General features: G+C 40.5%; 1 protein-coding gene across 1 annotated transcript; it reads right to left on the minus strand.

The window, feature by feature from the left end:
* Nucleotides 1-14780: 14780 nt before the first annotated feature.
* LOC148036366 (nucleobase-ascorbate transporter 2-like) lies at nt 14781-55468 on the minus strand. The gene is made up of 14 exons (XM_087678360.1): nt 55247-55468; nt 54369-54466; nt 54088-54264; nt 53898-53998; nt 53730-53805; nt 53278-53337; nt 52701-52885; nt 52372-52468; nt 35768-35854; nt 35591-35649; nt 35406-35497; nt 35135-35212; nt 15649-15809; nt 14781-15383 (listed from the first exon to the last, which is right to left on the minus strand). Exons 1-14 carry the CDS (start codon nt 55341-55343, stop codon nt 15171-15173), a joined length of 1581 nt encoding a protein of 526 aa, XP_087534486.1. The 5' UTR covers nt 55344-55468; the 3' UTR covers nt 14781-15170.
* Between the last annotated feature and the right edge of the window lie 16621 nt (nt 55469-72089).

Raw genomic sequence — 72089 nt, forward strand, 5'->3', positions numbered from 1 at the left:
TGTTTTTGGCACATCATCTCAAGCAAGTCCCCCTACCACACGATTCTTTTGGTTTTGAAGGCTAAAGTGAAGGAGAAGAAGCAAGGATTAGAGCAAGAGAAATGGGTAAAAAGCTCTTCTATTCTTTCACTCTTTCTCTTCAATAGTACCTATTGAGACAATGAAAGCATGGCGGAGGAAAATCTCATATTGCTATGAGATTTCATGTGCAAATAGAATACTATATATTCTGTAAACAAGCCTTTTAAGGCTTACCTATTTCTTTTTTGGCCATATAATGCCATTTTGGATACTATTTTAGACACGTAAGGTTGTGGGCAGCAATTTCAGGGTATACTGTAATTTCGGTTATATTGATCAAAAGTGGATGCGCATGCTATGGATTTTGAATATGTTAGTTCTTTTAAGGTATTTTCTAAGAAGAAAACACAAGTTTTATCTACAAACATATTGCAGATTGCATGTACTATTGAGTAATCAATGAAAAAGGCTACTTGGTGTATTATTGTGCACTTGTTGTGAAAGGTTACAGAAAACTTGCTTGTTCTCTTATATCGATTCTATGATAATGGCAGAGAATAGTGAAAATCCCATCATTGAGAAGCTAGACAATAATAACTACCCATCATGGAAGTTCCATGTGAGAAACATACTTATTGGAAAAGGCCTTTATGAGTTCTTTTTAGGTGAAAAAAAGGAGCTAGAGCTGAGTAACCCTGTGACAACAAATAAATTAAAGGGATGAAAAGAATGGAATGCAAACTACAAAAGTTGATATATTGGTTATGTGTAATCATTGATGATACTATATTGGGGTGTATCAAAAATGTAAAAACTTCACATGCAACTTGGACAATTTTCGAGAACATGTTTTCAGTAAATATAAAGATATGGAAGTCTCAACTCAAGCAAGAGTTGAATACCTTGAAAAATGGAAAATGTATATCAATGAGTATGTTTTGAAGGTGAGGAGCCTTGCAAATGCTTTGATAGTGATTGATGCAATACCTAATGATGATGATTTCATTTCATCTATTTTATAATGAGAAGGCGTAGAAATCATTTGTCACTTCTGTATATGTATAGATGCCATTTCCAAATTTTGATGAGTTGGTTTCTCTCATGATCACTGAAGAGATCAACATGCAAGGTGACTCATCTGAAAGAAGTGGTAAATATGTATGAGCATTTTACTCAAGTTCAAAAAGGGAACATAGCAGATCCTCTTCAAGAGGCCATGGTATGGGATGCACTAGTGATAACCAAAAAAATAGATTAAATCAGCAGTTTAGTGAAATACAGGTTTCAAGAAGTTGTGAAAACTTTAGAAATAAGGGGAGCTCTATAGGAAGAGTTGGATGACAAAATAGAGGTTCTAGGAATTCTAGTATTGTTTGTCGTTATTGTGGCAAAACAAGTCATATTGCAATATGCATTATGTGACGAATGTTGTTACAATAAATGGAACACATGATGACGTATGATATATTGATTCAGGTGCATCTAATCATATAACTAGTCATGTTGAATGGTTTGGAGAGATATAAGATTTACAAAATCTAGGTTATGTATAGACGGGTGATGATTCATACCACCCAATTTCACACATTAGAAAAGTTTCCTTGTCCTTGCATGATGGTCGAACAAAGAGTCTATTAGATGTATTACATGTACCATCAATCACAAATAATTTAGTGTCTCTTGGTCAAATGGTAGGAGAATGGTAGAGCAAGGGTTGCAGGTTTGATTTAATGCAAAAGGTTGCTTTGTGGAAGATTTTAATTATAAGTGTAGGTTGGTCACAAAAGGAAGTAGAATTGGCTGCATGTTCACTACTGGAATTCCTGTTATGAATGTTGTTGCGTATGCTAAAGGAAAAGGATTAGTTGTAGACATTGAAATATGGCATAAACATATTGAACATGCAAATGTGCAAAGGTTGAAATTAATGTAGTCCAAAGGATTGGTTATAAAGTTACCTATTTTTAGAGTTATAGAATTTCATAAAGTATGTGAAGCATGTTAATTTGGTAAGCATGCAAGTCAACCTTTTTTGCATGATAGAGATGTGAACACACATATACTTGATGGTGTGCATATAGATGTTTATCCAAAATATATTTTTTCAAGTTTATTGATTATTGTTCAAGGAAACCATGGGTATATTTCTTGAACGAAAAGAGTGATGTATTTGAGCACTTCAAAACTTTCAAGGCTATTGTTGAAACAGAAACAGACTTGAAGTTGAAGTGCTTGAGGTCAGATGGAGGGGGAGAGTACCTCTATAATGAGTTCAGTGATTTCTTGAGGTCTCATAGGATAAAGAGATAGTTTACTTGTAGGTATAACCCACAGCAAAATGGAGTTGTAGACTGAAAAAATAGGCATATTATAGAAGTTGCATGGGCATTGATGGTTGAAAAGAATATGGAAAATATTTTTTTGTCTAAAGCTATTCATACAACTATCTATATTATGAATAGAAATCCCATAGTTGTAGTTCAAGGGATGACCCCCAAAAAATGCATTACAGGTAAGACACCCGATGCGTCACACTTGAAAGTGTTTGGCTATATTGCATATGTTCATGTGCTAGATGAGCTATGAAAGAAGCTTGATTCAAAGGGTAAAAAATGGATTTTTATTGGATACACTTAAGAGAAAATAGAATATCATTTTTATAAACATGTCATCATAGGTGAGTTCAGAGAAAGCAAGGATATTATTTTTTATGAGATGAGAAATTGCTATGCATCTAGTGGTAATGCATTGAATAATGATAATCATCATGATAGTCATGTGTAGAAAGAAAAGAAAGAATCATGAAACCTTAATGGACCAAAAACATCATCTACTACTACATCTACAGTACTAAGAAGTAGCTCCATATCTTCAGGTGCATCTACAAGTATTCCAGGTAAAGACAAAGAAAAGAGAAAAGTGTCAGATAGTAATGATACATCTACTAGTCATTTGGGATTTGATGGAGATTCCACTGGTTTAGTGAGTTTGGATGATCAACTTCGTATTTATTTAGTTAGAACACCAAGTGTTCAGAGAGCATATGGTAATGTAAAGGCTCCATTGCGTAATCCACCGGTACGCAGGTCTAGCAAGGTCAGATACCCTATTAAAAGATTTGGTTTTTTATGTAGCTCACCATTATGCTTATATGGTAAAGGTGGTTGAGGATGTTAAGCCCACTTGTTTTGAGGATGTTGCTAGTCATGCTCATTGGGATGTAGCAATGGATGAGAAGATGGCTAGACTTGGGATCTAGCCTAAGGGCAAGAATTGTTTGTAAATGGGTTTACAAAATCAAGCATAATGCAAATGGTTCTGTTAGTATAAGACTAGGCTTGGTTTTGCAAAATGCTATGCTCAAACATATGGCATAGATTATGAAAAGGCATGCATCTCAATTTCTAGGATGGAAACTATTATATGAATGATTGCTTTAACAGCAGCCAAAGTTGGAATTTACAGCAAATGGTGTTAAGAATGCCTTCTTGCAAAGTGAATTGCAAGAAGAGGTGTATATGGAGTAGCAACATGTTATGAGAATTTAAAGCATCCCACATATGTGTGTAGGTTAAACAAAGCACTCTATAGGATGAAGAAAGTACCTAGAGCATGGTCTCACAAGATCATAGAGTATCTTTTCAACATTGGCTTTTATATTTCTCATATTGATTACTCACTTTATGTGAGAAAGGGAGATGCGGCTTTAGTCATCATAGTCATCTATGTGGATGACTTGATTATTATAGGTAACACTAATAGTGGAATTACTAAAGTTAAGGACTTTCTAAAGAAGAAGTTTGAGATGAAAGATTTGGGTGAGCTAAGATACTTTCTTGGCATTGAGGTGATTAGATGTGATGATGGTATATGGCTATCCCAAAGGCAGTATTTGTATAAAATTATCCAAGAATGGCATGACAACATGTAAGCCTCTTTTTAGTGTCCTTGGATCAAAATGTGAAGTTGAGTGCCGATGTTAAGGATGAGATAGAAGACCCTACTATGTTCATGAGAATAGTAGAGTATCTGATTTACATGACTGTTACAAGGCCAGACTTGAGTTATGTTGTTGGCCTTGTCAGTTAATTTATGCAAATGCTTAGAAAGCCTTATTTGGATGCAATTAGACATATATTGAGGTATGTGAAGTCCACTTTGCATTATGGAATTTTTTATGAGGCAAGTAAGGATATCCATGTGTTTTTAACAAAAGATCTACTACTGGATTCATGTGAGTATAGAAGTGCTCCTATGGCAACATGTGAGGTGGTATGGCTACAAAAGTTATCAAGTGATTTGGATGTGTAGGGAGATGGTGCAATTTTCATTCACTCTATGACAATATTAGCAACATATAGTTAGTTAGGAACCTAGTATTCCATGCTAGGACAAAACACATTGAGGTCCACTACCACTTTATAAGAGAAAAGGTACTTGCAAGAGAGATTGACTTGGTATATATTAGCACACATGATCAAATAGTTGATATTTCTACAAAGGCATTTCATGCAAAAAAGCTTCGAAAAAGCTAACTTGGAGTTGTAGAGATACAATTGTGCTTGAGGGGGAGTGTTGAGATAACAACCTCAACATGTGCAGACATTGATGATGAACCACTTAGCTAGATGGGTTCACATGTCTAGCACATCGGTGGTCATTATGGTCCTCACACAACCACTAACTTATCATGTATTATATTTAGCTTGTTGCACCTACCTACAACTGGAAAAGTTATAGTGCCAATCGATTAGTATAGTCAATTATGCACTATTTGACTTAGTAGGCTACTTTCCTTTATGTTGTATCTTATATATACTTGGTGTACATTGTATTGTGTGAGAAAGAAGAAGAAGAAACAAGCAAGAAAACATTTTGGCCTCCATCTCTCTTCTTGTGTTCTTGAGTAAGACTCATCTTGTGTGTATTGTGTGTGTGTTTTGCACAACAACTCAAGTAAGTCCCCCCACCATGTGATTATTGACATGTTATCAAAGGGGTTTTAGTCGAAAGGTCATATCCATCAGGGATCAGAGAGAGAAGGAAGTAGAGAATAGGAGATAGAAGATAAGAAAAATAATAGAAAAGAGGTACACAAGATAGAACTTCAGATGATATACAAAATCTTTGTCTAGGACTACTCGGAAGCAATCTCTAAGCATTAGATCTCCTGGAGCTTCGTGATAGACCAAAAATGTATACCAAATATTAGCTTCTTCTCTATTGCTCAAACCACAAATTCGATGGTCCCGTTGGCTCCGAAAGAGGGGTGAAACCCCGAGATGCATGTTCAAAATTCTTCTAGATCACTCCTTCTTCTTCTCTTAGTTTGGAGTGTTGTTTGATGCATATAAACCACGATCATGTGTCGCAGGAATTTGGAAGCCCTTCTTTTTGCATGAGATCTCCCAAACTTGCTGAAAAGCAACTTGCTTTTTGCATGTCACCCTATTCTAGAAGTTTTCTATAGATTTTTAGGATATTTACAAGAAATAATATCCAAAATATCAAAAATAGGCTAAACTTATTGGTACAGTGCATTATCATCATCCTCTCTTGAGAAGGGTAACTTCTCACGATAAAAGCCAACTGAAGGAAGGCTTATTCTGCTCAATACATTTCTTAAGGATAGTTTGCATATGTTGTGACTCATTAGCTAGTCCAAAAAGTACTAGAGTCATTCTGTCATCTAACACCATGGGATCTTCGGCCTATGTAGCCTCCAAAACTTCTTCCTCATTTGTACCTTCTTCAAGTAGGATAGATTCTTCCAACTCACTTTCATGGTCTTCTTCTACACTGTCGTCTTCATGCTCTTCAAACTCCGTCTCTGGCTCTGTAGGGGCTCTGTAAGAGAAGAATAGATTCTCTATTGTATTCTCTACCTCTGTTTTTGCATCTATCTTTGCTCATGTCTCTAGCTCTACTTTTGTCTCTGGCTTTGCTTCTGCTTCTATCTTTGTCTTTGCCAACGACCATGTAGCAGGGAGAACAATACATCCATGCCTCTATCTCACTGTCAAAGGAGACTTTAGAAGTCATTTCGGGTTCAAGTAGAAGGTATTTACCCATTCACAAAGACTTTGCTTCTTTTGGGAGTTGGCTTACAGTACCTCTCAGGGACTGTGCGTCTATTTTCTTGGGAAAGATCTGTTTGACAACTTCTTCCTCTCCTGATGTGCCATTTGTTAATGGAAGTGGATCCATTATCTTTTTGCAATCCATACAATTTCACACTACTTTGTTGGGTCCTTTGCCTAGGATTAGGGTTCCTTTGGACCAATCCATCGATGCTCTTGCTTCAAAAAGGCATGGTCTTTCCAGCAACAGAGAATATGAGGTCCCGTAGGAATTTGGTTTTACCACCAGATTGGTCAGCTAATAGTCTCTTCCTGCGAGGGTTGTCTTCATATATAGGAGAATGCCCAAAGGCTTAATTCTACTTTGGTCTGCCAATCTAATAAGCCATTGCATAGACTGTATACCTTGCAAGCCTAGATCCTTCATTGTTACATCCGCCATTATGTTCACTAATGAACCTCCATATATCAATGCATCTGCTATAAAGCATGCTTCAATCCACATACCAATATTTGGGGTACCGAAATCCAAGAAGGAGTTAGCCACATCCACTTCTTTCACAAGCTCTCGAGCTTCGTTGGACTTAGGGACAATGGTAGGAGCAATCCTTAGGCCTCATCTTCTGGTCGGTACGCTTTTGAATTTCTTTCGGCAATTGGGAGACAACATCAACAATTGTCAAAATATTAGGTTTGGTTTTAAGGTCTCTAGGTCTTTGACCAAGTCATATTCTTTGATAGGATTCACAGGCTTTCTCGATTGTCTTGACACCAAACAACCCCAATGGGATCAATTGCTTGTTTGCCAAACTAGAGGATGGATTTTGTTTAGGGAAATCAACAAAGAGATGAGTGATTCCACACTCCGCACATCTTAGGTCAGCCTTGTCTCTATTTTCTTGCTCCCTCGTGGGGCAGCACGAATGGGACAACGCCCACTTTCATCTTCCTTCTTTCTTCTAGAAGTGGCAATATCTGCATTTCTCCTACTACTAGAGGTACTTTTGCATCCTCTATCTCTTGGATCACTAGTCCTATCTCTGTAATACTATTGGGTGGCTCTATACTGAACCATTTTGTTTTGTATCATTGTGTTTCTCCTTGGGAAGATTGAATCTCACTGTTTTGGTAGAAGGAATGTTCTCTTTTGGAATTGTAGATTCTCTTTTCTTAGTACACATTATTGCAACAACTTCCAATTCCACCAAGTTGGAGGCAGGTTCTTAGTTCTTCTATTGGGTATCAATGGTTGCTTTCATAGGAGCTGGACTAGAATAGTCTTTTGCAATGTGGCCTTCTCCTTTGGATCTATTGTATAAGAGTTTGTAGTCCATAAACCTTTTAGGGTTTTGACAGTTTGGTGCGATATGTCCATTTTCTCCACATTTGTAATACTCCACTTGTGATCTCTGGCCATCCACCAAACTATCGTCCTCTGTAACTTTGAGAGGGAAACCTCCTTGGCCCGAAATTAGGGCCAAACTCTCTAGGCTCTGATCCAATATTCTAGGTGGTCATCTTGGATTCCAACAAGTTGAATCTTGCTTCTTCATCTTTCTTCCTTCTTTCATGCATCTCCTTCAAAGAGCAAATATCCTCTGTATGGTTCTTCCTTAAATAGTACGAACAAAAGGCTCAGGGATAGTTGGTTTTCGAGTACATTCTATGGTTAAATGTCCCACCTGATGGCACTTTTTGCACCATGTATTAGATCACATCACATCTCTTCCACCTTTTACAAGACTGGATATGTTGGCAATGTTCACCTTTAGCATCTACAATTGGTTTGTAATCATATCCATCAGCTCCTTCTTGATGCTTGCAATTGAATTGAACAGGTAGTCCTTCAAATTTTCTCTGATGCTTGCAATTGAATTGAACAGATAGTCCTTCAAATTTTCTCTACCTGCAATACTTGTAGTAGAGTTTTGGGAAGCTTCTATAATCTATGCATAAACTAGTTGAGTTGATCCAGAGGGTCCTCTGTTCTAATTCTGATTCAGAGCTCCGGTTGAGACTGGTGGTTGTTGGTTCTAGTTGGTAGGGTCCACTGTTGTTGTTGAGTCGCCATTGGGGAAACTGTTTGAGGCCAGTGTTGTTGTGGTTGATGAACCATCATTTGAGGTACTACTGTCTGCGGCCACATTGTGGATTCGATGCACTATATTGTGGCACTATTTGCATCTTTGAGGGTAGGGCTAGGAAACTGTCCCTGGGACTATATTTGGTGGATATACCATTCCTGGCATGGGAGGAGATAGGACTCCTCTTCTTGAGGTCATTGACAGCATTGCTTCAACTTCATCATACAGTCTTGCACCTTCCACTGTGGCTTGAAAGTTGACTAGTCTTCTCATTTCCACAAACTTACAAACTTCTAGTTGTAGGCTTCTAAGAAAAACTCCCTTCTAGATGCCTTCATCCAAGTGATGGTTGGTCCATCTCTTCAGTATGGATTCCATTCTAGAGACACGCTTCCACCTATTCACCAGAGGACTAACTTAAGTTCATGAACTCCTCTTATGTATGCTCTTCAAAATGTACATGCCTGAATTTGGTGAGAAAGGCCACCTTTAGGTCATCTCATGTGCCATTATTTCTTGCTGCTTGTCTCTCATACCACTGAAACGCCGCACCTTTGAAAGTAGCGAGGAATATCGCCAACCAATGCTTGGGGGTTCTGGCATTGTTGGCTTCACATGCTACTATGAACTCCACTACATGAAGATCAAGGTCTTCATTGTATTCTCCCTTAAAGATGGGCAATGGGACTACATTCATTGGCTTGTCACTATCAATATTTCCAAGATGGATTTAACTTGAAAGGGGACCTTGAGTCACCATGTGGATTTCTGTGAAGAGTGCCGCAAGGGCTTTAAAGGAGGCTTCTGCTACTAGCCATTCTTAGCTTTGATTTTTGCATTCTCTTCTCACGTACCTTTGGACTCGTTCTAGTGCTTGCCTCTTGATTGCGTCATTCATCAGGGAGTTAGCTCCACCCAGTTTGTTTGTATTAATAGATAAGATCTAGAAGGGCTTCAGTCTCTGGAGGACTCGCCAACATTTCTTCTACTTCCTAATTTTTAATGTCTCTAAATTCAGCTTTCATTCCGCTACAGAGAGGAAAAGATATTCAGTTCTCAAGGTATCAAAACTCATCCTTCTGAGAATCATTGTAGTGCCATCATCATAGTAATGTCAACTTTTGATGGTTTTAATAGTGTATGTTGTGAAGAACACTCTATCTACTAGCTTTCAATGGGTTTCCAATTGAACAAACAAAAGACTATAAAAACACCACACATCCCACGTATCTTGTTGTTGCGTGTCTACGATTAAATCCCAACTCTTTTCTTCTTTGTTTTTGTGCACTTCAACTGACCACGACTCATGAAGCTTCTTCACAATCTCCCACTTGATGATGTCTGGAAACTCTTCAATGAAGGTCAAATCTCCCATAGATCATTCTCTCTGTTTCTGCTCTTCAGTTTGCTCCCAAACAACTTGCCGCCAAGATATGTGTCTCTGTTGCTTCAACAGAGGGAGAGGAAATAGTCCACCACATAGAGCCGGTATCAAGATGGTAATATGTTTCCACCATTATGGGATAAATTTCTTATAGAAAGTGGCTTTGGCAATGAAGATCTCCAATTCTTCAAGAGTAGAAGGAACTTTGCAAGCATCCATTGAATTCTTCTCCTCTCACCAATCCCATTTCCTTCATTTTCAGCCTCTTCTATTGCATGTTGATGGTAGTCTTCCCCGATTGTGCATTAAAAACATGGAGCCCCAAGAGGAACACCAAGAAAATAGAAAATCTACTATAAGAAAATCTATATTGTAACATTGGCAAGCATGTTCTTCATATTTTAATCAACCACAACAAGAAAAACAACACCAAAACTTCTCAAATCTTCACACAACTGCATATAACAATTTTTCCATGGATTTATCACAACAAAACTTCAACACATTTTTCATATACTTCATCAAAAGAACAAGAGAACACAAATAAGTACTCCACTTTGAATTAAAATCATCACATAGCATTCATCTTCAATAGTTTCATAGTGTTCATAGTCTCTCTCATAATCTCTCACTCATGGATACATTGTTTTTCATTGACTTTGCTATCTTTCACTCTCTATCTCTCTCATACATGCTCTCTCTCAATAGTACATTGGAATCATGAAGAATAATCATCCAAAACCCATCTTTGGTCGTGGATAACCCTCCCAAGTGATATATCTAATATGAAAGGTCACTAGAGCCACTACATTATCTTTTCATAGCTCAATAGTATCACTGTCACTTCAGTCTTTACTTGAGTCTTTAGCAACTACTTCTTTCACTTCTTTGAGCTATTTTGAACTTGTATTCATCTCTTCCAAAGGTTAGAAAACTTCCCCAACCTACACATTCATCCTAAATAACACTTACATAGGCATACATAATACAAACAGAATAGAGACAAAGGCTCCTCTAGCTGTGCACAACCAGTCTCTAATGACTGATCATCATTCTTTCCTTGCGAGATTAACTCAACACACACTAATAGTTGGGGCTCTCCTGTCATCTAGTATTGCCTTCTTCTGATTAGGCACCCTCACTGATGCTTTGGGCAGTGTGCAAGGTATATTCATCATTCTTTTGCAAGTTAATGTAGATTTTTCTCTTCCATTCTCTTTTTTCATTGTAGTCTTTCTCTTCCATTGTCTCTTAGTCATTGTGTTTTTCTTTCATTGTGCACTCTTACACCTAGCACCTCTAAGCCATGTTGGCTTTCGATCAACCCCTTGAGCCATGCACATGTACTATTAAGCCATGTCCTACTTGGGGTCCTTGAGCTTGTCATTACCATGTCATGGCCATCTTCATGTTGTATCTATCTCATGTATCTCCTTTGCATAATCAATTAACAGTTAGACCTAACCTCTATCAAGGTAAGTTCTTTCCATTTCCTTTCTCTTATGTCTCTTATCATGGATTCAATTAACCTCCATGACTCAATAGGGGAATTTTTAGTTAGTTATTCATCCCCATGTGTGAGTACGCCTTAGATGTATGTGTGTGTGTGTGAAAGGTGTGAACACCTTTTACATCCCAACATTAAGTAAGGGTCGAATGTTTAGGAAAAACCCTTGACCTACATAATGACTAAAAATGATATTTAAGCCTAGGCCACAATGGGTTAATAAAAGAAGTGCCTCACCACTAGGATAGCCACTTGATTATTGAAAAGGAAAAAGGGATAGGATACAGAGAAAAGGAAGGGGTGTGTGTGTGTGTGTGTGTGTGTGTGTGTGTGTGTGTGTGTGTGTGTGTGTGTGTGTGTGTGTGTGTGTGTGGACACAAAAAAGAAAGAAAAATGAGAGAGAAAGAGAGAGAGAGAGAGAGAGAGAGGGAGACAGAGAGAGGTAGGGTGAGTTACAAATGAGAGAGAAAAAAGTTAAGAGAAGTACAAGAGAAAGAAGATCAAGAAAGCAAAATACAATGTGTGGGGGAATAACTGAGAGAAGTGAAGCTGAGACGATGCTATCACGAAGTGGCCTATAATTCCTTGCCTTTCAAAGCATGCAAGGAACACTGATAGTTCTTAAGCAATCCCTTAAATAATCAAAGGAGAGCAAGTCGATCTATGTTACAAGAGGGGATCAAGTATATGGGTATCATAAGAACCTTAGTGGGACAATGTGACTTAGATTTTGTGATTAATCCAATCATTGCATATGCTCCCCATAAAATAAAAGTTTGCCAACATCTTCATTAAAGTACTCCAAAGCTATCAATTGGGATCAACATCTTTATGATTGAAATGTCAGGCTAAACTGGTTGTTCAAACTTCCAATGAAGCCTTAGATGCTTAAGGAGAAAGTTGGGATTTATATCCAAAGCATTAAAAATTCACTACATCAAATAGAATTAAAGTATTCAAAATCTAGTACTAGCAATCCCATAACCTCATGAGCACTCTGTATAAAAATATATATTTATACATTTGAAACCAACCTACATTCTCCAACCGTAGTTGGAATTGATGCCTTACTTTGGAGAAACATATGAATTCCTCACGACCAAAAAAGATAATTCAATGAAGCTTAATATACCAAAGCCTTGAAGTGCTCCCATAGTGAAAGAAAGCTCACACCTATTTGGTAATTGCATATTTACATGAAGCCCGAATTAGATGTATGTGTTTTGAGCAAAGTTGGTTACATGGAGCAAAAATGTTTTGATGAAAATATGTAAGAGGGAAAAGGAAAAATATGCACTTCACTTGTTCTAAGGAGGGTCAATGATGAAGCTAATAAATTGAAGCATTTACTCTCTTAGCCATTATCACATTGTGCATTTCCCTTATGTACTTAATTTCATATGTGCATGATAAATATTTTTTAGGATTATCTATGTTTTATTTTCGATTTCCATGCCATATGGTTACTAGATGTCTTGAAGCATTGATTGATAGTAGCTCTTGCTACAGATCGCTATTTATTTCCTACTAGTTTTTTTGACACAATTATACAACATTTATGGATACGTTATCAGAAATGTTTTGAGCCACCTAAACGTATCACAATAAGTAAAGATGGAACAAGAGCTTTATCAAGCATATAGTTTTTTTCCCACACAAATAGAACTACCTAAACCTATCACAATAAGTAAAGATGGAACAAGAGCTTTATCAAGCATATAGTTTTTTGCCCACACAAATAGAACTATAACCATGATATGTTGTGTGCTAAAATAGTACTTTGAATGTGGGTTTTACATTGTTATGTCTAGCAAGCTCTAGTTCCTTAGTCTTTTGACATTTGACACTTCAAGCATTACAAATGTTACGATTAAGATGCTTTGGGGACTATTTCATTAGTCCAACTTAAACCTTGTTACACTTCAATCACCTTTGTAAAAGTTTGAAGTTAAAAGAAAAACAAGAAATCATATCAAAATCACCTATATGAAGAGAAAGGTAGTGATGAAAAGGCATAAATTGCCTTAACATCACTCCCTAACCGAGATTATTTGCAACAAGTGAGTAGGAGTGAGATGAAATGATACAAATAAGGGATACTCTTATGTTTGCAAAAAGGAAGTTTGGATATCCTTTAAAGTTGATACAAATAAGGGATACTCTATGTGTGCAAAAGAAAGCATTACCATTTGTTACAATATCTTTAAATATTCCTTTAAAACCAATATATCCATGGGAGAAGCCTTCATGTTGCACTCTTAGCTCATCAAGTATCTTTGTGTCTCTCCTCTAATTGAAAGGTGAAAGAAAAGAGAAGGGGTAAGTTTCCAAGGGATTCATTCCTTGTCAATAGGGGGTCACTTACACTTGTTTATGCAAAATACAATTATCATTGGAGAGGATTCTGAGAAACGTTGGATCATTAAAGTGAGAAGTCAAGGGTTGGAAAAATGGGGTCAAATCAATGAGAGCTCGTAAGACAAGACAATGAACGATCAACGATCATGGTAGCAAAAAATCAGACATGATAATTTTATGGATTAAGATTCTCGCATCAAGACTAACAAACAAAAGAAATTTTATGCATTCCATATGATCATATATCCTTTTCACATACCTAAATTCATACAACTCCCCATTATTAACAAATGCACTGCCTCACACTATGTAGCACCTTAATGTATTTCCAATTATTATTAAATATGGTCATTAATTGTAACTTAAATAAATCCTAAGGCGTCTCCCCATCTAGGTGTGACAAATTTTTATATTTTAGCATTTAGCACTGTAGGCTAGTGAATTTATGGGGCAACCTCTTTCACCTTAATTCCCTGCCTGAATCTACTACAGCCCATTGATTGTCTTGTTGTCTACAATCTTAACATTCCATCAAGTTAATTAGTTGAGAGTCAATTCTTGACAATCTGTATCACCTTAGTTCCCTACTTGAATCTACTAAACCCATTGATTATGTCTTTTTGTCTACCATCGTCACATTCCATCAACTTAATAAGTTCAAATATACTTTTTTTTAGGCCAGTCATGAATGAAATGTCCAAACCCTCTTTAGTGATAGATGTTAGGTATGTTTTTGTTGAGTATCTTTTGAAACAAAGTACTTTGGACTACTAAGTCAATTTCAATGAACTATTTCAAGGCTGGTTCACATCAATCTCTGCATAACTAGTATAGCTAGAATTAAATAGATGGTCCCATGTTGGCCTAAGTACCTAACAATTTTCACAAATCAATCTGGATCGCACCCAACCCCAAATTAGGAAGGTATTGAATACATACAAAACAATTCAACCACTTGAAGCCCAATTAAACCATCTTGGGAAGCTTCAATATTGGAGTCTATTTTGTACAAGCTTTGTAAACCACCCAACAAAAAGTATAAACGCTGGAAACTTTAGTTTTAACAATTTGACAAGACCTATTGTTTCTTTTGTGACACATTCACAGCTTTTGCTCAATTTAGGTCTATTGTACCATGCACATCCCTTTGAGGCCTTTCATTTAGCCACTTGACATGAGCTCTTAAAAGCATAGGATTTGTTATCCACTTTTTTAATATTACCTCTTCGTAATTTAATTCCAAAGCCTTGGTTCTTTCACGGGTCTTGAGAGACAGAAATGCTTTGGTTGGTCTAAGTTTGTCTTATAAAGCTCATGCACAGCCATAGCACCAAAACAAATAAATGAAAGACAATGTTTTCTCAAGCCTTGTATTGGAGCCACCGTTTTAAGGCACTGACATCAAAAGTCCAGCACTGTACAGTCTAAAGAATATGACCTGCTATTCAATATATATACCATCATTACAATATTAAAGCACAACTTTTCTCCTGGACATAAAAAGGAATGCCCCCACATTACATTGTCAGTTTTGATCTTTAATGTGAGCAAGAAGAGATGATGTATTATGCTGATGATAACCCCTCATGCATAAACATATATCATGTTACCTCAGAGAGACGGCATGGCATCTCTGCTTATTTTGGATACCCGACAAAACAATATGCATTTGGACTATATAGCAATACTGATCAATAGGAGCTGTGTGTCTTGAAAAGAATAGCATGTGGCTCTGTTCACATTGGAGGAAAAAATCTTTGGAGGTTCCAAGGAAGTGAATAGAACTCCTCACTGCGGCTGTCACCTTTGAATGTTCTAAATTTTTGCCACCAAGGCATGCCCCTATCTTTCTTTGATGCTTCCACATTATTTGTGTTGTCTAAAAAGACTGCTACAATGAAAGCAACTGTTACTGATGATGAGAATACTGTATCGATGATGTCATTGAACTGTGCTCAACAAAAGGAAACACAAAAAGTTGCTCATGTTAGTCGTCCATTTGATTTCCAACACAGGACACATTCTTTTATTTTGTGAAACTGTTCTTCTAACTAAACAACACATAAAGGGGATGATCATCAAAGCAAGGATTATACAAAAGACATCAGAGACGGCGATAAAACACACCAGAGACAGAGTACTTGCAAAAACACATTTGCCTTATGTTTGTAAAAACCCAAACATGAAATCAAGCTAACTGTTCTGAAAAATTACCCATCTTGCATTTGTACGAGCTGGTCCATGCCCAGCACTTGCAGTGTACTCATTGAAATATTGAGGAATAGACAGACCCAAGAATAGGGATACTCCAACTATGAACATTGTGCGCAAAGAATTCATATTTACAAATTGCATAAAAGATAGACCTGTAGCAGCTGTACTCCAGGAAAATAAAGGTCAAATCAGTAGAAATTATGTTACATTACGTACTTTTCTGTTCTCTCTCACAGTCGCATATGCTCTCCAGAACGCAACTCACTGTAACAACTGCTGGCTAGCAACAATAAAAGAAAACAGTAACTCCATACCAGCAATTAAGTAATAGCTACCACCAACAGATGTCAGGAAGTTACGAATTTTCACTTTTTTCAGAAACAGTATGTGGCCAGCAATGAGTTCCCAAGAAATTAGTACGCATTATCATAGCAATGCCTTATCATTGCAAGCTTTAATCACACTCATGAAAGGAGAGAGATATTTTTACAAATGACAGATCAATAGGATGCTAATGTTCTTCTCTACCTATGCAGCAGATCTTTCCCTTCTGTTCTATTTTTGGTTGATTAACTGGGCTAAGAGTATTAAAAATCTGTCACACAGCCCTGCCAAGATACAGTAGCAGACTGGGGCAGCACTTACGAGGCTGATAAATCTTGGGCTTGAATCTAGAGGCGGCAAAATGGCAGCAAACGTGGAGAAGTGAGCACTAGCAGAAACAATGGCTGTTAAGGCCTGAACTTGGCAGTAAATAAGAGCACAAGGACAGCACCACTTGCAACCAAAGAACTAGCATACAGGGAGGAAAATTGATGCCAGCCATCAAGTGCAACAGTCACTAGCTTGGACGATAAGATTCAGCTTATTTAATGTGCATGCAACAGCTCTGTTCAAGACTCTCAACTTGTGCATTTACACCTAGATAGGCAGAGAAACCACTTTCACAGACTGGTGGCGAACAAGCCACTCACCTAAAATCTCATCCATACAAGCATTTTAAAGACTTAAGATTAACACTAACAAGGGTGTATACTCCCACTCAAAATAGTGTACTAAGACTGAACTATGAGTCCTCCAAGTACAATGAGGACATGATTAACTGCTTAGTGGCTCATGGCAACCTCTGCCTAGCCACTCCACACTACAATTAAGCCCTGATGTGCCTAATCTCGCACTAGACCTGTGAGACCTCAGAACTCTTACATGCACATGTTATGTGGCTCCAAATGCCAATGGGACTACATGGCTTAATTTGAAAGTAACAACTTCAATCATATACATACAGTAACTGTGGCGAGTATGCACCTGGAATGGTGATTTCAAGTGAAAATGTTAGTCCGTTTTACCCTTGCAGTAATATTGACCTAAATAAATATTCAAATCAATTTAAATTCGGGTAGGCTTGGGGAGAAATAATAGCCCCCAATTTTCAGCTCAAAATACGACTATGATACCATAGAAATCAAGCCCAATTATTAATGTGTTTGGTTGTCATGTCTGATGGCATCCAATAAGTACCGTTCAATACTAGTATGGTACTGATCGGACTAATAAATCTTGGACCTATGCATGATGAAAAAAATTGTACATACAATTTTAATGCCTATACTTAATGTTCAGACTCAAAATAATATACATTAAACATTTAGAGACTTTATCCCACAAGTTTACATATTAAGAGCTTGAGGATAGAGAGGATGGCCAATGGAGAGCTTGAAAGTGGTGGTAGGGTGGAGATACGGCGAAGGAGAGCTTGAGGGAGTGGGGTTAGAGAGCTTGAGGAGAGAGTTTGAGAATAGAGAGCTTGAAAGTTGAGCTTGAAATTTGACTTCTGAAATTAGAGAGAGAGGGAGAATATATTCCTAGAATGGGGGGTAAAGGGCGCCCGGGGGGGGCTGTGGGGGGCGGGTTACGTTGTGGAAAGGAAGTCTAAACAACACCTACAATTTACCCCAAATGGTCACACATAGGCACTTTGAAACAAACGTGCAATTTCCATCGAATGCCATCGTGTTGGCTATATATAGCTCACCCTATCTAGACTAGGTCTCACATATATATGTAGATAGTGATCAATATGATAGTCTATGGGAGTGTATATGATGTGTCTCTTCTCATGTGTCTCTACATATCTTCTCTCTCTACATCTCAACATGTTGGAGCTATATATAGCTCACCCTATCTAGACTAGATCTCACCTATATATATGTAAATTGTGATCGATATGATAGTCTTTGGGAGTGTATATGATATGTCTCTTCTCTCCCTCACGCGTCTCTACATATCTTCTCTCTCTATATCTCAACACATCGCACGTGATTGGACGTGTCATACTAGACAAGATAGATCGAACGAGTTGACCCATCCGTCGAATGTGGACAACTAGAACTCTCCGTGCTTGGTGCTGCCATCGTCATAAGTGTGATCTAGTGCCCCCACTGACGCTTTGGACTGCATGTAGGGACTGATCAATCCATCTCCATTATATCAACGCTCTTCTTCAGTCACTGCAATATTCTTCCTTCATTTTCTACTCTCTCTCTCTCTCTCTTTGTGTTTCTCTGTGTTCGTGTCTCTTCCATTGCACAGTCTCACATGGTATCATCGCCTAAGTGAGGACACAATCTAGAGATTTCTTGTAGAAGAGCAAGTTTTCATCACAGAGGAGCATCCCAAATCTTCAAACCACAGATTTTCAACTTGTGTTCACAGCCCATACAAGTGGTCCACTGCTCATTTGACTTTCCTGTCAGTGAGGCAACATCCAAGACCCAACGACAACATCCACACATCAAGTGGCCCCTACCTCATGTGTTTTGCAGCAAACACATTTTTGCGTTTTGAAGGCGGTAGCTCTCTAGCATAGGCAATAAACTCCTAGTGCAAGTGACCCCCTTCTGGTAGCAGACAACAACCTTTCTTTGCCGAACACAGCATTCTAGGTGATTGCACGATTGAAGATATCTTACCAGTTCATGCGCTTTGATGACTCAAAGGAGGAGCTTCTTTCCAGATACTCTTTTGAGTAGAGATGCGATTATCATGATTATAGTTGGCGAGAGGAGTCCCCCGTTAGCACCCATCTCCCTTCTATTCATCTAACACACAAGGATCCATCCTTAGTGAAGATGTCATCCTTGATACCCTTGGTGCAAGTGCCTATCTTATCTCCATTACCCAAAGAAAAACTCGATGGTTTCAACTATTCATTGTGGTCATGTAAGGTGGAGTGCATACTCCACACCTTCGATCTTTCCGCTCTTGTTTCATATTCCATCCCCTGTCCTAAGGAGGATCCAATAGATGGGACTTCTACACACCAAGTAGCCTTGTGGGATTGGCTCAACTCTGGAGCCCAATCCTTTCTCTTTATGAGTTTGCAAGATTTTGTTCTTATGCATGTTCGCAAGTTGAAGACCGCTGCAGAAGTATGGAAGAAGTTTGAGTCTTTGTATTAGCATAAGACGTTTCCCCACAAGATTTCCCTTGAGAAGAAGTTTGCGGATGCTTAGTCTTGATGATTCCTTCTCTATGAAGGAGCACATCACGAAGATGGAGGACACGAGAGGTGAGCTTGCCTCTCTTGGTCAAACGATATCCTCTGAAGACATGGCTATGATCCTTCTGACTCGGCTGCCATCTCCTCAATTCGATGTCTTCTACACCAACCTTATCACATCGAGGACCCGTGAGACTCTCTTACGAGAGGAGCTTTCACCACTCGTCTTGGAGCATGAGGAGCGACTCAAAGAGGTTGGGGGTAGTGGTTCTCGCTCCACCAAGGCATTTACTGCAAGGACAAGTGGAGGGGAAAAAAAAGAAGGTGCAAGCAAGCACAAGGACAAGAAGGATGAGGAGGAGAAGCCCAAGTGCCCATATTGTGGGAAGGGTACTCATCCCAAGGAGAAGTATTGGCAAAAGTACCCCCATTTGAAGCCAAAGGAGAAGGATTTGAAGAATAGAAAGGCTGCCCCGTGGTGACGACAAAGTCTCTCTTTGTGCATGTATTTGCCGAGGAGGATACAACTCTTGCTTCTTTTGCTTAGGAGAAGCCTTGGCTCGTTGATAGTGGGGCCTCTTCTCACATGACCTATAGACACGATTGGCTTCAGGATCTAAGTGCTAGGAGGGGCACAGTCACCATTGGTGACAACTCTACCATTCCCGTTCGAGGAGTGAGGACTATTCCTTCATTGCTAAACGAGCAATCTTCTTCATCCAAAGTTCTCTATATACCGGATTTAGGTTTCAACCTATGGTATGTTCATAGTCTTACACGGCTTGGTACCCACATGGTATTTAAATAGGATGCAGTGACAATGAGGATGCTTCTATAGGTGCCATTCTTTGGACAAGATCCCATGAGGGTGGGCTTTACATGCTCACAACCTTGGCCACACAGTCTTCCCACAAGCTTGGGCTGCTTTGGCATGCTCGTTATGGTCATCCAAATTTTAACGCTATACGACAGACTTCTTAAAAGAAGATGGTGGAGAGACTTCCAGCTTCTACTCTGCGTGAGTTGGTCCATATTGACCTTTGCAAACCTATGGGCATGGCCTCCCTTGCAAAGGCCAAGTATTTTATGCTACTCATAGATGACTTTAATCATTAGGTGTGGCCTTATTTTTTGGAGTACAAGAGTGAGGCGTACTCCCGTTTTTACGAGTCAAAGATATTTGTGGAGACATGGACTACTTCCAAAGTTAATGGCATATGAACAGATCATAGTGGAGAGTTTACTTCTAACCTCTTTTCTCAGTTTTGTAGGGATCACGGCATTCGAGTGGAATATGCCCATCTAAACACACCTTTAGATAATGGTGTGGTGGAGCATGCGAATCAGACCATGCTAGAGACGGTCCTGGAGTATCAGGGTCTTCCTCATACCCTTTGGGGTGAGACAGTGACTACTACAGTTCACATCTGCAACCGTTCCCCAACTTCTACATTACAAGACATGACTCCCTACGAGGCTTTCTTTGGCCGAAAGCCCTCTGTGTCTCACTCCCGCATCTTTGGATGTGATGCATTTGTCCATGTGGACAAGAAGAAGAGGAAGACAAAGCTGGACTTGATGTGCAAGAAGCTCATCTTCATGGGCTATAACACTACCACAAAGGGCTATCGCCTCTACGACCCGATGACATGAAAGCTTGAGTTGAGCAAGGATGTGATCTTGGATGAGGCTTCAACCTCCGAGGATCCTATTGATGGTTCTATTACAAGTGATTCTTCAACATCGACTGACCCTCCCCTACCCTCAATTCCTCTATCCAGGTTGCCTATTAGCACCCCTTCTTCGTCTTCGGCTCCTCCCCCTCCTTATCCACCCTCTACTCCGGTTTCCCTACCACCTTTGACGGATGCGACTACTACTTCTTCATCACATACTTCCATCCCTTCAGCCTCCTCCAAAGTCTTCTAGGGCTACTCAGCCAACATAAGGGGAGCCTTCTTCAAATGAGGAGGATTTACCTTCGTTTGGTGAGGGGGAGTCCCTACTACAAACAGGTACATTACAAGTACCAAAGACTACTCAGTCTCTCTCGTAACAAGATGAGCTTGTTCGGATTCCTTATTGGTACCAATAGTTCATGCAAGATTCAAGTGTTTCCCACTTTCCTACTCCGCCTACAGGTCCACGCCGCTCATCTCACTTACAGGCCCAACGGAATAGTTCACTTTGTGTGAACTATGCTCTTGTGTTCTATAGTTATGGCGGCGGTTTGGCTTCACCGCATGTTGGCGGAGATTGGCTTTCCTCAGCCTACATCTATGGAGCTATGTGTCAACGACCAAAGTGCTCTAGCTCTAGCAAAGAACCCCATGTTTCATGCTCGCACGAAGCACGTTGAGGTTCAATATCACTATATTCGAGAGTGGATCGTGGATTCGGAGTTAGCAATGGCCTATTGTCCCACGAAGGACAATGCAATTGATCTCTTCATCACGAAGCCTTTGCCCAGGCTTCTATGCTTCATCACATGAGGTTGTTGGGTCTTCAAACACTCCCAAGATCTAAGAGGGGATATTAGCCTGCCTATGTTAGTCATGTCAATCTGTCATCTCTTGGTTGTGAGCTCTTGTTAGAATCTAACAGAGACATAGGAGCTATGGTAGTTTAGGTGGATTTTCTTTATTTGTTAGCTTCCTATGTGCATTCCTAGGCAAGTTTGTGCTTTCCAATATGCCTACACCTGCCGAACATTGTCATTGTCATCTAGGATTTTTCCGAGGTTTCTCCTATTTTTTCTAGCATTTTTCTTTAGTGGCCAGCATTTAATGCTGGTCCCCAAGCATGTATGGCCTCTTTAGGATCAGATCGGCCAATTTTTTGGTGCTTTTGCTATTTATAGCTACACCCCCACTTGGCAAATACACTCTCTTCAATCTTCAGTCTTCCCTTTGCAGGTGCATGCTCCGACACTCCGTCTCTCTATGCTTGGTACTACCATCTGATTTAGTGCCCTTATTGATGTTTTGGGCTGCATGCAGGGACTGATCAGTCCATCTCCATTGTATTAGCATTCTTTTTCAATCAGTGCAATATTCTTCCTTCATCTTTTGCTCTCTCTCTCTCTCTCTCTCTCTCTCTCTCTCTCTCTCTCTCTCTCTCTCTGTGTGTTCATGTTTCTCTTTCATTGTGCACTCTCACATCATCAACATCGCAAGCACAAGATAACCACTCCTATTGAGGCAGTCATCATGGTGGAAGAAGTAGAAGGACCGATGCATGGTCTTGGTGGGATGAGGTGTATGTTGAGCACCCTAGAAGTGGAGGAGGATCTTGTGCATAGACATGTGAGTTGTGCCCATATCGTCACATAGATGGAAGAGGCAAAGTTCGAGCTCACTTCTTGAACATTGAAGGATATGAGGTGCAATATTGCCCCAATGTGACTCCCAAGAAGAAGAGAGAGCTTACAGAGAAGGATGTGAGGCTACAAGCCTCATCTTCAACGAGGAGAACACCACATCCATCAGCCATTGACCCTATTGCATTTGCCACAACATCGACCTCTTAAGTATCTCATGCACCATTCATCTAGTGTTGATGCTAGTCGCACATGATCTATTCGAGATGTATTTGGAATAGGAACATCTGCTGGGTAAGCATCAATTGATCCTCCCAGGCAACAACGCACCCTTGAGGTTGTTTGGGATCCACACAAAAAAGAGGAAGTTTATGTTGGTGTTGGACGGTTCTTTTTCCATGATCACATTGCATTTAATGTTATGAGGTCTAAATATTTTAAAGCAATGTCCATCAAAAACCTTGTGTACCACACTGCTTGAAAGTTGAAAGAGAGAGGCAAGTGGTGGAGCAAGCAACTGAAAAAACCAAGCATGCATGGCAAAAGAATAGTGTATCACTCATTGCAGATTGATGGAGTAACTTGCACGAGAGATCTAATTAGTCTTCCGTCTTGACTCTTTAGTCTTTAGTACTCATGTGGAGTGGAAAGAGCAATAGACAGAAGAAACACAGGAGCACCAGCAAGAGGAGGATGAGTAGAATCACAATGATCGTCGTGATGAGGAGGATTCCGGGTGATGCTTCCAACTTTGGCATTCTTAATGGCCCATTTTGACTTGTATTTAATCCATTTATCTTGGGCCTTGGCACGTATGATGTGCCATTTTGTCATTTTGATTTGTTTTAGGCTTTAGCTTTTTGCCATATTGCTTTTGTCTGGGTAGATTTTCTATTTTAGTCTTCCGTCTTGACTCTTTAGTCTTTAGTACTCAATATTTTGCAATTCATACTATTGGCCCTTGGGCTTTTATTTTTATGTTTTAGCTTTGTATTATGTACTTGTTGAAATTTGATCATCAATGGCAAATGCTAACTTGTCATATATGGACATTATCACTTAAACACTAATCAGCTTGTCCTGGGTGTTGGTCCCTTGGGCTGTTTGTATCGTGTTATTAGCATATTTTAGTGTCATTACTCAAGTTAGACCTTTGTATTTTACTTTGATGACACATATTCTCATTCTATAATAAGTTAAGTGCACATTTTGTTAATTTTTAAGTATATTTTGTACTTTTTTTACATGTCATCTCGGTCCTCCATCCCTCATCCCCTATTTTCAGCCGTCCTCGTCATGTCCCCGTCACTTGTGACTACATAGGCTGCTATACCAACTCCAATATATAGAAGCACCATCAAAGATAATATGGGTGATTCTCACACTTTATGAGTTAGAGACAAGCAAGGTTCAGACAAGAGGTGAGATTTCTAACATAGTCCAAAGCATGATTGGTATGAAGCAAGGTTCCCCCTTCTCATCCACACTCTTTGGACTATACATTGATAAGATCACCAATTCATCGATATGATTCGCAAACCAGGAGCACCTTTGCAAGAGTTTTGACAAGCAAAACTCAAACCCTAAATGTAAAATGCAAACACAAAGCCCAAAACTCAAATACAAAGACCAACACAAAGAGAAGAAACTTTGAGGTAAATGAATGCTATAAATAACTGTAAGAGTATACCAAATGCTCGAGGGAAAAGGAGTGGAGTGTCGGAAAGTAATGTCCATCGGAGAGTAGACCACCACGTGGGTGAAGTCTGATGGCTGAAATCTACACAAAAAGAATAAGGCTGAATGGTGGGCAGCCTATCTCTTTATAGATGTTGAAGGGTGCCCAAAAAATTAGGGTTTTGGGGGACCATTGAAGCTCTCTCAAACTACACACCAATTTTGTGTTTTTTATCAATTAAGCATCTTTTGGGACTATTTAAAGATGCTAATCAGCTATAAAGCATGTTTTCGCTCAACAATAACCCCCATCTACTATGCTCATCCAAGCTACTAGAGGAGACACAAGATGGTGGTTTGCCAAGACTAGTACTTGTTCAGCAAACAAAGTCATTAATTGCATTAACAAATAATTGTGCTTCACTCTCGGCATCTACTCCAACATCCCATTTGCTTGAAGGACTGTATTTTGGAACATTATCTTCCTCAGATTGAGTTTGCTTATAATAGTGCCATCAAGGTCAAGGGAGAGAAAATGCAATCCTTGGTCGACTTTCTGGACGATATGTAGGAAATCTTGACAATTGCAAAGGAAAGCATTAAAATGATCCCTAGATTTTGCCATGCTTTACGCTAACCAACCTCGAGAGCTCCAAGAAGGTTTGTAGGTTTACCTTAAAAGTCCCAAAGGACTCTAATTCAACGACCACCGACAAGTGCTATAATTATCTTTGACGTATTTTGGTCCTTTCCAGATTACCAAGAAGATAAGTAGTATATCCTATGTGCTAAATTTACCTTCAAAAATCTGAGTTCATATTGTCTTCCACGTAAGTTGTTTAAAAGAATGATTGGGATGAGGTGAATTAATTGTCCCGCGGCTCCATGACAATGCTTGATATATTCCACTCGAACCCGAATTGGTTCTCGACCTAAGAACTAAACAACCCCGTTGGACTATTTATCCCAAGTATTTGGTCAAGTGGAAAAACCACCCAAAGGAAAAGGCTACTTGGGAGTCAGTACATTCATTGAAAAGTTGTTTTCCCCACTTTGTCTGTGAGGATATTGCTAAGGACAGCAATCATTCATAAATGGGGAAGTGTTATATCCTTGGACATCTAGATGGGGCCTAGTAGCATTGGTCACAGTGGTCATGAAGTCCCGATACCATCCCAAAAATCCCTAGAAGATTTGCTAGGCTTGTGTCCATTGCTTTAGCTACAACTATCATTATGACAAATTACATAGCACACTTTGAGCCCAAAAGTTGATATGAGGCTCTAGAGCAACCCCAACCACATGAGGCCATGGAAAAGGAGCTTGAGACATGGAGATACTCTAGAGGCACGAGAGGCACGAGAGGAAAGCCTCTGTCAAAGACGTCATATACAACAGACGGAGATAGAGGAGCATCAAATATGCACATGCTCTACCTATTATGACTCATGAGACACAAGCTGCTAACACTACCTCTTCTAAGAGGAGTTTGATCCACTACATTGTCAAGCATTTTTCAGCAATGACAAATCTATCTAACTAAACACAGAAATTCTCCCTCCATGAAGTGATAGTATCACATACAACTATGCAAATAATTATACATAGCATATGGTAATCATTGTAGAGTAGAAGAGGTGCCGATTGATTGTCTGAGGAAGCTGCAGTACTTCGAGCAGGGCGCTAATCTAGGAAGAGTCATCCTTCAAGGATTGCAGGTTGCCATCAAAAGCCGGGGCTGGTTGTTTTCTTTGAGGAGGCACTGCAAAATCTGGGACAAGGGGGTGGTGATCAGAGCTATGTATGTCAGAGCCCTTGGACTCACAACCTGATTGGTATGCAGCCTTCATATTGCAGCAGGCACTATCTTGGAGGAACAACAGCCATCCTACTCGTGTGGAGCAGCAGCGCAGTCCCTGGAGCTGGCTGTTTTGAAATTGCTTTGCTGGAGTTTCCTCCCAGAAGAGCAGTAGCATATGATTATTGCTTCAGCCTGGCCTGTGACTTTATTGGGAGTGTCATGAGGAACGTTTCCATATCCATTACCCCGAACACCTGAAAAAAATCTTTAGTAAAATCAAGTTTACTGCTTGTAAAACTTAGTATATTCTTGGTCTTTAGCCTTTGCTTCCTAAATTCACTCTCTATCCATTGATGTTAGTTAATCATAAATCACTGTACTCCATTTGGTGTCAGTTGAAAGTGTGGTTTATCTTGGAGATGTGGAGTTCCTGGTTCTCTTGTCACAAATATCTATGAAGTGCTCTATGGTTTTCTTGATGCTTATTGGGATGAAGTTGATGGACTCACATATTCATCTCTTCTCTATTGTTTTTTCATTGTTAACGAAGGAGATGCATGTGTTCCCTTGAGGCCTAGTGGTTCTGTTGAGAATATTGTAGGCATTTGTCTTGAATTTCTATGTTGCTACAAGTCTTGCAAAGATGATTGAGGTACCTTTGGGTTCATCCTAAGATGCATAAGAGATGCAATTACTGTACTTCAGTGTTTTGGAGCTATTAAATCCCTAGGGCATATGTAATCTTGTTGGGTGACTAGGTGGTGGTTAAGGGGTAGACCTTATCAGTTTGCCTTGTCTTTGCTTGAGTAGAGGCTGATTGGAGGATCAGAAAAAATCCAAGTTATCTAAGGAAAACACCAAGCCACAACACCCTTGCTGGCGCTCCTTGGCCTATTCTTGTCAGGTTGTGTCAAGGGTTTCCTCCTTTCATCCCTCACACGACAGCATCAAGTTATGAAATTCCCTATCCAGAGATGCTTGGGACTCTTCCTTTCAAAGACTTGCAGGTAACAAGATATACTAACCCGGCTTGGGTAGGGATAGTATATAAGCATAGACTAAACCACCAATACAAGCTCCAACACATCATGCAGGTGTAAATACAACCATAAAACTATACAACGCTAGCAGGCCTCATCCCCACAACAGTCGAGCATTCTTGAGGGGATCCACTTCATCAAATTCTATCATATAGAGGAGTTGATTACTTTCTAGCATAATCCCATGATGAATCTTGTAGGTGGTAGGAGAGCCAAGCGCAACAGACATCACTAAAGTGGAGACAGAGAGGACTTGGTCCAAGTCCCCCTTTCCCATTAGGCATGAAGATGGCACAATACCAATGTCACTTCTTGTAGCTTTCCCATGATGGTTACATAGTGAGACCGAGATTAATGGATGCTCAGCTTTCTCACGGGCTTCGAGTTGCTATTGGATAAATCCGCACCTCATCACATCAACTAATGATTGAGATAGGTCGATGGAGCCATGTTGCAACAAATGAGAGGATGTGCCAACTTTGTAGATGGGAGCCACAAACAGAGGAACACTACATTTGTAGATGCACTATATACTATGATATCCGAGGCCGCTACCATTGCCTCTTTAAGGAGGGCTTTGGACCATTTGTTGGGAATAAAGGCCTCGTGCCTTTTAAATGTGCTTGGGTGTGAACACACCCTTAGCACTTGTACTTACACATATATATCTATCTAAAAACCTAAAGGTACACACTCGTCATTGTACTTGAAAACGTGTTCACTCTCTACTCTTCTCTCTCTCACTCTCTCTATCTCTCACTGCGCGTAGGACAATCTGTCTATCTCCATGCCTAACCGGTCCCTACAAACTGGTATCAGAGTGTAAGGTGCTACAAACGATCGTCAAGCTGAGGCAGAAGACCAGCGTGGTGACGAGACTGCTCAAAGGCGAGCAAGAGAGTCACGGGAGTGAGCTGCAAGCATCGTGTTGTCAGTCACAGCTGACGGGCGACTCTAGCAAGACGGGCTGCAACGTGACGTGCAAGCAGTGGGTAGCGGGAGCAGCATGTGACTGCAGTTGACGTGGACCAAGTGCACGACGGGCAGCACCTGACGGGCGACCTGCTGACGGCGACTGCAGCGGACCGGACGTCTCCAGTGGGGCAGGACCAGCGGGCGCTGAGACAAGCGCGACCAGCGGGAGGCAACTTGGCAAGCACGACAGGTCACAGACCTGAAACAGCCCGTTGACCTGCAATTTTTCCTCCTCTTGTTTTTTCTAAAAACATTTGAGATTACTTTTGCCTCCTCTCTTCCACCAGTTCGCGCGCGCAAGCACAGTGTGCAGATCTGTGCAAAATTGAGCCAGAAATTTAGGGTTTTTCCCGAATTTGGGGATCTCAACACTGAATTGGACTATCTGACTCAGAAATTGCAAAGTCGGTGCACATTTGCTCGGGAATTTTGGGGCTTTTCACATTTTAGTGAAATTCTTTCAATTTCACTGAAATTAGTGCATGCACGACTTGGAAAATTTGGGGATTTGTCCAGATTTAGTGCAAGCAAGATGCAATAGTGATATCTGTCTCAAAAATTGCAGGAATTTGTGACATTTTGTCCTCGACATTTGTGGCTTTTAATGTACATGCACAAATTGGGCTGAAATTAACCCAATTTCTCGACATTGAGGCACATTGGACCCCGTAAAATTTGGGGCTTTTGCAGTTTGGGCAAAATTTGTGCAGCATTTGGTCATTTTATGTACATGCAGGTTGAATTCCATGCAATTTGGACATCAACACTTGGTAAAATTTGGGGGTTTTGCTGAAATTGCTCTATTTTGGCAAAATTGGACTGTCCTATGCATGATAGAGGAAATGCAGATGTGTGTTTGATGCTTTGAGCACAAAATTTTGGGGCTTTTGACCATTCGTGTTAAATTTTATGCCCGTGGGTACATGTACAACAGAAATTGCAGCTGAAATTTTGGGATTCCTTATGTAATGTGATGTATATGCCCTTGCAACAGCTGTAATCAGTTGGATAATGCTGTAGCACATGGTTTGGTGCTTCTGAAAACTTAATTTCAGATCTGAAATCTGTGCTTCTGCGTGGTCATTTATTGCTGATTGGTACTTGTTTGTACCTTGGTCACTTGAGTGACAGTTTTGGGCCTGCATTTGCTGGTTTTTTTGCCACATTTGGGCTAAAAATCATGGCTGGCAACAATGACAGCAGTAATCTGATGCACATAAAGAAGCTTGAAGGCACACATAAATTTACAATTAGGCAAAAGCAGTGCTACAATATCCTATTACAAAAGAAGCAGGCAAAGCCAATCAAAACCAAAGGGGCAAAGCCCGCGGACATGGATCAGGACTATTGGGATGAGTTAAATGAGCTTGCACGCTCAACCATAGAGCTATCAATTTCTGATGCCTTGCTCTTCAACATTGAAGGTTTGGATTCTGCATATGCTATATGGACTAGACTGGAAGAACTATATGCACAAAAGAGTACTGCAAGCAAAGTGTATTGGCTGAAAAAGCTTATGGATTTGCGTATGAAAGAGGGTACAGCAATGTCTACTCACTTGAGTGAGTTTAACTCCATTTTCAGCCAGCTGGTTGCCTTGAAGTTCATGATTGATGAGGAATTTAAGGTTACTTTCTTACTTTGCACTCTACCAGAGAGTTCGGATACATTCAGGACTGCTATTAGCAATTCTACTATGATCCTTTTGTATGTTGATATAAAGAGTGCTCTACTTATGGAAGAGATGAATGGGCTGAACAATGCATCCAGTAAGTCTTCCAGTGCTTTGCATACTAGGGGTAGATCACAGCAAAAGGGAAAATATGATGGCAAGGGACGCAGTAAATCACATGGCAAAGATATTGAATGCCATCATTGTAGCAAGAAGGGTCACTTTAAACGTGACTGCTACAAATGGAAAAAAGAGAAAAAAAAAGGCAAGAAGACAGATAATAGCAAGGAAGAGAAGAAGGACAGTCAGCCTAAGAAGAGCAGTGTAAAAATTGAAGAGGTGAATATAGTCACTCATGACAATGACAGTGGGAGTGATATACTCTTTGTCTCTTCACACTTTCGTGCGCATGCTTTACTTGCAAATACAGATAATGACATGCATACCTGGATTCTTGATTCAGGTGCTTCCTTTCATGTCACCCCTCATCGTGAGTGGTCTTCCGCCTATACAAGGGGTCGACATGGTGTTGTCCATCTTGGGGACAACTATGCATGTGAGATTGCAAGTATTGGCAGTGTGCAATTACAGTTTCAACATGGCTCTGTCTTTACACTTCAGCATGTACGGTATGTATCTCAGCTCAAGAAGAGCTTCATTAGCACAGGGCAGCTAGATGATGATGGTTTTCATACCACCTTTCATGATGGAAAATGGAAGATCTGTAAGGGATCTAGGGTTATTACCAGAGGTTGCAAGAGTGATACTTTGTATCCACTTCATGTATGTAGTGTGCGTGACCATGTTGTTGCCGCGACCGAGCAGCCAAGCGTTTCTTTGTGGCATGGCCGGTTGGGACACATGAGTCAAACAAGAATGAAAGTGATTTCTCGTTTGGGTTACTTGCCTTGTCTTCGTTATGCTGATTTTGAGCATTGTGATCATTGTATTCATGGCAAACATGCACAGATGTCTCACAGAAAGTCTCTTTCTTTGAAATCTTCTCCTCCTAGAGTTAGTACATTCGAATGTATGTCAAATGCCAGGACTATCTTTAGGGGAAAAGAAATATTTTGTCACCTTTGTCGATGATGCTACACGGAAGGTATGGGTTTATCCCATTCGTAGCAAGGATAAAGTGCTTGATAAGTTTAAAAAATCCTTGGCATTGGCTGAAAATCAAACAAATAAGACACTTAAGTGTCTTCACTTTGACAATAGTAGGGAATATGTATCCAAGGCCTTTCAAGCATTTTGTGACAGCAAAGGGATAAAGAGGGAGCTCAGTGCCCCTCATAATCCGCCCTAAAATGGAGTTGCAAAGCATATGAATCGGACCATACAGGATAAGGTCCGTACGATGCTGTCTCATGCTGCATTACCCCATGGTTTTTGGACAGAGGCTTTTATGACAGCCGTTCACTTGATTAATCGGTCACCAAACAAGTCTTTGGGGGGGGAGGGGGGGTCCCTAAGAAGCATGGTCGAGCAAGCCACCTTCATATGCTCATCTGAAAGTGTTTGGTTGCGAGGCTTTTATGCACATTCATAAAGAAAAACGCAGCAAACTTGAGCCAAAGTCCTGTAAATGCATTTTCCTGGTATATGGTGACGAGGGTGAAATGGAGTATAGATTGTGGAATCCCGAGAAATGGAACGTAGTACGCAGTAATGACGTTATCTTCCGGGAAGATTGTAAGCACAAACAGCCCGAAAAGACTGAGGACAACCCAGGAAGAAATACCTTTTGGACAGCAAAATGTGCCCGCTATACAGCAGCAAATACTTACAGCAAACCTGTAAATACAGAAAATGATCTGGAAATGATCAACCAGCTATTGCCCATGAAAATGAGCCGTTACATGTGCAGGAACAAACAGGCCAGCGAGCTGTTAATGCTGATTTGCAGGCTGAAATGCCAGGACAGCATGCTGAAAATGGAAATTTTCAAGAACAACCAGCAAACGAATGACCATTGGGTTAGGAGATCGCCTAGGGCTACTAGACAACCTGACTGATTTGTTCCTGGTGCAATTAATGTGGCTGATTATGTCATGTTGACAAACTGTGGAGAACCGTCTTGCTTCAAGGAAGCAATGGACAGACAAGACAGTAAAAAATGGTATAAAGAAATGTTGTCAGAGATGGAATCTCTTGAAAAAAATGGCACTTGGGACTTGGTGCAGTTGCCTAAAGGGCAAAAAACCCTTCCATGCAAATGGGTTTACAAGATGAAGGTCACTTTTGGTTCCTCACCAAAGTACAAAGCAAGATTGGTTGTAAAGGGGTACAAGCAGAAGCATGGAATTGACTTTGATGAGATTTTCTCTCTTGTAGTCAATATGACTACATTGAGAACCATTTTGGGCCTAGTTGCAGTTGAGGATATGGAGCTCATACAGATGGATGTAAAGACTGTGTTTTTACATGGTGATGTGTATAAAGACATATATATGTGGCAGCTTGAAGGGTGAAAAAATGGTATGTAAACTCAAAAGGAATTTGTATGGGCTGAAACAAGCACCAAGAGAATGGTATCATAAGTTTGATACATTCATGCAGTCCCAAGGCTTTCATAGAAGTCAAGTGGATCACTGCTTATACACCAAGAAGGCAGCAGATGGCAGTCTAATTATCTTAATTTTGTATATTGATGACATGCTGATTGCTGGCAGGGATACTCATGCCTTGGATTCATTGAAGCAAAGTCTTCATGGCAGCTTTGACATGAAGGATCTTGGTGATGCAAATCACATTCTTGGCATGCGCATACTCAGAGATAGATCGAAAGGCTTACTCTATCTCAGCAAGAGTATATCTCCAAAGTTTTGCAGCGTTTCAATATGCAGGGGGGGGAAACAATTGGGGTTCCATTGCCTTCATATGTGAAACTTAGTGCAGAGGACAGCCCTACATCTGATGATGAGAAGGCTGAAATGGCCAAGATACCAGATGCTTCAGCTATTGGCAGTTTGATGTATGCCATGGTTGCTACACATCCTGACATTGCCTTTGCAGTGGGAGTGGTTAGCAGATACATGGCAACCCCTAGCAAGAAGCATTGGGATGCAGTGAAAGGTATTACGAGATACCTCAAAGACACAAAGGAGTTGTGCATCTTCTTTAGAAAGCATAAGGCATCTGTTGTTGGCCTTACGGATGCAGACTATGCTGGTCATGCGGACTGGAGGAAGTCCACTTCTGGGTATATGTTTACTTTCACAAGAGGAGCAGTCTCTTGGATCTCCAGGCTACAAAAGTGTGTTGCATTGTCTACTACAGAGGCAGAGTATGTGGTTGCCACTGAGGCATGCAAGGAGGCTTTATGGCTTTCACGTCTGGTGGGAGAGCTTGGCATCACAGAGTTACCTGTTCTCTATTGTGATAGTCAGAGTGCTATCATGCTAGCACGGAATCCTGTCTTTCATGCAAAGACAGCACATACAGGTGAAGTACCACTTCATTAGAGATGTACTTGACAGCAAGAGCATTGAGCTTGTCAAAGTGCATACAGATGATAACCCTGCAGACCTTCTCACCAAGGGTCTTCCAACAGAGTGGTTTGCTCATTGCCGACAGATGATAGGAGTTGGATAGATATATGTATTTCAGCTTTGTACATACCTAGACATAGCTGATTCTTTTCTCCTCTTAAGGCACATTGCCTTTAGGTGGGAGGTTGTTGAGAATAAAGGCCTCATGCCTTTTAAATGTGCTCGGGTGTGAACACACCCTTAGCACTTATACTTACACATATATATCTATCTAAAAACCTAAAGGTACACACTCGTCATTGTACCTGAAAACGTGTTCACTCTCTATTCTGCTCTTTCTCACTCTCTCTATCTCTCACTGCATGTAGGATAGTCTGTCTCGATCTCCATGCCTAACCGGTCCCTACACCATTGAGACAAGTGATGGACTATGAGGACCAAAGATGTCTAGGCCTTTTCTTATTGGAGCTCCAACAGCACAGAGCAGCATTGTTACATGATCGGAGGCAACCCCAACCACATCCACCTCTCCAGAGAGCAATTACAAACTTTTTCAGTATAGCTGACCCCCCAGCCATTGCCACCTTGGACACTACATCTCCTACTAACATGTGCCATCGAGGGACATCATCAGGTGGCATCACAGTACATAGAGCTACAACATTATGCAGAGCACGACACCCTAGGATACCTACTCGGCAACGTAGGCATGCTCATATGCGACGCATTCGCGTCACGATTGCTCGTTACAGACAAAGATTACCATGATGACTCAATCAGAGGTAGCTTGCAAAGTCTTGGTGGTTTCCATACACTTAGAGGGAGATACTCTATACTCTTTTTAGTTTTTCAGTTTTCCATATTTTTCATTTTCCATTTCAATTTATCGTGTAGACCTAGACATAATTCTGTTTTCTTCTCTGATGAGAGATGATGATACCATTGTATTAGTTATGGTCTCATAGGCCATTCTCTCTCTCTCTCTCTCTCTCTCTCTCTCTCTCTCTCTCTCTCTCTCTCTCTCTTTCGTAAACTCTCTCTCTCTCTCTCTCTCTCTCTCTCTCTCTCTCTCTCTCTCTCTCTCTCAAGCACATTTTACAATTATGTTGCTAAAAATGAGAAGAGTGTGACTCTTCATCACCTTACACATCACATTGCGTCCTGCACCATTCCTTTTCAAGTTCACTTTACATGTGATCATCTTATCATTTAGCTGAAAGTAGTGTTAATGGTGCAACCTTCTTGCTTGTGAAAGAGAGAGCTTGAGATTTTATAGTACAGATTATAATTGGGCTGAAGACATGGACACTAGAAGGCCTGCAAGCAGACAAAGCTTTTCTTTGGTCACATGGCCTGTCTTAGAGCTGTGATAGACACACTGAAGTTGAAAACCAGGCTCCAACACTGGCTTCATTTGAGTTGGATGATCATGGAAGTGCTTTTGGTCACAATAGGTCATTGTGTTACTAAGTGTACACACAAGCTGTACTATATTCTATATAACAGAGGGTAATTGCCATATTAGTCTCATTAACCAAGGCATAATCAGCTTGCAGTTCTGCCAAACAAAGGGAAATCATTTGAAATTTTCAGAAAATAATTTTCCTCTTGTTCAAAGCAAGTGATGGCCTTGAAATTAGCTAAAGCTCAATATACAAATGTTCACCATGCTGAGCTTGTTCCTAGGATCAAAATTGGTGAAATTTTTGGTTGGTCTCGTAACCTTCATAGTATAAGAAGCCTCACAAGGGTTTTGCAAAACAAAAGCAGTACTTTTCTGGTTCCATGAGGCCCAGTAGCATTTTATATGAATATAAGCATAAAAGCACTATACTCAAAGCAACAAACTGACATTCAACACACCTTTAAACATCTTGTGTTTTTTGTTACAAAGAGCAACATCCAAAATCTTAGAAGAAATCAAAATATTGCTCTTCCAGGCTATAAGTAGACCATGTATTGCACCAGTTGAAAAGCTTAAATAGTTCCATTGACAACCCACTTACCCACAATAGCGTACAGAACACAGTAAATAGCTGAGAAAATAGGGAAAGGTATTGATGCAAAAAAAGCTCCGAATTTCCCTGTCCAAAACAAGGAAGTCAATGCAACTCAACTTGCCATTACCTCAAATAACCTCATTATGAAGAAACTGACAAAGATCCTTTGACACATGCATCTTTATGATGCTGTGTTATATGTTTAAACTTTAAGGAATTCATCACTTAGTAAATGTAATGCAAGATCTCCCAACCGGAGAAACCAATTACAACTTACCAAATATTGAAAAGAAAATCATAAAGCCTGCTGCTATTTGCACAACCCTGCGGCTACCTACACGAGTTATTCCAAGTAGACCTGTATTCTCACTGTCAAGTAGAAGTTTTTACAAATTAATAAACCAATTTCAATATCACTAAGATATTAGATACAAATATCCTCAGTAAATGATGAAGCCATACACTGAGACTGTAGAACCAGTTGATGTTCCAAACAGACCATCCAGAAGAATGCCAATACCCTATCACGCCCCAAAAAGAAGCCAACAGATGCAGGTTTTGATTTTCAATACTGCTTGAAACTTAGAATTAACATTGTTTAGCATACAGTGTGTGGTACTATATTTTACAGTGCATTACCTGCCAGCCTGATCCTCTGCTCAATACATATGCAGGTGGAATAGTGGCACTCGCTAGTCGAGAAACAGCCAAGAAAGCTCCAGTAGACTGAGTTGACACAACTTCTGAATGAGTATATCATTGCCCGTGAGAAGACACTAGGCTTAAATGGCTTCCACACTTAAGACGCAGCACAGAAGAATAATCTATGATATGATTCTATTAAAGACAAAGTCAGCTCTTTTGTTTAGTGAGCACTTGGTGCACTATCCTCCATATCCCAAGGCAAAGGAAAATAATACAACAACAATCACAGGCACACTAACAGTTTGATAAAACAAGAGGACGAGAGTATCTTGAGCATTAGAACAAGCCTTAACCAGGTTACAAGTGATCACAATTGTGGTTTTCTTCTTTTTTTGGTTGCTTTTTATGACACAGTGAATGATGATAATCATCACTACTATATACTATTGTACTCAGGTTCTCTTTTCTTCCTTTTTCAGCTTGTTTATTCTTATTGATGAACGAATGCAGTACCCCCAATAGTTGACTAGATGTAATACTTTAGAATTGGGGTGGGTTTTTTTTTCCTCCCCCTTGAATGAGTGCCTGACTGCTAGTGACTGAAGAATTGTCTTAAGATCAAGAGTTAAAAGGAAGCAATTGTTCTAGATATCTATTAACTACAAAGGAAGTTCTTTTAATAAGTAATCGACCATACAAATGAGTTACTCAGTTATGAGATGACATCAGACACAGATGTACTCTAGTTCTGTCTCATAGGTCACATTGGCCTTTTGCATACTAATATAAGGCTAGTATCTAAATAAAACTATTTTCAGCTTATGTTGATCAGCTTAAGGATCCATTGGCTTGCCTATGTTAGCAGGTCTGGAGATCGAGCTGCATGACTTCAAAATGGAAGATTGCAGTGCTTTGTTTGTTGCCAAAGGTCCCTTCCCCCAGAACATTGAACCAGTGGAGGCCCATCTCTATTATTGGATCGTTGTATAAAATCTTCTCTAAAATCATTGCTAATAGGCTTCAGCAAGTCTTTCCACAATTGATTCACACACGACAATATGGTTTCATTAATTTTGCATAACATTCTAAATGTTCAATTGAGGATAGTTTATGCTAAAACCTCTAGACACAAGTTGTTATGATTCAATTGGACATTGAAAAGGATTTTGAACATATTAGCCAATGCTTTCTTCAGCAATTAATTGTCTACCACCGGTTTTGGTCCACACATAACTTCTCTTTTTGGTACAACCAGTTGTAATGTAGTGGCATGCATAGCGCTAAATGGGTTTTCTTCTTTTTTTTCTTTTTTTCTTTTTTTGTGTGTGTGTGTGTGTGTGTGTGTGTGTGTGGGGGGGGGGGGGGGGGGGGGGCGGAGCCGGGTTGGGTTGGGTTTTGTTGGTTGTTGGGTTGACAAGATTGCTCTCACTCATTGACTTTACTAGGGATGCCCTCTTAGTGTGAAAATATGAGTGCTGTGAAAGCAAACCAAAGAGATAGTAGGGTTTGCAAGGGGAAACACAGAGTGTGTACAGCAAACACTGAGAGAAGAGAGATACTCAGAAAACACAGAAGAAGAACATGAGTGATGAATCGCCAAATCATGCTAAGTGAATCAAGTTGATACAATAGAGTTGAAGCTCTAAAGATAACAGCACTGTCCTATCTGAATCAAGCGGTGGCACCTGTTGGAAATTTGCACAATGAAGGGAGCAAAACGCAATCCTCTGGCAATAGGATATCCAAGATAATGTTGTATGGTAAGGGAAAGGACAGCCAGCTATAGAGGGATTAAAACGCAATCCTCAAGAGCTATTAGAGACAAACGATATGCTGAAATCTCTCTAAGATGATGGCTACTATCAAGGCAACTGTTGGGCAGCCAGTTGGAAAAGAAAATGCAAGAATATCTAATGAAGATCTTTCTATGTAAGTGGCTGCAGACATGAGACTACTGAGCAACCCTTCAAGAGTGTAAAAATCACAAAAACGCAAAAATTTGATGCAGGGCCGATAAAGAGGGTGTAACTTGCTGTAAACGGCCCAAATCTGCTACAAACAAAGCCTAATGATAACACCAAGTGAGTATTGAGCTAAAAATACATTAGCTTCACTTAAACAGCCCCAAAACATGCTTAATTAAGGAAGAAACCTTGTTTATTTGAAAAGAAATGCGTTCCTAGAGTGTCTATATCCCATAAGCACAAACCCATTTGGGAAGACCCAAACTTTCTATAAATAGGTATTCTACACTCCATTTAGCCTTAATCTCGTTTTTGTAGATTTCAGGTATTTCAGCTTGCTGCCCACACCTCAAACGCGGAGGACATTGTGGTCCAAGCTAGCCATTGCTGTCTACAACAACCTACCACACACTGTTCGGAGCTCATTTCAACATGTTGACTGCTGCTACTAGTTTTTCCTGCATTTTTAGTCTCTCTCTCTCCTGCAGCTTGCGTTTGCTCTTTTCTCTCTCTACAGCCAGCGTTTTTAGTCTTTCTCTCTCCTCACTTGCATTTTTAGTCTTTCTCTCTCCTCACCTGCGTTTTTTCTCTCTCTCTCTTGCACTGCCGTCTGCATTAGATCCAGCCTTACTTGGCTACGTTTGCTGGTGTTCAACATCCAGAGGCTGCCTTACTGCGATTCAAGATCCGTTCAGAGTACGACACTCTTTCTAGCTCATTAGCCCTGCCTTGATCCTTGAGATACACGAGTTCAAGGTACAGTATTCATTCACTACATAGTGTGTTTGCTGCATGAACATTGTATATTAAATAGTCATATCACTTCATTCATTCTCTATGTTCATTGTCTCTGAGTTACCCTAACCCTAATTGTATTCTTCTATCAGTCTATCAGTCTATGCTTTGTCGTACAATGTTATTTGTGTTTTTGTGTTAGGGTATTTCTTCACAGTGAGGAGAACTAACACCAAATGACGCAAGCTATAAAACGCCAAGTGGAAATGGATGTAGAAGCCACAAACCATAATGTCCTCCTCGCAAGGTGTGAACAGAAGTGGAGAGAATGGAGAAAGAAAAGAAGAAGATGGAAGAGAGTGGCAATGTCAGAAGGCACGAATGTGTGGGATGAAGAATGAGAGAAGGCAATGCCATATTTATAGACATAGACTATCTCGAGTGGGGCTCCAACTCTCTCAAGTGGCACCCATTGAAGTCTATCAAGTGGTGCCCAAACACTAACTAATGATCCCAATAATGTCCTTTTGGGGTTGTAAATGGAAACCAAAATAGGAATGAAGGAGAAGAAATGTACTAAATGGCTTGGTTTCTCAACACTTAGTCCTTTGTTATTTGCATTAATGACTCGTCTAATGCTCTGCCTACTAGATAAATTGGCAATCGATGGGAAAATCAATGGTTTGGCTCTTCCAAGTGGAGTTAAGCTTTTGGGATAGTCCCTTGTTGATGATTCATTTATGTTTCTTAAGACCAAGAAGTCTAATTTGGATAGAGCAATGACTAGTTGGAGCCTATTTGGTTTGTCTTCAAATCTCTATATCAATGCACAAACATCCACTCTAATTAGTCGTACAAACAGAGATTTAAAGGAATTGTTTCTCGTGGTGAGATCCCAAACATTTGGGTTATCCTACCAACTCCCCTGCACAAAATGGAGTCATAGAGCATGGAAACTGAACAATTGTGAATATGGCACACTCTATGTTGTTCGCAACATAGCTCCCTGAGCACCTTTGGGTTGAGATTGTTAGCACTTCGATGTACATCCTTAACCAATGTCCGATTGTGATGGTCTCTAAAAAGACTCCGTACAATGCATTTTTTTGGCTCTCGAGCTGTTGTTTCTCACTTCAGAGTCTTCAATAGTCGTGGTTATACGCACACTCTAGATGAGAACACAGAAAACTCATCCGTCGAGCTCATCTCTTGATCTTTGTGCGCTATTCTTCCAAAGCCAAACCCTACCATTTGTTCGATCCGCGAACGAACAAGGTGATCGTCAGGAGGGATGTCATCTTTTATGAGAGGGACATCATGCAATCTTCTGCACCGGACTCTGCCTCCTCACCTCCACTCACATCATATGAGATTGTGCTTTTTGAGCCGGGTCTATTGCCCACTCCTGACCTTCTTGCAAACATTTCAACACCCACGCCCCCTCCACGAGACCCATTGCCTCGCTAGTATCAGCAAACCATGTGGGGTTCATGTATCCTTCCACAAAACTCCACTCTAGAAGGCCCTAGAAGCCTGAAGGCCTACCCGGCTCACCCCTCAAGCTTCATATGTTTCGTTGTTTACAGCTGATTACATTACGCATTCCGAGCCGGCAGGAGACTCTCGAAGATCCTCTCTAGTATGAGGCCGTGGAAAAGGAATTAGATAGTATCAATTGAAATGAGATTTGGACATTGGTGGATCGTCCTCACCAGACCATCGAGATGAAGTGGATTTTTAGGACCAAGCTAAAGGCTGACGGTACTTTAGACAAACACAAGGCTCGTCTTGTAGTACAAGGTTTCAAGCAAAAGCATAGCATTGACTATGAAGAGACCTTTGCACCTACCGCTCAGTTGACTTCATTTTGTCTCTTGGTTGTGCTTGTCACTCACCACAATTGGCCGATCTATCAAATGGATATCAAAAGCACCTTTTTGAACAATTATTTAGAGGAGAAAGTCTATATGGACAACATCCGAGCTTTTCTTCCAGTGAATGACAAAGTATTTCGCTTTGCAAAAAGCTCTTTATGGGCTCAAGCAAGCGTCGAGGTCTTGGTACCACAAGATGGACGAGTTTGTACGCACTCATGCGGATACCATTCTATCCCCTATGATCCAAATCAAGGCAAAGCTTTGCACTATATTTGAGATGACCAACTTAGGTTTGTTGTCTTATTTCTTCGGGATAGAGATTGTTCGATCTAAGGGAAGCATCTTTCTATCATAGCAAAAGTACACCCTACAGCTGGTGGAACAATATTGCACTAATCAAACATGACTAGTGGCGACACCTCTTGATCCCACTGACCATCTATATAAGGATATCTACAGTCAACCTTTTGATGCTCACACTTATCATTCTGTTGTAGGAAAACTACTTTGGTTGATTCATACTAAGCCAGAACTTGCATACTCAATTAGTTTACTTAGTCAGTATTTTAATGCACCTAGAATGTCTCATTGGATTGCCTATCTTCATGTGTTAAGATATTTAAGGTGTACCTACAATTATGAACTAACTCATGGTCATGGTTTATGCTTACAGGGATACACTAATTTTAACTAGATGGGAGACCCTGACACCCCGCATTCCCATGGTGGCTATCTCTACACCTTGGACACGGCACCTATCTCTTGGGCTAGCCATAAGTAAGAGACGATGGCAACTTCCACAACCGAGGTAGAGTATCAAGCTCTTTTCAATGGTACCACAGAGGCTATCTATCTGAAGAACTTGCCGACCGCAGTTCAATTTTCTTGTCAGGCACCTATCCTTGTCTACTACAACAACCAAAGTGCGATTGCCCTTGCGGGCAATTTGATCATCATTCCTCGAACGATACGGTATGTGGCTGTTCATTTTTACTTCACCAAAAAATAAGTTAAGCTAGGCACTATGCACCTAGAGTTTGTGTTGTCTAGTGACAATTTTGTAGATATTTTGACCAAGGCGGTCAACATGCCACTTCTACAGTACCTATCACAGAATACCCTTCTCTACTCCTTCCAATTGACGAGAAGGGTGCTTCCCTCTTCCTTCTCCTTCCAATTTGAGATAGAGTGGTTTCCTTCTTTAGATAGTGACAATGATGATACTTACAATTTTTTACTCTCGCACACTTATTTACTTTGTATTGTACATTATGGACATTTGTAACTTCATCCACACTGTTAAGATGACATGATTATAAAAGGACGCTTGAGCAAGTGAACACTTACAAGGGCACTATCCAAGTGGCACCCTTGCATCGTATTTTGTATGAGTATAAAAACTTGTTTTCTTTGCATTAGCCTATGCATTGGCATTCTATTCATGTAAGCATGCATTTGTGCACATTTATCCCTTTCCAGTCACCATTAAAGTGGTTGACTCTAGATCCACCATACTCATGGCATTACACATGGTAGTCTACAAAGGCACGTTTCTTCCCTATGCTTGCATGCTAGCTTTGCTTGACTTGCTTGCTCCCACATAGCCGTACTTGTCTCTGTATATATTCTCCATATGATTGACACATATACATACATACGCAACCCCTTAGAAGTCCCTAGGCACTTATCCTAGTAGTGTGTGGGATTGTTTTGTCTGTTTTATGAAGATAGTGGGGCTATCCATCCTTATTTCCAATACTTTGGAGCACAGTGACTCAATGAGACGAACACTCATTTGAAAACCTCACTTAATGCTAAATCTTGTGACAAACTAACCCAAAGTCCTTCAAATAACCCCCTACCCCAAAATAAAAGATCCATTGTTAATTCCATCCACCTTTGCAGGACTTGGTAGACCCCTAGGTAGTCGACAAGCATCCTTGGCTTGATGCCTTGGCCTCTTTGGGGTAATCACTTAGACTCCGTTGGTAAAATAATCATCGCCTCTGTAGTCTTGTAGGTCATTGGACAACCGACGCATACTCTTTGCGCGATACCCTAGCTGCTTTGGGTTGGCATGCCTTGGGGTAAAAGAAAAATAAACAAAAGGGGTTTATTTCTCATGGCTCAGTTTTGGGCCTAAGAGGGGGTGTTGAGCTAAAAATGAATTAGCCTCACTTAAACAGCCGTAAGACACACTTAATTAATGAATAAATCTTATTATTTTAAAAAGAAACATGATCCTAGAGAGTTACTATGTCCCACATGCCAAACCCTAATTTGGGTATCCCAAACTTTCTATAAACGGACATGCAAGTCACTACTTCTCGAGAATCTCATTTTTGCAAGTTTCACAAGCCATATCTCTATTGCCCACACCCTGTTCACGAAGAACATCGTGGTCAAATATTCCCCTTACTATATGCTATCATCTTGCAACTGATTCCAGTATTTGTCTCTATCTATGAGCTATTGCTTGCATCCTAGAGCTGTCACCTACATGTAGGAGTTGTCGCCTAGTACCTTGGAGCTATCGCCTACTGTTAAATACTTGCGTTTGCTACTGACATCATTATCTGGAGTTGTCGCCATCATTCAAACACTATCAACATCGTCCACAACCCTGCGTTTACTGAGTTTCACTCTCCTCCAACTATTGCCTACACTTTTTGCACTGATCTCTACCATTTCCAACTATCACCTAGTTCCTCTCTCACCTCAAGTACCTGCATTCTTTGTCTCTCTCTTCTCACTGTCTGTCTGCATCAGATCCAACCTCTCTAGCTACGTTTACTGGTGTTCAACACACGGAGGCTACCTTGCTGCAATTCAAGATCCATTTCAAAGTACAACACACTCTCCAACTCATAACCTCTGCCTTGATCCAAGAGATGCGAGAATTCGAGGTTCAATATTCACTGCATAGTGTGCTTGCTACATGAGCATTGTATATTCAATAGTCATTGACTTCATTATTCATTGTGTCCATTGTCTTTGAGTTACCCTAACCCTAACTATGTTCTATGTTATCAATTTATGCTTTGTCGTACGATTGGTTTTGTGTTTTTTTATATCCCTAGGATTGCAAGCTATATCCCATGAACACTTGTCTCTTGGAAGCCAGCTCAAACTTGTCCCTCTTCTTCTTCAGGATGTGAACATAGGCATCACACCCGAACACCCCAAAATAAGAGACATCCTTCTGTCCAAAATAAGCCTCAAAAGGAGTCATACCAACCTTAGCTAAAGTAGGGAATCGATTAAGAATGTGGACAGTAGCAGCCACTGCTTCGACCCAAAGATACTAAGGTGTCTGCTGATGCTCCATCATAGTCTGCCCCATCTCAATCACACCGTGATTCTTCCACTCCAATATGCCATTCTCCTTAGGGATATTCATGTTGGCAAACTCCTGGTGGATGCCACGATCTACACAAAAACGAGTTAGCTCATGGAAAACAAACTCCCCTTCCTTGTAGGAACACAAGGTCTCTTCAAAGATCAACCAATCCTTAAAATGTGAGAATGCTTTCAACTTCAAGGCCAAGAAATAAGTCCATGTTATCTTGCTAAAATCATCAACAATTAGCGTAAAATACAAACTCCCCTTAAGGGACTCCATCCTCATGGATCCACACAAATCTATCGAAACAAGCTCCAAGGGCTCCTTAGTGCATCATGAAGCCTTATTGGGAATAGCATCCCTATGCTGATTGCCATGAATACAAGATACGCATGGCACGTGGCTCATCCCAATCTCTAGCAATCCACGTACCAACTAACGACGAGCTGCCTTCCAAAGGTAAAAAAGCATGCTAAAGCTTGGACTGAGCCTATGAAGAAAGAAGAAAAGAAAAAAAAGGCAAAAGAAGACTGCATCTTGTAGACTCCACTCCTCTCATGTCCTGCACAAAGAATCTGTTGAGAAACACCATCAAGAACTTTGAAGAAGTCTTTATCAAACTCGATTATCAAACCAAGAGCATATATCTTGCTCACTAAAAGGAGATAATACCCTAGACCTGACACATAGAGCACCTCTGATGTCCTTATCAAACTCGATTGTCAAACCAAGAACATATATCTTGCTCACTAAAAGGAGACGATACCCTAGACCCAACACATAGAGCACCTCTGATGTGTGGGCACCACCTTGCCCATCTAAAATCAACTACATATCACCCTTGCCTTTGATGGGGACCGAAGAACTATCACCAATAAGGATTTTCCCATACATCAGATACATACGGGCAATCCCATCTAAAGAAGGAGTCATGTCGCCAAAAGCGCCACTATCCACAATCCACTTACGAGACTGTGGGGCCATCATCGTTGCATCAATGACCATTGAAGGAACGTCCTCTATAACCTCCAAATGAAGGAATTTGAGTCCTTGGTAGTATTCTCCTTCTTGGTATTCTTCTTGTCCTTGTCGAGGCAATCTTTCCTCCAATGACATGTCTTGCCACATATGTGACAAGTAGACTCCTTGCCTTTGTCCTTCTTCTTATTGTTGTATTTTTTCCCTTCTGTTGGGAAGACTATCTAGTCAAAGCCTCCGACTTGGGAGCGCTCTGACCTTTGAGTTGTTCCTCTTAATCCAAGACCATAGGAACCAACTCTTCCCACTTAAGGGTCTCTGTCCACCCTGAAGCAATCAAGGCAGAGTAGAATGCACTGAATTCGGGCAGTAACTTAGAAAAAGTTATCACCATGTCCTCCGAGGAAATCATCTTGCCTGCATTTTGGACCTACATCTGCAATTGCCGAAGCTTATTGACATGCTCCCGCATAGGAGAAGACTTGTTATTAGGACAAGTCCTCATCTAAACCTCCAGAGACACTCGCTTCATCACAATGATCCGATTGTATATTTGATCAAGCTCCACAATCATATCTCCCAAGCCACAATCAAGTGCTTGCTGTAGGCAATGATGGCTGGGGTGCAAGATAGAAAGAGAAAAGAACAAATGCGGGCATTCAATTTGTCCCAATATACTTATACCTTCATTAACTCGGCTTTCTGATCTACACAAAGCTTGGAGGCATCACGCGCTATAGGATGGTCTATAGCCTCGGTCACAAGCTCCACCAAATCATAAGACTCCAAGATAGCAAGCATCATTACACGCCAAATGCAATAATTCTCCCCATCAAGCTTTTGATCTAAAGGAAGGGCTAACAACACAGGGAACTTACGGTCCATAATAGCTTAGAACTCCGTGTCAATTTCAGCCGACATTCTAAATAAAATGACTTGCACAAAAATAGGGGCAGCTGAAACCAACCTTCCTCCTTGGATAGGGTGGTAAATCCTTGATTACAACTTAATTATAGCAGCAAGCAATAAATGCAAATCTGAAAATACAAATTTACCTACTGATCTTGGACAATGCATACCCGATTGGCCCCAAAATTGGTGCCACTTTCGGTATTTCTTTAGCTTTACTGAAGAAAAAGTTGACTTACAATGGGATTCTCCCAATTCCTTTCAATAATTCAACTCCCCTTGCTGTCCAAAGTGACCAGCAAGTCTTCAATCTATTTTGCTCCTTGATTCGAGCACTCAATTGGCCTTCACCCACTTAATAGACAATGGAAATGCCCCAAATTCAATGGCTGGCTAGTCCTCCACCTGAATTCAGCTAAAATTCATCTTCAACCTTGTTGAATCCAAGACTTGGAGCTTCCAATTTCTGGCACGCTTCCCGAGGTTGCTGCTAAACCCTAATTTCTGCTGTAAATTAGAGTTTGTAGCAGAGAAATTTGCAATTTCTCAGCCTCCAAGGGTCCAAATGCTAAGATCTTCAAAGCAAGGCTATGAAATGGCTGGAAGATGAGAGGGAAAGCTGTAGAGAGAGAAAATTCAGAGTTTTGTCGCAAAGAATGACTGAAAATCAGTCAAGTGCAGCTTGATGCCCTGCCACAACAGCATGGAGATGCAAAGAACTGAAGAAAATCAATCATTTACTGTTGCTGCCCTGCCTCAACAGCCTGTAGATGTTGTCTCCTACTATTGATTGGTCTTCTTTTGCCTCTAGCTGCCTCAGAAGGTCCTCCAATGGCTGAAATCAAACCAGTAATCTCCCCTCCCTCTCTCTTGCAGGCTGAATTTATAGAAATGCCTCTCTCCAACCTCTAAAGACGTTTTTCAGTCTTGCATGGGCATTTTTCACAAGTGGCAACCTTTCCAAATGGTTTTTTCAATATTTTCAATAATTAAATATTAATTTTCAGTCTTAAAATAATGAAAATTAATCTAATAATTATTTCGGTGCCCTGAAAAATAATCTCACTGGCCAATAATTAAATTGGCTCGGCAACTTCCATTCCCGAGTGTCTCTGCGCCATCTTTGACCATCAAATTAGCGTTAGGTACCATTAAACGCCACTTCTCTAGTGTCACCAACTGACACTTATGGCCAAATGGATGACCTAGGCCAACAACTGGCACCAGATACCACCAAGTACCTATGCGGCATAACCCTAGTTGCACCTCACATGTGTATCATTTACTTAATCATGTGATTAAAAATTAATCCACATGTTAAGTGAGATTTCAAAAATACATATCCTCATGGCAGCAGCCCCCTCGGACTCCACGCACAGTACCGATGCCTGCTAGGGCTTTCTCCGCTTGTCCTCAAATAATTTCACCTGTCAAAGGTGATGAACTCAAAATCTATGGCAAAAGGCCGAAAACACAGTCTTTCCTCCTTCACAAACAGCAAGGACCTATAAAAATAGCAACTTCGCTCCCTCTCCGCGCATAACCTATTCACCATGGCCTCCAAAGGCTGAAAACTCAAACTTTTGTCATAAAGAATCCTCTCAATCAGGTCTACTCATGATCAATCAACCCTTCTACATTGCTCTAATACCATGTCACAGTGCAACAAATATGGAAGCGTATGGTGTTTAAGTGAGCTCCACTCAAGGGCCCATACTTGACTCAACTTGCCACTTAAGCTAGTAAAACTTGACACTCACAACATTGAGTACTTGATTGCTTGACTTGCTAAGGAAAACCTGACAACTAGAGTGTGGGAACCTCTTGAAAGTCCTACCCATGCAGACAATCGAATAATCAAGAAAGCCCCCTTGACCCAAGGGTTGATACCCAAGTGAGGCTCTCTCAAGCCATGACCCCTTCATCAGGTAAAAAAGTCTCTTCCTCTAGTTTAGAGAACTTGATTCCTAGGACAGTGATTTGACTAATAAGTGTCAATGGCAACACTAGGGATTAGCATTAATCAATTAATGTCAATCTAGGTTGGGGAGGCAAGGTCAAAACGGCTAAATTACTTTTTAGAATTATTTAATTCTGAAAATTAATTAAATGATTGGATAATGCTGAAAAATGGATTTGGAAGACTACCACTTGGCAAAAATGCCTATGAAGACTAAAAAACGTCTTTGGAGATTGGAGAAAGGCATTCAATGCATTCAACCTACAAGAGAGAGAGAGGAGATGTTGTTGGTCTAATCTACAACCATTGGAGGACCTTTTGAGGCAACCAAGGGCGTGTCGAGTAGAGGCAGAAGCAAAGAGAGCTAGAAGATTCATGTTACAGGAATCTGGAATCCCATCTCTCTCATTGGTTAGGCCTATATTTTTTTTAGATAGGCCTTGGCAGAGCATTGCAATGGATTTTATTTTTAGGCTTCCTAAGACACTTACAAGGAATAATGGGATATGGACTATCATTTGCAAGTTTAGCAAACAAGTCCATTTCATTCCGATAAGGAAGAAAATAAAGACTGGTCATATGGCATGATTGTTTTGTAGCACATCTTTAAGTATCATGGTATGCCAGAGTCCACTGTGAGTGATTGAGACCCTCAAATGACCAATTTATTTTGAAAGGGGTTATTTGAGAATACGGGTACCATGCTGAAATTCTCATCATCCTTCCACTCGCAAACAGATGGTCAATCTGAGAAAGCAAATTCCATAGTGTTAGATCTTTTGAGATGCTATGTTTCAGACCACAAGACACAGTGGGAGTAGTATTTGCCATTGGTTGAGTTTGCTTACGACAATACAGTGCATAGTTCCACAAGCAAAGCTCCATTTGAGGTGGTTAAGGATGGCAAGAAGATACCACCTATTTTGCAAACTTAGGATAAGATCTTTGAGACTGGTCATTATGTGGAAAACTTGGATGCAACCTATGCAAAGATAAAGTATGCACTTCAAAAATCGCAAGAAAGCCAAAAGAGGGCAACTGATCGCCTCAGACGTGCTTTGCAATTTGCAAAGGACGATTATGTATTGCTACGTTTTGAAAAGGCAAGGCTGAAAAAGATGAAAGGAAGAGAAAGATTGTATCTAAAGTTGAGTACAAGATACTATGGGCCCTTCCAAGTGTTGGAGAAGATTAACAATGTAGCATATCGACTAAAACTGCCTCCACATTGGCGGATACACAATGCCTTTCATGTTAGCTTGTTGAGGCCTTTTCATGGTGATGTGCCAAAGGATATATCTACCGAAATTCAACCTAAGGTTGAGGAGCTGGATGAGATTTTGATACCCAAGCTGATTTTGGCACATAAGGAAATAAAGATCAAAGATAAAGTTTCCAATAGATACTTAGTGAAATTTCAAAATTATTCACCAATGGATGCCAAATGGATGGAAAAGGATGACTTGACTAACCATCCTCAATTGTTGCAGCTTTACCTAGATGCCTTTCAGTTACATCCGCTTTAGTGGAAAGAATGATCAAAGGTAAAGTTTCAAATACATACTTAAAGAAATTTTAAAATTATTCACCAATGGATGCCAGAGGATGACTTGGCAGACCATTCTCAATTGTTGCACATTTACCTAGATGCCTTTCAATTATACCCACTTTAGTTTGGACTCCGTTTGGTTCAGCAGAGTAAAGGTCCAAAGTATTGTCTGATGCTCAAGGGCGAGGTAGCACTTCCACTCCTCCAGTTATAAACAGCTCTCGTATGTAGTGGATCTCGAATGTATTCAGTATGCATCCAAGGTATTGTACCAACAGTATGTTTGCCATGAGATCACTACTTAGTGTACTAGTCACTATGAGATGTATGCAAATCAATATCAGTTTCACCCGGACACTAGAACTGTTGAGATGGCAAGCTCAACACGTGTGGACATTGATGATGGACCACCTGGCTAGATGGGTCCGTACGTCTACACTTAGCACGTTGGTGGTCATTATAATACTCACATGGCCACTGACTTATCACTTATTATATTTAGTTTATTACACCTACCTACAGCTAGCAAAGACATAGCGCCAGTCAATTAGTGTAGTCGGTTATGCACTGTTTGACTTAGTAGGCCACTTTCCTTTATGTTGTATCTTATCTATACTTTGTATACATTGTATAGTGTGTGGAAGAAGAAGAAAAAATCAGCAAGAAAACGTTTTTTGGCCTCCATCTCTCTTCTTGTGTTCTTGAGTGAACTTCCTCTTGTGTATACAGTGTGTGTTTGACGCCACAGCTCAAGCAAGTCCCCCCACCACGCGATTCTTGACAAGAACTACACTTTTGCATCAGTTTATGATCAGTTTGGCATAAGCTTTTGCCTCAGTTTTGAGATAAAAATTCCAATCAATTTCAGCTTAGTTTTTTATCAGTTTGAGAACCGTTTATGGTCACTTTTGGGATCAATTTTGTGTTAGTTTTTTACATTGATTGCTAATCAGCATTTGCATTGAGTTTGTGATCAATTGGGAGTCACATTTGCAATAGTTTGTGACCAATTCTCAGATCAGCCTATGACCAGTTTATGATCAGTTTATGCTCAGTTTTCAATGGTTTACAGCTAGTTCCATGGACAACAGCACCATGTTAGTGAATGCCATTGATAGTTTCAGCCATGATTTCCGCTGAATTAATTCTTTTCTATGGTTAATAGTCAAAACAGTTAAGAAACATGAGCTATGCAGATATCCAATGGGTTTCTAGCACCAATTTCGGATTGTTTATGCTGGCTGAAAATTTTCAGCAAGCACAATCACAACCTCAGCCGTGTACACATACATGTGGAATATTGATTGATCAAGCCATCCAGCTTGGCTGATCCACGTGTCCTAGACCCCAACACAAGCATCAATGGCACTTCCATAGGCAAATACAAGAGATTATTGCTTGGGCTAGAGCCAAGCCCTCTACACCTCAATGAGATCGTATCAACTAGAGTTCTCCTTACTTATAGCTTTTAGATTTCTTGTACTATTTATTACATTTTCATTTACTGTTTTTTTCAAATAGTTGTATCATCATATAGATGATTGTGTAACTCATGGTCTCATAGGTCATTTTGACCTTTTGTACACGTTAATATATCATTTCATTTCCTCTCTAGTGTCAGTAAGGAGAAGATAAAAGCACTACTCTCACATTTGCACACACACGAATGAGAGAGTTCTATTCACTTTAAAATTTAAATGCACAATTTCATGGGCGGGCACCCATAACCTTTTCCACTTGTGTCCAGCCCATTGGCCTATGTACAATGCTCATAGGGCTTCACAACACTTGCCACAGGATATAGATTACACACTCAACTTACAGACTAAATACACACACCAATAGATTAAAATACTTATGTGGGCCTTTTATGTGCACACGTGGAACTTAGGTTTTTCCCAAAAAATTAAATACACATTGTAGGGGAGTGAGCCCAGCACTAGATTTTACAATAATTAATCTACACGTACTATGAGATTCATAAATTGACTATAAGCGTACTTTCTTAAAAGTGATGCCGGGGCCTAAAATATTCCAAAATTATTTTACCATCTCTCTAGCACTAGTTTAATCACCACCTTGATGTTCCAAATTCCCTGCTTCAAAATGCACCCACTACTATTTTCAGCACTTCACCATTTTACACAGTTGCTATTTTTGAAAACTACTATTTTTGGCAGTCTGCTGCTTTTAGACTCTCAACTACTTTGTTATTTAGCTGCTGGCTGCTGTTGACTCTATTTGACTTTGCTTTGACCACTTTTGATAAGCTTTGACTCGTTTTTTTTCCTTTAACTTGCAGCTGTCACCATATTGGATTAACACCTTCTCTCACTATTGGTCCAATTGTCTGCAACTCCACCTAAAAGAAACACTAAGAACACCATGGCCACTATAGGCTGCAACACAAAACTATGGACCACAACAGACAATAGACCAAGGATACCAACAAAGCATGCTTCCTGAGCATTTCAATGAACTGGAAAAAGCACCATCGATGGCAATCTTCAAACACCAACACCACCAACAAGCATAAAGCCAAAGTAAACCACAAAAAGAAGAACATACGAAATATGCAAAAGCAATGATGATAGATAGTTCCAATGATAAAATAAACTTCTAACAGAAGTGGTCAACCTTCAAACAGGTGTATGAACATCCAGCCATAAATCTTGCTCATACTTGAAGTTTCTTTACAATCACAGTGGCCAATCTGAATTGTATAAGGAATAAGTTGTTCAAGTGGGACAAGGAGAGTCTTAAGAAAGCTTAATCAAGACACTGCAGAGCTGCATGTAAGCATAAGAGGTCTTCAGTCAAGGGAGAAAAACCTAGTTTATTGGACATTCTACACGTCTAAACACCACCAACTTCACAAGAAAAATTGACTGTTTGATACGGCTAAAAGGTTGACAGCCATTACGTACACTTTTCAGCTGTTGGAAAACAGTATGAGATTTGCCGTGTTAGAGACCTCACCAAACAAGAACTAGTACCTTCAGTGGATGAAGTTTGGCCTGCTTTGGTGCCTACTGGGCCAAATATCAGGAGGAATACAGTCATGAGCTACCTCTGTCTGTTGCCAGTGCTTCTAAGAAGCAAGGCAGACCCAAAATGGAGATGCTACTATAGGATCAGGTTGGAAAGTGTTGAGTTTGCAGACCTAAAACCCACACGAACCCTTGTGACATGCAATATGTTGGGAACAAGAAAAAGCATATAAGGTTGAATATGAGCTTGTTGGTCCACAACTGAATTAAAAGGCTAACAGAGTCATTGATACCTCAACCAAAGATGTAAAAACAGCTGCCATCATCCCAAATACATGACCAGCATCAAATAATGGAGATCCCCACTGAAGAGGATAAGGAATTCGAATCCTGCCAAAGTTAACACATCTTAAATATCAGAAGTATAGATTGCAACATACAATCAGCATCGTCTCTACACAAGTATAAGAACAAACAACGAGCCAGAGCCGATAAGCACAGCTAAAGTACATGATCCAGCATTAAAATCTCAAAAGCATTACATAAAGACTCTTCAAGTAAAATCGTATCAGACAAAGACTACAAGCAGCTTGAGCTTCAAAGCAGAAAATAGAAACCATACCAGGAGGATGAGTATATCAGATCAGCTTGGTCTGTGCGGCAATGTATCTTTGTCTTAGTTGGAACATTTTTATAAGCACCACTCACAGTTAGAAGATGAGCAAATGCCCAGATTATTGGCACCGAAAGTAGGATAGGTACACGCTCAAAAATAGGCATTTTTTTGGAACCAATGTGCCTCAAATACTGAGACAGGAAATTAGCCACATGCAAAATACAAGAAGTGGTAAGATGTAAGCCCTAGATCTGTCAAAACTGACAAGAAGTAAGCCTTAGATTAGTACAAATGTTCACTTTTAAAGGGTAATATATTCAATAGGGTACACAGTAAGTTATGTCATTAATATAACCATATATTCCTTGAAAATCCAAGAACAAAGTATAAGACATGACTGTTCAGAATTGGTGACCTATTTTATCTACAGCACGAGATATTTTAAAAGGCCATGTTAGGCATATTTTCTCAATAAAGTAAGCGACAATTCCTACTAGTAAAATCAGAAGGCCCAGCAAAAGTATGCATCTATAAAGTCATGGGTATCATTATGCTATTAATAGAGTAAGCAGCAATTGCTTACCAACGAAATCGCAATGAGCAGCAGAAGTTCCAAGATACCAATTTCCACACACTTTGCAACCTGCAGGTTAAAATAAGGGCCAAAGATTAAATGACTATACCCAGCTATCTGACTGCTAACAAAATAGAGTTCTCTTCAACTTTACAATGAACCACAGTAAGAGGCATATTTTGCAATGCAACACTATCACTCAATAAAGAGTAGCAAATCAAACAAAATTTTCATCAAACCTGAATAGGAATGCCCTGGAAATGAACATGCATCTCAATAAACAAGGAGATAACTGGTAAGAAAGAAAGTAATAGAGCATCTCTCTCAATCAAAATCAGGTACACAATCCTTTCAGTTGTATCAACATTGTACCATTTATTTAAAATGCAATCAAATAAAAATATGGAACAGCAAGAGGGATAAGTCATGAAATCATGGATTTAAAAAAAGCACGTTCATACCCCAGGAAAGCCAAGCTCATACAACCCAAGGCCCACTAGAGTAATAGCCGGAACAGCACCAAGGGGACTGATAAACCTGTTGAAAAAATACACAATTACATGGACTAGAAACATCCATGCAGCTTTGACATAGTTGAGATAATCAAGCACATTAAGCACAAAGCATACCTGGTCAAAATGCCCCATAGCCCACTAAAGCCCAACACTATCTGGAGGCTTGAGGATGCAATTAGAGCTCCTTGTATGCTTCGCATTGTGCGCACAAATCTCTGAAGGAAATACATGAAGCTGAAGGTTGATGCAGCAGCAGAACTGAAAACAGCACTTGATTCTTGAGTTATGGTTGTGCTGGTCATACCTCCTGATTATCACTGAGACTTTGAAGAGATGATGAGTTTATAATTGTCAGTACTGGAATCAAAAATGCATAAGAGCCACCAATGACAGCTGGCAATCGAGTCCCAAACAATGTCTGCAGAAGTGTGTTAATGCCAGCTACAAAGAGCAAAGTCTGAATTACCTCGGCTTTATCGCTCTGAAAATCAAAGAGATGATGCCAGGAATTTGAATTCAGTACTTCCAATTGCACATACAGAATTACATAATAGAAAAAAGGGGGGGATAAGCAAGTTAACATACGTTATTGCCACCCATCTGAGGCACTAAAAAAGTGGGAATCATGACAGTGGTTCCCAACATCACAATAAAATGCTGAAAGCCCAGAACAATTGATTCAACTGCAAAATCAGAAAACAAAAACACAGAAAGGAACGATCATTTTAAGAAGGTCCACTATGGCCAACCAACGGTTAATCACTCTACTCACATGTACAGTGAGTATGAGTCTAGTGCCTTAGGAACCCCTCTGAGAACTTTCCTATGTACTAACTTAGTTCAAAGGTACATCGATTTTTCAAAAGACACTGATAAACATAGTTCAGGCTACACTTTGTATCAAATACGTCATAATCCCACAAAATATAGGGAGAAATATTCAGCTGCTAGAATGCATAATAGTGCCGTTTAAAAAATCTTACAGGACAGGGAGAGGCATTTAAGTACTGAAAAGGAAAAACCTAACATATAGCGGGACACATCGAGTTTCTCGAATGCGTGGCTGTAACATTGATTTTCCCGATACCAGGAGGAATAATCATTGCTGAAAATGCATCTGGGCTCTTGATGGATCCTAACCAATCACACTATACTGTTGATCACATTTTTGTGATAAAAGATTCATGACCTCTTGGGGCATTTTTTGAGTGGACGCAGTCCTGTATCAGTAGCAGAGCAACTGCGTATTGCAATTGCAACTTTTCATTTTGTTATTGGATCCAAGATGCTAGCGAGTTTATGATGTTTCAGCTGAAGAAACAACAAAGCAGAGAAGAACTATCCATAGAACAAAAAGCTTGGAGCATGAATTAATGAAGAATTAAATGAGAGAGAGACAGAGAGGAAGAAAATTAATGAACAAAGCGAGAAAATATACATATAGAGAGAGAAAGAGAGAATACCCCATGGCGGATTGGAGTCAATGCAGTAATCGAGACCATCCAGCTGGTCCTTGGGAGGGTGAGTCTTGTCCTCTGCCTTGGCAGGTGCTGCTGCCATCGAAGAGACTGTAATCGCTGTTTCTTCTCTTTCTCAATTGGGCAAAAAAGAAACAAGAGGAAGAAGGTGAGGGACAGGATGGGAGAGGTCTGCATCATCGAGTGGTAGGAGTTTAGAAAAGATACAAGATAGAGAGAGATGCAAGAATTATAGAATACGTGTATGAGTGAGAGAGAGAGAGAGGGAGAGAGAGAGAGACGTGTATATGTGTGAGATTTTGAAAAGATGCAAGTACTATAGAATATACATATGTGTGTGTGTGTGTGTGTGTGTGTGTGTGTGTGTGAGCGATTGAAGAAATGCAAAAACTACATAGAATACATGTAGGTATGACAGAGGGGGAACCTTCCCCTTGACAAGAGACCAGTCTTTCTTGCTTTTGAGAAAGGTCTTTCGTCACCTTCCACTCTCTCTCTATTAAATTCAATGCTCCTTTTCTTGTTGTTTTCTCTTTGATAGATACATATTACATATCCCTCTTGTACTTTTCCTTTGGATAGATACATACAATATCGCAAGGGTCATAGCACACCCATGCATGCAAGCTCACCATCTCAATTAAAATATTATTGACTTTAACTTCCTTGGGTGCATCCTAGGCTTAGGCTCCACTCATCATCATTTGTTTGATGGTTATCTCTTCCTCCTAGAGCCACCTTCTCACTCACTAGGATAATGATATAAATTATTCCTCATCACATGCATACCATTTTATGTGTATCAACATGATAACCTTGGATAGGTTGTGTGATAGTTGCCCAACCTGACCCACCTTGATGGTTAACATTTGCATGACATTTTTTTGCTACAAGGGTTCCTGCAATAGCAATGAAGAACAAAATGGAAAGTTGGCAAACACGCTCAAAACTGTAGCAAGTTGGATCGATCCAACATGAATGAAGAACCATATCTTGCCACTATTACACTTATGTATGGTTCTAATTATGTTGAGAAGACTCATCAAAGATGGCAAGTGGTGAGATTCAAGGTCTCTTACACGAATGCATCATTGAAGCCATTGCAAGAACCTAGTTTGATGAAGAAGAGTCCACTTGCTTTCTCCTCAAACTATTAATTAAACTAGAGTGATAGAGCCAAGAAGATACAAGCAAGCAATAAAAGACAATGAAACAATGCACATTTAAACCAAAAAGCTAATCAAGCCTAGATGTGGGGAAGAGTACCTCCTATTATAAACCACTCAAAGTTTTCAAGCTTGCATAGTTTGAATGGGATGCCATGAGCATGGGTTCCATTCTTTATAAATCAAAGAGTCATGTGTAGAGTTGGAGTGAAGATTCACTCCTTTAATGCTTGCTCATATACTACTACCATAGCAAAAATGGGTGCTCCATTTAAGTTGAATGAACACAATCTAGGCCCCTAAATAGAAAGTCCCTCATTATGACTATGTCAAGCCTTTACAATAATAATTATGATTATGTCCATTTCTTCTAAATCTATTCATCTTTGTTATGAATATATTTGAATTGGCACAATAGTGCTTTCATTTGGACTTGACAATAATTTCATTTCATTAAATTTGAACCTTGGGTTCACTCTTGTGTAATTTGTAAATTTATAGGGGCAAATGCCATGAAGGCCTAGGTTGGAGAGCCAAGCATTGTGCTCAAATGGAATGGGCCAAAAGGCAAAATTGAGAGGGTTAAAACCCTAGTCACTTTTGTATGTAAAGTTGAAAAAGCCTCGCATGTGCTACCTTGTGGCTCCTTTTCTCTCTATCTCTTTCTCCCTTTAACTTGTACCATTGCTTGAGTTTGAGTGAGGGTGAAGGAGTGACCTTGAGGGTTGAGCCTTCTCCTCTCTTGCTTGTGAGCATTATCTTGTCTTCTCTACTTGTGATTGTTGTTAACTAGCATGTTATCTTTTGGATCAGCATGTATGAAGCAGCCTTTATCTTTTGTATAATGTTTCACTTGAAAGTCAGGGCGCATGTCTAAAAATGTCAAGCAGTTGTATTGGGGTGCGATTGTATGATCAAGAATAAAATACGATGAGAGACAATGCTCTGAAATGGCGGCTAATGATCGATCCTATTGTGCTTTCGTTATTCCTTGAGTATTAATGTTGTTCTCTTTCACGTTATTCAACTAATGATTTATGGTGATAGTAAATAGCGTGATATTTGATGGGCAGTAGTTATGTGTTGCTGAATATGGCAGAATAATGTGTCTTGATTATTGTGGCATTAGAAGAAGGTACAACACTTTTGGCATAACACTTTGGCGACCTGCCAGTCTTAGGAAAGTAATTTCTTAATTTAGGTGCTGATCTTGAATCAATTCCTGAGAGATTTAGGCGACAGGAATGCTGATGGCATTAACGATGTATTTGGCGCCTTTTATGGGCAATATTTATCTCAGGCAATCACCCTTATCAATCCAACCCTATTCTTATTAGGAGCAAATCATGAGAATTAAGGGAGGTATTAGCAAGGTAGTAACATCATGAAGTTTTTCTTAATGATGCAGAGGTTGTTGTAGCATTAGGCAGGCTGGATGAAGAATAGACTATACTTGATAGTCAGGGTGATCAGGATGTGGGTCCCTCTAGGGGTATAGCAATCATTTATAATTCTCCTAGTGGTTTTGAAGAAGAATTTCCCACTCCTCCGACTCTTGAAGTTTCACCTAATGTTTCGAAAGATGAGGCACTATCATTACCACCTAAAGATCAAGAAACTCCTCCTAAGCAGGCACTTGAAAGACTGCAACATATAGTGCTTGGGAGATTAGTTTTACTAAGAGGTATAGCCCTTTAATTTAATAAGTCTTTAAAATTTAATCTTCTACCGCCATTGCGAAGGCCTCATAAGCTGAACATAATGAGTCCAAATCAGATTGTTAACCCAAAGGTTAGAGCCTCTAAGTTTTCAAGAAAGAAAAAAGAAGACCCTGATTGTCATGTGGCCCAGTTTGAGACTAGGTGGACAGCAAGTGGATTCAACCAAATGTACGAGGATCGGGTCAAAAAGCAATAGTTTGCTGCCGCCTTCCAGGGAAAGGCTATGGACTAGTTTGCCAGTTATGGTATGGCAACCTTCAATTCATATGATGCTTTAGAAACAACATTTTTAGGCAAGTTCCGTAAGGACAAAACTCCAGGAGACATTTTGAGGAAGATCAAGAAGATCAAACCAAAGACTATGTTAATGGAGGACTATGCCCAGAAATTCATGAACTTGTTAAATAGACTGGATGCTAATGATACACCTTTAGTGGAGATGCATATCACCTACTTTATGAAGGGCTTGAGAGGTAAGATTCGGAATCCCATTGCCAATGTTGAGATGGGTAAAAATGATACATTGGATACATTGATTAGGGCAGTTGAGAGTGGAAAAAAGACTTGATATTGCTAGATCTAAGAACAATAAAGATGAGGACTCTTCGGACTTGGATTCTGATGTAGATTCAGAATCAGATTCAGACATAGATAGTGATGATAAGGATAGTGATTACACCTCAGATTCAGATGATGAGTCAAGTGACTTTGATGTCTGATGAGGATAACTCTATTAGGAGGAGGCATAAGAAGAAAAGGAAGAAATCATGATCAGCTCAGCCAAGACCAAACAGAAGAAAGCAAAGGATAAAGATAAGAAGAAGTCAAAGGATAGCAAGTTAGATAAAATGATAAAACAAAAGCTAAAATATTTGGGTGTTTCTGATAGTAGGAAGAAGGAAAAACATTGTGAGATATGTCAGAGAAAGGGCCATGAAACTAGGACTTGCTGGTATAATCCTAATGTCAGGATGGCACATTAGATGCTAGTTATGTAGGCTAGACCAAGACCTATTCAACCAGCTGCATTAAATCAGACTATTCCTGACACCATATCACAAAGACCCTTTAGAGGACCTAGATGCATGCAAGCTAGAAAACCTTGGGAAAATTTTCAGGCACAACATCAAACTCAAACAAGAGCATGCCACTATTGTGGAGGTTAAGGACACTTTATTGGACCAAACTGTGAACTTTGGGCAAGGCATGGGGCTGAGAGAGGAATGCCAGTAGCAAGGTCCCGCAATGACAAAAGACCTATAGGAGCATCCCATCAACAGCATCCACCTGCCCCAGTTGCAGCTGTCCTTATAGAGTTACATGATCAAGATGAGAAAAGGAAAGTCCTTGATGGTACAAGAACTGCTTGCTGTAGGACCATTCACCAAGCAAAGGTTCAAGAAGAGGCAAAGGAGGTGTCATGTAATATTAATGCTACAAGTATACATGTTCATTGTGATTGTTCTAATTGTCTTGAAATAGAGGAATGTCAAGAGGAACCAATGGTCTTAGCAGTAACTAGAAGTCAAGCTGGTATGAAGCTTGGCAAGAACAAGAGAAGATAAGGAAAAAGGCAACAAAGCAGGTGAGAAAGATGGAAAAACTTGTTGAAAAATGTGAAGTTGATCAAGTTGATGATGTAGGGAATTCAGGTTTGCAGAAACCTAAACTGTAGGAGCAGTTTCCTAAATATCAAGTGTATGTTCATGAATAGCAGAATCAGTCTCCTGATGATCAAGACTAGTTTCTTGATAGCACAGTTGCTGGAAAACTACAGCAAGGGGGCTCAAAAGAGCTATTCCAGGCTTTAACAAAGTGTTCTTCGCATTTAACCTTGGAGCAAATTTTGGATTTAATATCGGGCTTTAAGGAGAATTTGATTTTAGGGTTGTTCACATCCATGGGAAAGAGCATGCCATTGCTGATTATCTAAGTAGATTGCAAACTGATGAGTTTGAAGTAGGAATTTATGATGAGTTACATGATGCTGAACTTTTTGAGGTTCAAGTGCTTGACCCTAATTCATATTATGACTAGATGCTGCATTTTCTAAAGTCAGGAATTATGCCTGCACACCTTTCAGCAGATCAGAGAAGAAGGTTGGCATTAAAGAGTAGATTATTTCAGGTCATTTTGAACACACTATATATAGAAGGGGAATAATGTATTGAGAAGGCATGTTCCTGAATTCAAGCAACCAGTAGTGTTGCATGAAGCTCATTCTGGATTATTAGGAGGTCATTTTTCAGGAGAGATTACAGGCAAGAAAATATTGTAAGCAGGTCTGTGGTGGCCTACGGTGTTGAAAGATGCTCATCAATATGCCAAAGAGTGTTTGCAATGTCTGAAGGAAGGTCAACCACTTCATAGAGATAGGATGCAAGATCATTCTATATTACCACTTGAGCCATTTCAGAAAAGGGGAATTGACTTTGTCGATCCCATTGTTAGATATGATCAATGCCCCACCCTCATTAGGTGCTACCAATGATCCATGGTGCTCAAAGTTATAAGGCCCCCATTATGAGGAGAAGCCAAATGTGAGCCCGGACATTGGTTGAGTCCTGACTTTGTATATCAGATGAGGCCTATGTGACCGGATGGCAAAAAGGTAACCGTTGTGGGTCTAATCTTTGGGTTAGATGGAGTGGTTAAGTTGGTAGCAACTCAAGGCGCATTGCATCGAGTTGCGGGGTAAGGGAGTTAAAAGGGGCCCCTATTTTGGGGTTTGGGGGCCGCGGAAGCAGCCCCTGGTTGGGGGGTCCCAGGAGGGCCAGCGGCCCCCCTGGCAAGGGTCCGAGGGCAGCGTCCCCAGCCCGATGGTAAAGGGAATATTCCCTGGAATATTCTCTGGCCGACTAGTGGAGGCTTATATGGTAGGTCGATCAGGCCAACCTCACGGCCTTCGCAGGCTATAAAAGCTAAACCCCTTCACAGCCACCATCGATCATTCATCTTTCACCCAGTCAGAGGAGTTGTTCTAGCTAGCCTTAAGCTCTTCACCTATCTTCTGTCTAGATTGCCATCTAAGCTTCACACAGTGGAAGCGCACTGGTGGACAGAGCCATCTTTGTATCAGTTGTTTGGAGCTAAAGAATTTACTAATTCTCCTCTTATTTGTTGTGTACTCTCTATCTCTTTCTCAGATTCTGTTCACTGCGCCGTGTAATATTTTACACCCATCAAACTAGTAGCTAAACTGACAGGTAATAGATACATTTTGGTTTGCATTGACTATGCTACAAAGTGGGTAGAAGCTCAGGCAACATTAAAAGATAATAAAGCAGCAAGTGTGGCCAATTTTTTATGCTCTAACATTATGACCAGATTTGGTTGTCCTATTGAGATGATTAGTGATTGGGGAAAGCATTTCTTGAATCATAAGATCAGAGAATTGACTATTAGGAATATGATTCTGCACAAGAAATCTACCCCATATCATCCTCAAGCTAATGGTCAAGCTGAAAGTTCCAACAAGATTTTACTCTGCATCTTGAAGAAAATTGTTGAGGATAATAGGGATGATTGGGATACTAAACTTGATTTAGCATTGTGGGCTTTCAGGACATCATATAAAGTTGCAATAGGGCTTACACCCTTCAAACTTGTCTATGGTTTAGAAGCTATGGTTGGAATTTGTGGTACCAAGTTTGAGAATTGTTGTTATACATAAGTTGGATCTTGAAGAGTCAATGCAGCATAGACTAGAACAACTCCTACAATTGGAGGAGGATAGGGTATTGGATGTTTACATTTCAGGTATCACACAACAACGGAGACATGCTTGGGTTAATAGACATATCAAAAAGAAAATTTTTGAGGAAGGAGATTGGGTTGTAGTTTATAACTCCCGACTTGGCAAATTTTTCGGTAAATTAAAACTCATGTAGGTCCCTTTGTGATTTTCAAGGATATGGGTCATGGCACATTTTTATTACAGGACTTACAAGGAAAAGTTTTACACTCTGCAGTGAATGGATTTAGGTTGAAGAGGCTAGTACAACCCTATTATTCAAATGTTCATGTAATTTTTTCAAGTGGGAAAAGAGAATCACTTTGTGGCAGTTAAATCTCATGATATTGAAGTGACATTTGGCACAAAAAAGAGTGGACTAAGTGAAAAATTGGACTTTGGAATGCATGGGGAAGTGACAGTGCATTTTGTTGGGCCTTCATCCCTTTTGCCATTCTCGACCTATAGCCATCATCGCCATGATGCATGCCCATCGTTCTTCAGCTCGTAAGCTTTCAATATCCAAGCATGGCTGGCAGGAAGAAGAAGATGATGAGCTGTATGAGGGCACTAATGATGATAAATCGGCGCAGCAGGGAGATGATGAGGTTATACCAATGAATGTTGCATACCTTTCGAGCCCAAGTGCTATAGGTGCTCCCTTTGAGGATTCTAATCTATATCTTAATGTTGAGGCACAGGTGCATCGATTATGGTTGCAAAAAAGAGGCTTGTATGAGTATGCCCGATTGCCATGGGATCAGTGGGCCTCGAATGTACATGCTTCAATACAAATGGATATCTTAAGGCACTCTAATGGCAAGATTGCAAGCCATGTCAAGTTGACTGCTGCAATTGTGAGCCAAGTTTTTTCTCTTCTTATGAATGATAATCCAATATATCGAAGTACCGAAGATGAAATGCATTATGCTTTTGGGGACCCTGCTGAACCCATAAATGTGTATGTGTTGAAATGTATTGATGGGGTCTGGAAATTGCAGCTGCAATGGTTTATGGAGCGCTTTATGTTGCTCATTAAAACCGACAGCATTGCTAGAGACACCTATGGCATTTTGTATTATGCTAAAATTTTGGGGATGCCGAATTGGGCAAGTCTTATGTATGAGAGGCTAATGGGGATGACATTAAGATCTTAAAAACCAAGGTCTTTCAAAAATCTGGGATGGGTTGTTTTTTAGCAGGTCTGTATGAGTATGCACGGGTGTTGGATCCCGAACTTATCGGTTGAATATTTGTTGAAGTTAGATGTTACATCTTTGATAGACGATGCAGTGGAAACAAAGGTTAAAATTGATACTTCTCATGAGGGTAAAAATGACCATAATGTTCATGATTTGTTTGATGGTAATCTTGAGAAACATGCTATTTATTGTGATTTGAGGAAAGTGGGGTATGATGAGGCCTATGCCAAGTAGGTTGCTTTAGAATTTGTCAAGGGAGATAATAAGGATGCAAGTATCGAGGATGTACTTAATGTTGGCAAACAAGCTCATGCTACCTCTAGAATGGAAGGCAATCTTTATGCAAAGAAAAAGCAAAAGATTGGCAGGATATGGCTTAGGAGTATGCCTATGTCCGATGGGAAAAAGCAAGATGTGTCTCTTGAATTTCAAAACCATTCTGGTAATGTACTTGGTGATCAACATGTGGCTGAAAATGAAGCAAATATACCTTCCGTTTTAGTTCATTCTCAAATGCACTATGGTCATATTGATAGTCTCTTTGATGCTATGGGGGTTATGCATAAACTCATTAATAATTTTCAAGAATATGATAAGTAGAATGCTCAGATTGCAATTCGGGTTAGTGACTTGCAAGATTAGTTGTCTATTCAGCAAAAGACAATTAAGGAGTTGTCTCAATGTTGTCTTAGAACATGAAACATTGCAATCTGAACTTGGGGGGAAATTTGCACAGATGCAACAATTGTTGGATAGAAACAAGATGTCTACTATATTATTTGAGAAGTGGACTAATGAACTTAGAACTAAATGTTTGGATGAGATGCTGATTTTTATGGAAAAATGGAGCCCCAAGAGGAACACCAAGGAAAAGGGAATTCTCTTGCAAGAAAATCTATCTTGTAACATCAACAAGCTTTTTTATTAGGTTTTATATTATCACAATGAAGAAAAGAACACCAGGCACAACAAATCTTCATGCAACATCATGTAGATCTCCCACGGATTTGATAGAATCAACCATATTCTTCAATATCTTCACAAAATCCATCAATAGAACAAAGAAAGCAAAGGAATACACCATCTTTGAATGGAAATACATCACATAGTATTGATCTTCATAGTCTTCTCTCTCAATCTCTCACATACAATCACTCTGTTTTAATAGAATTGGCTATCTCTGACTCTCTCTCTCTCTCTCTCTTTCCATCAATAGTACATCATCTCCTCACTACAATCTCTCATAATCACCCACAATAATCCTTCTTAGGTCGTGGATACACCTCCCAAGAGGTATGTCTGATATGAAGAGTCACCAGAGCCACTACAGTGTCCTTTCGTAGCTCACCACTGTCACTTCACTCCAGTCTTTACTTCAATCTTCAGCAGCTACTTCTTTCACTTCTTTTAGCTCTTTTGCACTTGTATTCACCTCTTTCCAAGGCTAGAAAACTTTCCCAAGCTACACTCTCATCCATCAGAACACATACAGAAGCATACAGAACAGTCACAGTACAGTACCAGAACAGAGACAGAAGCTCTACAGAAGATATACAGAAGGTTACAGAAGGTCAACAAAAAGCATCAGAACCACATAACTCATACCAAAACCGTTCCAAACCATCAAACATCACTCAATGAGCTTTCAAACAATCTCAAACCTTATCAATCAATACTCCATCCCTCCTTACAGAGAGAAAACAGAACAAAACAGAACCAAACAGAAGCTCAATAGAACCAATCAGAACATATCAGAACATCATCAGAACTTCACATCTCTACTAATAAACATCATGAGCTCAATAAAACATTTTGCTTGGTATCTAGCATACATGCATAGGCTTTGAATCATTATGAGAATGCCTATGCATGTATGCTAGATACCAAGCAAAATGAGCTGTCAATCACACCGAAGGATCCAGAGACTGTGAATATTGGTGAGCAAAATGAATATAGTTCTGGTATGCTTGAGTCCAATCTCCTGGAATTATTGGCCAGTTTATCTGAGGTCCTGTAAGAGAATCATTCGAGCTCCATTCCCTTCTTCTGGAAATCTGATGATCAAACCCGTCATAGTCACTAACCAACTGAGGTGGTTGAGATATAGAAGTGGCAAGAGATGGAAGTGGAATAAGGAAAAGTGGATGAAGAGATGGGTAGGCAAAATCATAAAAGGAGGAATAATTTAAAGAAGGAGTGGCTGAAAATTTTAGGGAATCACTTAGGAAGGGTGTTAACTGATAAATAGGAAAGGTAGAAGATACATGAATGGATGGAGAAGGACATGGTGGAGAAGGGGAAAATACTCTATCCTCGATAAAAGAGCAATATGTAAATATGGAAATTTGAGGAAAATATTGAGGTTGAAAAAGAAGGGGTAAGATGGTTGTGGAATTGGTTTGATAGAGGAAAATATATATATCATAACGGTGAGCCATTTGTTGGTAATACAGTAGGTTAGGAACAGAAGGACCTAAGATAGATCTTCTCTGATAGGCATAAAAAAAGGTAGAATTAAATGGATTATGTTTGGAAAGATAAGCTAAGAATCCACCCTCAGTTGATTAGTGCTCTGGACATAGGTAGGGGCTGTGTTCTGTCTTTGATTTAGGACCACAGAATCAATCATGGTATGCCAGGAGTTATTAGGGCAAGTAGCCACTTTGGAGGAGTAACTCTGAAACATGTCATCTATTCGCAACTCCAAATGGTTGACATACAAAATAGCTTGTAAAACCACGTCTCCCACATACCAAGCCATATCCACTTTATCTGGAATCAACAAGTCTCCTCGTAGATACATATATGACATCAACATGGTATCGATCGTGACAGAATCTTCAAACACCATACGGACCACCTCTGTCAGCAACTCAGGAGACCAAGCCCCACTCCAACCATCCTCTGGAAGAGGAAGATCCATCGTGGAAAGCTTCATGTAGAAGGCCAACTTCTGTAATTGATAGTGGACAAAGAAAGAATGGTCCGGAGGAACATATTCCTGGAATTGCTCAAATGAAGACCATAGCAAATCCATTCGAGATTGCAATCTTTCCACCTTGGCCTGGAATAAGGGACATAAGGTAGCCTGTCTCTGAAGAGCTGCCAAGTCCTACTGTGAGAGAGAAGGGATCAAGGGAACATGAGGGCTTGGAGGAATAGACTGTGACTTTGCCAGTTGATCTTGCAGCTGCTTGATTTGGGAAGCTTGTGATTCCACTGTGTCATTAGTAGTCTGTAAGGCTGAAAGTTTGACATCTAAAAGAGTTTGGAACTCTTGCGCTTCTTTGGACATCCTCTCCTTCTCCTCTGAGAGGCTAGTAACCTCTGATTGAGCCCCTATTAATTGAATCTTCAAAGAAGATATCTCTTCTCTTTGGGTTTCAATCAGTTGGGTTTGTTGCTCCATCTGCTTAAACAAATCTGCTAGGGTATCCTTAGCAGAGGCTAACTCGGATGTTGCCTTATGCAACTGGTCCTTAGACTGCATCAGTTCTTCATAAAAGGAAGCATACAGCTGTTGAACACAGGCTGTCACACTGACAGTTCAATGGAACTCTGAATATCTTTACATAGGAAAGGAATGGCATCTCCCGAGACTAGACTGTTCAGTGAGGAGACTGATATGTCCAACGAACCTTCTCGATGTGCTCTGAACAGGTTATTACATGTGAGATAAACAGGGAGATCACTGCCAGAGGTAGCAGGAATGGGCACGGAAGGAAGAACTGAAGGAGCTTTATCTGCTACCCGCTCCAAGCGTTTGCGCTGTATGACCAGGGGAGGAGGAGAATCCACATCCTCTATATCAATTGGTTCTGACTCATTTGAAGGTGGAGGAGGAGGTATTGGATCAGATGGAGGAGGTGGAGGCACACTCTTCTGTAAACCTGAGTAGGTCAAGAAGGCAGACAAGTACGATCCATAGTGACATTGGTAACATTGCCCCTAGTGACTTTGACGAAATGTTGATCCATCTTAGTGAGTAGGTAAGTGCTCCAATCAATAGCTACTCCTTTTAACACCATCCGTGAAGCTGTAAAGAGCTCTTTGGACAAGTAATGGGATGGCGTTTTTGCAGGCATAAACCTGTCTTGGAGAAACTGACAGACCAACTTCCACACAAGATCAGTGATCATGGAAAAGGAAACTCCTGAAGAGTTGATCACCTTCTTAACATCCAGAATTTCCCTGGTCTGTTTTTATAACAGCTTCAAAATCTCTTCGTTAGAGAAAAACTGGCGAGTTGTAACAAAGGGTTCACCTTTGGAGGAAAGAGACAGAGCCTTCCCGAGGCCTCGAGGTGTCAAAGTCATGGAAGTATCCTAGACCAGTCCCGACTTCTTGCTGTAAGAGGCCAAAAACTCGTCACACATCGATGGATCCTCTAGAAGCAATGGAAAGGAGGCAGCCACGAAAGTGGCGAGTCCCGCCTTCGTGAGAGGCTCAAAAGTGAGTAGGGAAGAGTAATCCCTACTAACTAGTGGGACATACTGGATAGGGGGAGGAGCGTGAGGTGCCATTTAGATGGTTATACACACACCATAAACACAGACAAACAAGGAGAATGCCTGCAAAGCAACAGACAAAAACCAAGGATAAGATAGCAACCAAAACGATAAAACGTGACTCGACCAACTATCCCCAAGCAAACCACAGCCTAGAAAAAAAAATTCAACATGACCTCTAGACATATGTGATCGAAAGCTTCATGCTATGCAACATGCAAACACCCAAATCCATGTATCAGCAATAAAGAAAAAAACTACACACCATACCCTTAACCGTATCAAAGAAACTGAACCAAAACATAACAACAACCCACACATATCAAGACCACAACTTTGATAATCAGGTTTGACCATGGAGACAACTCCGAAGACTTCGCATACCCATCCCACAAAATGAAATAAGTGCAGTGAGGGGGAATTAATTTAATGAAAGGTTCATTTTAATAAATTATTAAGAAATGGGTGAAATTTTATTAAGTGATAAACCTTAACAAGAAAACGGCGGTTCCTTCTTAAAATTTTAATTACCAATTATTAGGTTAAAGCGGTGTATTAATCCGAATCCCGGACTTCGATACCCAGACTGAGTCTCTAAATGCAAATTCATTTATTAAAAATTAAGGTGATGTGGAGCGTTTTTTTGCCAGCGCGTGCTTTTGTGACGGCTGGTTCATTTTAATTAAAAATGTTAAAGTGCCTCTTAGGTGCACTTAGCGCGTGCTAAGTGAACGACGTGTTAATTTTTATTATAAAATGGTGTGTTTAGCGCGAATGCGCGTGCCATGGTGGTGTTTAGGGTTCATTTTAAAAATTAACCATGAATTTTGGGGTAGCGAAAAAAAATATAAAAGGAAAAATACCTGGTAGTGGGTGTATGTGAATGCAATGAATGCGCTCTTCTCAATCCAAAAAGGTATTTGGATTTTTTTCTAGAATTTTCAGTGTGTATTTTGAATGAAAGAGAATTTTTTTATGAATTGAGAATTTAATGAAGTATTTTTACAACTTAGAAAATATACAAAAAATAAGTAAAAATGTTAATAGAAATTTTAGGAAATTTTTTTGCAATTTTAACCATTTTTAATGATTTTTTTCATTTTTGGAATATTTTTAAAAGAATTTTTAATTTTAAAATGGTCTAAATTTTTTTTCTAAAATTTTAAGTACAGAAAAATATGGCAATTTACTGCAAAAATATGGGAAAATTTTCAAGATTTTTCTGTAATTTTTGTTTTGGAAATTTAAGTGTTTTTTAATGATTTTTTTAAAATTTTCAATGTATTTTGAAGGTTTTCGGGTTTTTGGAATTAAAAATCCGGGAATATACCCAAAAATAGACTGCGTGGCAGCTGCGTGTGAACAGCCGGCTGCACACCACCTCATGGACCAGCTAACGCGCGTCCCCACGCGTGAATATCCGTGAACGGACTCCCGCACCCGAACCCGCACAATCACGAACACACGAACACAACCATGCTCACACGAACAGCCACACGTGCGTACTCACCCTTGTGCGGGTGATCGTGGACTGAAAATGGGGGCTGCAGGTTTCTGCGTGTGTCGACGGGTGACAAGGGCTTATGGAGGGTTTTTTTGCGGGTCTGCGAGGGGGAACAAGGGTTTAGGAAGGGGTACGATGGGGGTGGGATTGGGGCTTGGTTGGGTGAATGGGAGCTTGGAGGGGGGTGAATGGGTGTGGATTGTGCTTGTAGGGGGGAAGGGGGCTTGTGGGGGGGGAAAGGGGGGTTTGTGACTATGGGGGAGGGGGGGGGGGGGGGGAAGGGGGCTTAGAGGGTGGGAATGGGTGGGGCACGTGGTGCAGCAGGAGTGGGCAGGGGACCCAATGGCGGCAAAGGCGGACAGGGCCATGAAGGAGGGGGTATGGCGGCCAGGCAGGGCCACGAAGGAGGCGCAGGGCGGCGACAGGGTCGAAGGAGGTGGCGCACGGCGACTACAGGCGGAGGCCACGAGCGTCATGACGGGGAGGAGCACCTGGTGGGCGGGCGCGGGCGTCAGAGGCACAGGGCAGGCGCGGGCGTCAGCGAGGAGGTGGCGGGCAGAGACGCTCAGCGGTGGCCAGGCCACGGGGCTGGAGGCATGGCAGACACCATATGAGACAGGGCGCAGCGGCCCATGAGGAGAAGAGGGAGGGGCGTCGCGGAGGAGGGAGGGAGGAGAGGAGGAGAAGGAAAGGAGGAGGAGGGGAGGGTGAAGAAGATGGAGATGGAGGTGAAGGAGAGGGAGGTGGAGATGGAGGGGAGGAGCGGGCACGACAGGGAGAGGGATGGAGAGAGGGAGGGAAGGTGGTTGGGGGGGAAGGGTCAGTCTGTACTCAGCCTCTGTGCTAGATAAGGCAACTGTAGGCTGTTTCTTGCTGCTCCAAGTGACTGCAGCACTCCCAAAAGAGAACACACATCCATTGGTAGTTCGTCTATCAGAAATGCTACCAGCCTAATCAGCATCAGTGTATCCATGCAACTGTATTTGAACCCCAATCTCATAAAATAGTCCATACTGCAATGTGGACTTCACATACCTGAGTATGCGTCTAGCCGCATCCAAATGCGGTTTCCTTAGAGCCTGCATAAACTGACTTACCAATCCAACAACATAGCTCAAATCTGGCCTGGTAATAGTCATATAAATCAAGCTTCCTACTATGCGTCTGTACATAGTAGGGTCTTCCAGAAGCTCACCTACATCTGCGCTCAGCTTCACATTCTGCTCCAAAGGAACTGACATAGGCTTACAGCCTGTCATCCCATATTTGGACAGCATGTCCAATCCATACTGCCTCTGCAAGAGCTGTATCCCACTTGGTGATCTAATCACCTCAATGCCCAAGAAATAACGCAGCTCTCCCAAATCCTTCATCTCAAACTTCTGCTTCAATAGCATTTTCACATGAAGGATATCTTCATCACTGTCACCTGTCATAATCAAATCATCAACATAAATGACAAGTAGCATAATACCTTTCTCTGTTTTTCTCACATAAAGTGAGAAATCTGCCTTGGAAATCTGAAAGCCAATAGTGACAAGATACTGTCCTATCTTGTCAGACCATGCTCTAGGTGCTTGCTTCAAGCCATACAAGGCTTTCTTCAACCTGCAAACAAACTCAGGATGAACAGCATGCACATAACCTGGTGGCTGCTCCATATAGACCTCTTCTTGCAAATCACCATGCAAGAAGGCATTCTTTACATCCATCTGATGTAAAGACCATCCCTTTGATGCAGCCATAGCAATGACTGCTCTTACGGTTGCCATCCTTGCAACCAGACTGAATGTTTCTTCATAGTCAATGCCATATGTCTGTGCATACCCCTTGACTACTAATCTTGCCTTGTATCTATTCACAGAACCATCTGCATTGTGCTTCACCTTATAAACCCACTTACAACCAATTACATTCTTACCTTTAGGCAAAGGTACCAATTCCCATGTAGCATTTGCTTCCAAGGCATCCATTTCTTCATCCATGGCTTTCTCCCATTTTTCTTTTCCCATGGCTTGCTCAAAAGAAGTGGGTTCTGGTTCCTGTATCACTTTGACCATATATGCATAGTGAATGGCTGTAAATCCATCATATTTCAGCCTATCCACAGGATACCTAGCTCTCGTAGACCTGCGCAAAGTAGGTTCACTCCCAGGTGCTCTCAAAACATCCCTGGTCTTCCTTACTCTAGGTGTAACAATAGAAGGAATACCCAACTCATCATCAATGCCTCTGTTCTGAGCCACTGGATTCACCATCCACATAAGAGTAACCTGCATTCACATCAAACATGGGCTGATCAACCTTCTCTTTTCCTTTTCGTGATACCTGCATACCACTATCTGCATTGCCTTGAGAAGATTCTCCTGATCTCAATCTGCTTGTCCATGGCGAAGAATGTGAACCACTGCTAGAGGACGCTCCAGGTCCACTAATATTTTGTGACTGCTGCTGTGAATTTTGTGCAGCATTACCATTTTGTGCATCTACATCATCAATCACATTTACTGGTTTATACCAGCTACTTATCTCATAAAAAACAACATCTCTGCTCACTGTAAACTTACGAGTAGAAGGGTTATAGCATCTATACCCTTTTTGCTGCAGAGAGTAACCAATAAAGATACACTTCTCAGCTTTTGGATCCAACTTGGATCTCAACTCATCTGGCACATGTACATAGGCAATGCAACCAAAAATTTTCAAATGAGAAATATCTGGTTTTCTACTAGTATACCTCTCCTCTGGAGTCATCCCATGTATTGCTGTAGTGGGAGTCCTGTTCATTATGTAGACTGCTGTAGCAACTGCCTCAGCCCAATAAAAATTTGGCAAGTCTTTTTCATTGAGCATGGCGCGAGATACCTCTCCAATATGCCTGTTTTTCCTTTCTGCAATTCCATTTTGTTGTGGGGTATGACTGCATGAATATTGCTGCTTTATGCCATGCTCCTGCAGGAACCTTGCAAACTCATTTGAGAGGTACTCTCCCCC

Source organism: Lygodium microphyllum, chromosome 5, assembly GCF_053477565.2.
Source record: "Lygodium microphyllum isolate KBCC chromosome 5, Lygodium_microphyllum_v1.1.10, whole genome shotgun sequence".
Taxonomy (NCBI): domain Eukaryota; kingdom Viridiplantae; phylum Streptophyta; class Polypodiopsida; order Schizaeales; family Lygodiaceae; genus Lygodium; species Lygodium microphyllum.

Coding starts and splice junctions, on each gene's coding strand:
- LOC148036366 (XM_087678360.1), bottom strand. CDS start 55,343: ATGGCAGCAGCACCTGCCAAGGCAGAGGACAAGACTCACCCTCCCAAG. Junction 53,999..54,087: donor GTCTCAGTGATAATCAGGAG/GTATGACCAGCA, acceptor TATTTCCTTCAG/AGATTTGTGCGCACAATGCG. Junction 53,806..53,897: donor CTATGGGGCATTTTGACCAG/GTATGCTTTGTG, acceptor TTTTTTCAACAG/GTTTATCAGTCCCCTTGGTG.